The 72,089-nt window shown below is 39.1% G+C and overlaps 2 protein-coding genes across 3 annotated transcripts in view; both read left to right on the top strand.

The window, feature by feature from the left end:
- The window catches only part of znf507 (zinc finger protein 507), a 12,172-nt gene extending 6,541 nt beyond the window's left edge, over nucleotides 1-5,631 (top strand). The window contains exons 5-7 of the mRNA XM_083900749.1: nucleotides 2,251-2,355; nucleotides 3,357-3,491; nucleotides 4,835-5,631. Coding sequence (XP_083756875.1) covers nucleotides 2,251-2,355; nucleotides 3,357-3,491; nucleotides 4,835-5,294 — 700 coding nt within the window. The 3' untranslated portion in view covers nucleotides 5,295-5,631. The remainder of the gene's footprint in view (nucleotides 1-2,250; nucleotides 2,356-3,356; nucleotides 3,492-4,834) is intronic.
- Nucleotides 5,632-11,568: 5,937 nt separating this feature from the next.
- On the top strand, nucleotides 11,569-58,394 carry dpy19l3 (dpy-19 like C-mannosyltransferase 3; the record flags this gene model as incomplete). 2 transcript variants are annotated; one of them, XM_083900751.1, is made up of 18 exons in its annotated part: nucleotides 11,569-11,686; nucleotides 13,392-13,519; nucleotides 23,473-23,563; nucleotides 23,654-23,775; nucleotides 24,776-24,921; nucleotides 29,163-29,286; nucleotides 29,864-29,998; nucleotides 31,061-31,192; nucleotides 31,456-31,557; nucleotides 31,853-31,926; nucleotides 33,402-33,560; nucleotides 34,956-35,087; nucleotides 37,955-38,066; nucleotides 40,317-40,373; nucleotides 41,754-41,836; nucleotides 49,890-50,022; nucleotides 52,605-52,763; nucleotides 57,803-58,394. In XM_083900751.1, 18 exons carry the CDS (start codon nucleotides 11,569-11,571, stop codon nucleotides 58,019-58,021), a joined length of 2,226 nt encoding a protein of 741 aa, XP_083756877.1. In that variant the 3' UTR covers nucleotides 58,022-58,394. The 2 variants fall into 2 exon arrangements, with proteins under 2 accessions (XP_083756877.1, XP_083756876.1); XM_083900750.1 differs by lacking the exons at nucleotides 11,569-11,686; nucleotides 13,392-13,519 and adding an exon at nucleotides 20,275-20,752.
- Nucleotides 58,395-72,089: the final 13,695 nt, after the last annotated feature.

Raw genomic sequence — 72,089 nt, 5'->3', positions numbered from 1 at the left:
AAGTAGTTAAGTAGTTGGCGTACAGTCGTCAAAATGTTCAAAAACACATAGAAGAACACGCTCCATAAAAATCCTAGCTTAAAGCCTGGGAGACAAACACAGTGATATTTGAGAAGTGAAATAAAGTTTATATGATTTACAGAAAGTGTGCAAGAATTATTTAAACAAAATTAGGCAGTAGTTTAGGGACACCTTGTCATTTTATTGATTTCAATACCATTAGTACTAATTATTGGAACTCAACATTGGTTTGGTAACCTCAGTGACCCTTGGCCTCCATATACAGGTGAATCCAATCATGAGAAAGGATATTTAAGGAGGTCAATTGTAAATGGTTCTCCTCTTTGCATCTTCTCTGAAGAGTGGAAACATGGGAGCCTCAAAACAACTCTGAAATGACCTGAAAGCAATGATTGTTCAAAATCATGGTTTAGGGGAAGGTTACAGAAAGCTATCTCAGAGATTTAAACTCTCAGTTTCAACTGTGAAGAACATTGTGAGGAATGTGAAGACCACAGGCACAGTTCTAGTTAAGGCCTGAAGTGGCAGACCAAGAAAAATCTCAGATAAGCAGAGGTGAAGGATGGTGAGAACAGTCACAGTCAACCCACAGACCAGCTCCAAAGACCTACAACATCATCTTGCTGCAGATGGTGTCACTGTGCATCGTTCAACTATTCAGCAAACTTTACACAAGGAGATGCTGTATGGAAGAGTAATGCAGAAAAAGCCTTTTCTTTGCACCCGCCACAAACAGAGTCACTTGAGGTATGCTAAAGCACATTTGGACAAGCCAGCTTCATTTTAGAATAAGGTGCTGTGGACTGATGAAACTAAAATAGAGTTATTTGGGCAAAACAAAGCGGCGTTATGCATGGTGGAAAAAGAACACAGCATTCCAAGAAAAACACTTGCTACCTACAGTAAAATCTGGTAGCGGTTCCATCATGCTGTGGAGCTGTGTGGCCAGTGCAGGGACTGGGAATCTTGTTAAAGTTGAAGTTGTGCCAGGGCTGGATCTTTCAACAAGACAACGACCCTAAACACTGCTCAAAATCTACTGAGGCATTCATGCAGAGGAACGAGTACAACGTTCTGAAATGGCCATCTCAGTCCCCAGACCTGAATATTATTGAAAAGTTGATGGTGTGATTTAAAGCTGTCCATGCTCAGAAACCATCAAACCTGACTGAACTGGAGATGTTTTGTAAAGAAGAATTGGAAGCTATAGGAAGTGTTTAAAGGCTGGTATTTCTGTAAAAGTAGGATGCATTTTTTTGTGGTGCCTAAGCTTGTCTCCTACATGATATATTTAACTGAAATTTCTTATTCAAACAAGCAACGATTCATTTTTTTTGCGGTGCCCAAAATGTTACATACCACTGTACATGAACACCAATAATCAGACAGACTGTTTTTTTTTTTTTTATCTTTACTTGTCCTTCATAGAAAAAGCCACTAGATGGCAGTGCATGGCCAGTAACACTCAGAGCTGCACAGTGGAATGAAGTGTGTGTCTTCCTGACTGACTGACTGACTGTCTGTGTGTGCGCGCACTTTCACATTATTATTATTATTAGCCAGAAATCCAAATGTGTAGTAATGCATTCAAAATGATGTGACATTTGTAAATGTTTTTTTTCTTAACATTCAACAGAACAACAGCTGATAACATCTGCTCCACATTAAAATTAGATTTAAAAAAAAAAAATATTATAATAAGAAGAATAACAGTAACATGGATGTGTTTCATATTTTGCAAAAGTCACGTCTTTTTAGATTAAAATTAAACAATCAGCGACTGTTTGTTTTCCCTCAGTTGCGTTCTGTTTAATATTCAAGCCTCAGTGAAGTTTATTTTTTAACAATTCAGAATCTTTGATTCATTTGTGCCTTTTTTCATTTTATACTGCAGCTCCAATATCTGAAAGTCATAATGTTTAGAACTTGTTGTTGTTTTTTTTTGCCTTCAAGCTAATAAAAGTCCACTTTGATCTTTCAGCCGCAACATCTAAAGTTCAGCAAAGGAGAAAAACTGTTGTTTATTTCTTTTATATATATATTTTCTTTTAAAGCAGCCGTTTCCTCTTTTGTTATGTTGTAAATCCTTTCTCTTCCTTCAGGCTACAAAGTGGTAAATAGGCAAACACACACTGACCCTGACGACCAGCAGCAGCAGCAGCAGCATCAGCATCAGCGGCGTCTGTGCTAAAGTCTCCGTCTGTTCTGTGTCTCCTCTCGCGTCTACAGGTGCTGCAGCTGTGACTTTGCCACCACCAACATGAACAGTCTGAAGAGCCACATGAGGAGACATCCTCAGGAGCACCAGGCCGTGCAGCTGCTGGAGCAGTACAGGTAAGAGAGCGAGAGATGCATGATGGGAATGATGGATTTCCAAACTCGGAAAGTCAAAGCAGCCTCAATAACCCCCGACAGGACAAATACTAAATCAAATCTACATCACTTTAAGTCTACGACATCTTAAGAACATGTTCACGTCTTTATCTCACTGTTAGACAGACTTTTGCAACAGGAAACTGAAGTTTGTAAAACCACTCACTCTCCCACACCAAAGTCCATAGAGAAAATGAGTCATTTTAGATCACAGGGACACAGGAGCTGCTGGTCTACTGCTGCCTCGTGTGGTCACTTTGTGTCACTGAGATCAATCTCAACAAAGGATTTCAAACACATTTGAACGTAGGCAGCAGTGCATCAACAACCTCGTGTTGAAGTTCATATGTGTTATTTTTTTGAAATTCTGTGTTCAAAATCCTTTGTTCAGATTGACCTCAGTAACACAAAGTGACCACACGAGGCAGCAAGAGACCAGCAGCTCCTGTGTCCCCATGAGCCAAAATCACTGATTGTCTCTATGGACTTTGGTGTGGGAGAGTGAGTGGTTTATAAATTTCAGTTTCCTGTTGGAAAAGTCTGTCTAACAGTGAGATAAAGACATGAACATATTATATTCCTAAGATATTGTCGACTGACGCCAACATAGATGTTATCAGCTGAGTCTTTTGTGAAGCGACTGAAATGAGTTTCTTCTTATGCCTCCGTTGGCAGCGAGCCTCTCTGTCTCTGAGGCTGATTCTTTAAAATGACTTTAATTTTGACACGACTTCACTAGTGCGCTGTTAATTCCATTCCTACCCTCGACTCCTCCACATATTATCTCCGAAGATTAGTGTCTTTTCTGATTTAGGATGATTCTTCTGGATAGGCGGTAGAAGGATTAGTCGAACCTCAGAAACAAATTAAATCAACTTTTGACTTGATCCCCACTCTCGCTTGCGACTCCTTCTTCATTCCTTGCTTCTTCTTTTTTTTTACATTTTACATTTCTTTTCCAGGTGCTCTCTGTGTGGCTATGTGTGCAGTCACCCTCCGTCGCTCAAGTCCCACATGTGGAAGCACGCTGGAGACCAGAACTACAACTATGAGCAAGTAAACCAAGCCATTAATGAGGCCATCTCCCAGAGCAGCAGGTAAACATGTCTATTCTTCACGTTTTTAATGTCTGTATTTGTCCTACTGATGGGACTTTTTTGACGACAAATCGATCGACAATCGGCACGTGCGCACCTCGACAAAAAAAATAACGAGTAAAAAAAGCCGGAGTGTCACAAACACGTAAAGATCACAACCACGGAGGTTGAGGAAGCTGTGCACAAAAAGGTGATCCTGCAGGGAGCCTGATGCGCTCTGCGCATGATGGTGCGCCCGTCACCGGCTCGTTCTCTCGAGTGGCTGTGCGCATCCAAGCGTGTGTGTGTGTGTGTGTGTGTGTGTGTAGTTCGAACGAGGTTGCGCTTTAGTTTAGGACGGGGGTGGGGGACATGACACAAGCACTACACAAATGAAGACGGCATCTCACCCAGTCAGGATCACTGTACTTCACTCTGGTGGACACGTAACGCCGTCTGGCGAGTGGCGACAGGCGTTCCAGCGGAGAGTCCGCTTTTTTTTGCCCCTCATATTTATTTTTGCTGTTCTGATGGTCAATTATGGACATTACAGCCATGTTTGAGCCTAAAATGAAGTAGTACAGTGTAGAATAACTTCCAACCCCGCGTTGCTGTGTTACTGCTGCTGTAAAAAAAAAAGTCGACAAAAAATTTGACGCGTGGACCTCGACAATCGACTCTAAAAATGTGTGAAATTCCCATCCCTAATACTTACCTTTCTTGCATTTTTACACTTTTCTTTTGTAATCTTAAATTGCTCCTAATAAGCGTATGGCACTCTAAAACATAAGACAAACAAAGAGGCGGAGGTGTTCATGTTAAAATTTTTACTAAGTGTTGTGAGACATGCAAAAAAGGAAAATATAGCATTAAGTCTGAATAATGTGTTCACCACTTTATTTCACCATTAGACAGACTTTTTCAACTGGAAACTGAAGCTTGTGTGACGCTTTGCAAACCACTCACTCTCCATAGAGAAAATCAGTGATTTTAACATCACAGCACACAGGAGTTGTTGATCCACTGCTGCCTCCATCACTAAGTTCAAATGTCTTATTTTGTCACTTCGGCATTCAAAGTACTGCATTTAGATTTACCTCAGATACACAAAGTGACCACACGAGGCAGCAGTAGACCAGTAGCTCTTGTGTCCCCCACGAGCAAAAATCACAGATTTTCTCTATGGGATTTGGTGTGGGAGAGAAAGTTGTCCAAAAAGTCTTTCTAACTGTGTGATGGTTAGATATCGTAGACTTAATTAGGTATAGTTTTTTTTATATTCTTAGTCTTGAGTCTTTGAGAACCACTGGTTCAGAGTAAAATAAACTAAATTCCTCCTGATATCACTGTCCATCATTTCTCAGAGCTCCTCCGAAGTTGCCGGAGTCATCAGCAGAGCGCCCCACGGTGGCTCAAGCCCCTCAGGACAAAGTCAAGGTCCAAGCGGAGCCGACACCGACGTCGATGATCTCCCCAGCAGCAGTGGACGTGGCTGCGGACGTCTCCACGAGTCTCCACACCCACACCTCGGATGCCTCACAGTGGCCTGGCGACTCGCCGAGCTCCAGGGAGATAGACTCGGCAGCGCTTCAGCCACCGCCACCACCACCGCGCACAGGCCACGCCCCCTTACCAGGCGCCAGCATGGAGTACTGCGTGCTGCTGTTCTGTTGCTGCATCTGTGGCTTTGAATCCACCAGCAAAGAGCGGCTGATGGAGCACATGAAGGAGCACGAGGGGGACATCATCAGCATCATCCTCAACAAGGAGCAGCAGCAGCAGCAGCAGGCTGAAGTCCAGCAGAGCCTCCAAACAGCAGAGTGAGACCTGACCTTCCTCACCTTTATTCAGCCACATCCACACGACCACGTTTTCTTTTCTTTCTTTTTTTAAACAAACAAATATATATTCAGCTCTGCCAAAATTCAAAATGGCTGACTCCCTGATTAGTTGAGGCCCTGGTTTTGATCGACCATTTTTTTCCGTCTTGGGCTGTACTATCTCCCCACCAAGTTTCAGGGAATTTGGGTGCTCGGTTTTGACCTCAGGGGGGCGCCATAGAGCCCTGGTGCCAATTACGCATTTTCTCCAGACCTGACCTCCGTGCAAAGTATTCATGCTCTTGAAGCCCCTCAAAAATGACTGTAAAACACTGAATAATTATAATAATACTAATCTGAAGACGGTGTTAGCAGTGTTTTTCACTGAGTCATAGCTGATATTTGACTTTGTTATCCAATCAGAAAGTCTCAGTTTTTGTCCATCCAGACTAAAATTCAGCTCCAGGGTTTTCAAAATGAAAAAGCCAGCCGATGTTTTTGAAAATCTTAGTTTCCTTTGGCTAAATACTGAAGGAAAAACAGCAGTTTCTTCTTTGTTCTGGGGCTGGAAATATCTGGAACAGAATTGATTTCATTTTTATAAAAAAAAAAAAAACAACCCAAAAACAAACGTTGTTGAAATCGTGTGGATGTAGCCTTCGTTTGAACTCTGACCCCCCGTGCTCTTACAAGAACCTGCTGTCCACAAAAGTATTTCATTGTCTCTCCTGACCTCAATGTTGCGAGCGGGAACACGTTCTCCTCACAGCTGTGTCTCCACCGTGTTCCCGCCACGCGTGATCTGTGCGCATTCACCGAGTGCAGTTCCGCACACACATTTCCAGAAGTTACCAAGTCGCAGCTTTTCCTCGTTTCACTCGTTCATCCGTTTGTTCTCGATTTTTAAATGACATTAGTTCAATTCAACACGTAAAACTCCTCAAGTTAAAAATGATTATTTCGAGCGAATTTAGCAGGATTTTTTATCACCAGTTATGTTTGGTGTGAATGCACCTTTATGGCGTGGAGACAAAAGATTGGGTGGTTTTGTTTTTTTTGTGCAGCGCAGCCTCTATTTAAGGAATGTTAACAAAAAAAAAGAAATGGGGCAAATGCTCATAAGCCAATAGTTACATTTTTTTTTTTTTTTTATAATAATAATATCACGTCAAGAGACGAGATGTGTCGTGATTTTGATTTGAAGAGGACAAAACTCCAGGACCGTTAAACAGGGACAAGTTCATACCTCACCAAAACCGCACGATCCCTCAGTTCAGTGTCGCTCATTTTCTGGTCTAGTTCATTTATTATTGACTTATAAAGGCAGCTCTTTTTATTTTTTTGTTCTCTCTCGCTACTGTAATATTTAACATATTTAATTTGACGCGGCTGAGGCGTTTAGCCTCGTTGAGGAGGTACATGTGTAAAAAAAAAAATGCCCTGACAGCACGCATCGCTTCACGATTCCGTATTTATCAGCTTCTTGTGCATGTTAGTTTCCGTTATGCCAGTTTTAAAGAGGCAATGCTATTTGCATTTTATATATATATATTTTGTTATGAATGACTGTAATTTTACTCGTTGGGTTGTTTATAAAGTGGAGAAAGTGACAAAAGGGAAGTAAAGTCTTGAGAGATTTGAGAGCAGGAGAATGTTTTTGGTGCTGTGAGCACACGTTGATGAGGGTCGTGGCAGGTATAGTGCAGTTTTTGTTATAGTCCGTTGATATTAGCCACAAAACTAAAAAAAAACATAGCCAGCTTTAGTCTGCACTGGTGTTTTCTCACTGTATGACTGAATTCGTCTCACTCTGAAATGAAGTTTGATAATCACTCACTCTCCCTGCACCAAATTCCGGAGAGAAAATCAGCGTTTTGAGCTCGTGGAGACACAGGTGCTGATGCTCCGCTGCTGCCTCGTGTGGTCAGTTTACCCCACTTAAGGCGATCGGAATTAAAAATTTCAAACACAGAATTCACAAAATAACACTGTCCAGCGTACTGATGAAAGCAGGAGTGGATAAACATTTCCTCTGCACGGTTGTGCAAAATCTCAAATGTTCTCTATGGACTTTGGTGTGGGGAGAGTGAGCCGTTTACAAAGCTAAGCAAACTTCAGTTTTCATGTTTGAATAACGACCACATAAAGCAGCGTTGTTGAGTTGTATTCATTAAAAATAGCTGTCAGAAGCGTTCTAGTCTGTGCCATATGAGGTTGTGTCATAGAAATGACCTCCGACAGGATTTAGGACTTTTCTTTTGTGGTGGTTTGTTTGTTGTGCCTTTTGGTTGCAGGTGTTGAAAAGTAAAACAAAATTGTTCTAACAACAGTTAGGTTTTTTAATGATGATTACCCGTCAGTTTGTTGCAGCGGGAGCAAAAATCCTAATCACCTCAGTAGAGACAGGGCTGTTTCAAGGGACTACAGGGGCCTTAGGTTAAAAACCAAAATGATAACTGACATGACGCTTATTTAAGCTGCAGATAAAGCACAACAATATCACCTTAGTATTTAGTACAATAATCATATAATACAACTTAACCTTGTAATTTACCAGATTTGCTAAAAATAATTGTTTCCCCTCTTTTGGCCAGTAGGGCGGAGCTATCTTTTACCAGCCCTGTTGCTTGTTTGGTGGCCAGTAGATGTTGCTGCAGTCGGTACTGTACTAAAGGGGGCGCCAAAGTCGCTAGCTGCAACTGTAGCTGCTAAACCCTGTAGCATTGATGCTTAACGTTATCAGCTTCTGTAACAAAACACCATAACATTGGCTTTTGACAATAGCATACCATACTTCTAATGATACTACATGCTGTGGCATCAGTGTTGCACATTAGCGGCTACTGTTGCTACGTGTTGTGGCGTCGGTCTTGAATGTTAGCAGCTCCAGGAACCAGTTTCTGTAGCATAAACATTTGAAAATAGCGTCTGTTGAAGGCAGACGCTGTGACTTCAGTATTTTGACGCTAGCAGCTACACTAGCCAAACACTGTAGCACCATTGTTTGAAGTTAGCGGCTACAGTAGCCAGACACCTTAGCTATATTACTTGTAAGATAGCAGTTGGCTTATTTAGCAAATTAGCGTGTTTGGTTCCCCCTATGGTACAGTAGAACTGATCTGAACATTGAGGGATGATAGGCAAGAAAGGTGAAATATTAATTATTTCTTTGGCAAATAAGTTGGAATATCGAGACTGATTGTTGTGCTAAATTTAGCCCACGTTTAAAAACTAGAGTTCTGTGCTCACTGTGGGGCCCCGTCTGAGCTAAGAGCCCCAGACTGTCGCCTCGTTACAGTGTCCCTGATGAAAACGGGACACGAGAAACAACAAACCAAGTATGTGAAACTAGTCATTTTTACGTGAATTACTACAAGCTACTTCAGCTCAAAACTCTTGCTATGTATTTTAAATGTGTACATATTTCAGCTGAATACTGTTGAACCTGAAAACTGACTGTTTTTTAAAAAAGATAAATTATATTTTGTAATAATTGTATTGAGGAAAAAAACCCAGGTTTTGGATTGGATTTAGCTTCTGCTCTAATTTACTCAGTGTGTTTTATAAGGGAACTTAAAAAAATGAGTCGTGAGAATCAAAACCAAAGCAGGTGGAAACAAATGTGTGTTTTTACTCGTGTGCAGTTTTGTAACGGGGGTAAATGTAAATGTGTCCGACAACAGCGTGAGCTTTGCTTCATGTTTATTTATTTTCTAGAACACCATAGGCAGTATCATTGTTACTACTTTTGCCAGTGTATTTTTTGGTAATAAAGACTGAGTAATAATAATAAGAATGTGTCACGTTGTTTTTGGTCGTGTTTGTGTCTGTAAATGAAGCTGAAATTCAAATAACTGTTCAGGATAATTTTTTTTGCACATTTTTATTTCTGAAATCTTACAGATGTGAATGAGATGAAGAAAACCACCTGATGGTTTAAAAGATAATATTTCAAAGCTTAAGAAATGAGTTTTAATGAAAGCTTAAAAAAAAGTTTTTAATAAAATAATCCTTTTTTTCCAAATCATTTTCAAATCTAAAATTTAAACAGGTTTAACCTCATACTACCACACTTAAAAACATGTATTATCTCTTTAAATCTTTCAACGTAACATGTGTGTGCTTTTATTCTGAAACAAAAGATTTTCCTGTCCTCGTCCTACAACGTTCCAATTTCATGGGATGTCAGAACTGGAAATTATGTCACCTCCAAGATGACCGCGTTCCAGTCGAGAAGTGAGTACAAAACAAACGATGCAAATGTATCTCGAGCAATAGCCGCGGTTAGCGATACCAGTGTATAACAGCACTGCGCGGTGTTTGCCGCATGCGACGTAGCATAATGTGTATGTTTGATTTCCTGTTGGAAAAAAATATATGAAAGTCGTCCGTTTAACAATAAATAGAGCCATCCCTTTAAATCTCCCATGCCTGTGCTTTTATTCTGAAACAAAACAAGTTGTTCCCACCTTTGTACATCGGACGTCAGAACTGACAATGACGTCACCTCCAAGTCCGAAATTCCGACATCTGGAGACAACTGGAACGTCTACTCCGAACAAACCCATTTGAATCGCATAACGTGTCCGTGCTTTTATTTTGAAGGCAGCTTTAATTAACTCTCGTGGTTTCCGGTTCTGTTCCGCGGTCAGGGTTAAACCCGGTGTGTGTGTGGAGAAGAAGCTGAGCTACCATTGAATTATAACGGGAGGATTGTGAATGACAGGATGAGTGAACAATGAAAGAGTGAGGAGGATAGAGAAGGAGGGAGAGAGACATAGATACACACAGAGAGAGAGAGAGCTTCCCGCCGCTGCTGTAGAAGAGGGTGAGGTTTTAACATCGAGTCTCTTTGTTTGACCGTAAAGACTGAACAAAAAAAAAATAACGTCACATTTACGTCAGTGACATCAGTGTGTGTTTGTGTTGAAGCTGCGTCATCATCACACTGACGTGACGTCGTTCTCACTGTGGAACATTCGAGAGCCGCCGCGGCGCCACGGACTCGCTGTGTAGCCGGGGAACGGGCTGCTAATGTCGGCGTGTGTTGCCGTGGTTCCCCCGGCGACAGCAGCGGAAGATGGGGATGCTGTTGTGTAGCATCAGCAGGCCTCCGTGTGTGTGTGTGTGTGTGTGTGTGTGTGTGTGTGCGTGAGAGAGAGAACGCTGATGTCAGGGGCGTTCCTAGAGGTTGTGGGGGGGGCCAGGAACAGATTTTAGGGGCAACGATTTCCAGTATTAAATTTGGATTGCGTCTGATGCTCGATTTGGAATTTTTAGAACTAATACAACATCATCACAATGTTTAATTCAAGATACGTTATTGTGACGATATTTAAGTCATAGTACGATATCACGATAATTAAGTATCAATACGATATTTGTCACGATGCGAAATTGCCACGATGTTTAAGTCACGATACGATATCGTCGCGATATTTAAGTCCTGATGCAATATTATCACGATATTTAAGTCACGATACGATATTGTCATGATATACAAGTCACTTTACTATAGTATCACAATGCTTAAGTCACGATACGATATTCAAGTCACGATACGATATTGTTGTGATATACAAGTCACGCTACTATATTATCACAATGTTTAAGTCACGATACGATATTCTCACGATACAATATTCTCACAATATTTAAGTCACGATATGATATTGTTATAATATACAAGTCACGCTACAATATTATCACAATGTTTAAGTTACGATACGATATTCTCACGATACAATATTATCACGATATTTAAGTCACGATACGATATCATCGCGATATTTAAGTCCTGATGCAATATTATCACGATATTTAAGTCACGATACGATATTGTCATGATATACAAGTCACGCTACTATATTATCACAATGTTAAAGTCACGATACGATGTTCTCACGATACAATATTATCACAATATTTAAGTCACGATACGATATTTAACTCACAATACAATATTATCACCATATTAAAGACGTGATACGATATTTAAGTCACGATACGACATTATAACAATGTTTAAGTCGGGCAGCTTCCTAAGCCCCACCCATGATCAGAATCGCAAACAAAAAACCACGGCCCTAAGAACAAGTGAGGGAGCGCAAACGCAAAACAGTCGGAGCAAGCAAAATTCCGATGATTGCAAACAAAAAGTGTATTTTAAAAGTGTATGTTCAACAAGTCAAATACAATGATATTGAATGATTCAATTTATATTTTATTTGCAGTTAGTGCATTTTAGATTGTGTGCTTACTTGTTGCAGTGCGTCATCATGACCGTGCTGCGTCAGAGGAAGAGCGGCAAAGTGAAGGAGGCTCCGCCTGCCGCCGAGTTTCAGTCGCAGACGTCCAGCTGTTGCACCGACCATCATCCGGAAAGGATTCTGCACGGTGAGCGACGAGCACAAACTACACCAAAGTCAAATTAAGACTCTTTCACTCTGACACCTGTGTGGATCTACGAAAGCAGGGGTCTCACACTCACATGACCTGTGGCTCCACTGAGCATTTAGTCTGGCCAGTAGGGGGCGGTGTTGTCTAAAGTATCTTGTGAGTGAGTGAGTGAGTGAGTTATTTTCCAACTGGAAGGCTGTGGCTACAATTCTGCTCGTCTGTCCTTTAGCTAAGACACTCAAGCCCATGTTGCAGCATGTGAATGGATGGGTGAAAACTGTAGTGTAAAGCAGTTCATCAAGACTAGAACAACTTCAAAGTATTTGTACTTGGTTATATTAACAATCTTTTGGAAAACAGCAGCTGTTGAGTTGAGGTGGGCTTTATGACCTTAAACTGATATCAGGATATTCCATCATTATATTGCCATAACGATTTGTTTTGAGCTCTGCCCCAACTAATGTCCCCTAAAAAATGAAAATCTCAGAAATTCCACTGGAATTTGCAAAAAAAAAGTTTAAAAAAAAATGCCCCCCAAAGATAAGAGACTGTGTTGTGTGTGAGTGTGTGAGGCAGCTCCAGCTCCAGGCCTGTGGTCTGTGTTAGTGAACCTGACCTTTGACCCGCTGTGGGCGCTGAGCGGGAAGCAAAGATCCAATGTGGTTCTTAAATGAAATGCCGTGTTTGTATTTATTCATATTTCACTCTGCTCGTTAACCTTTTGTCCTCAGAGGAAAAAACAAAACTAAAACAACTAAAAAACTAACTTTTTCTGTCTTAACTTTATTTACTGCCACACATATGCATTATCATTATTATCACCCTGTTGCTGTGTAGTTTGTATAATTTGTTTACATTATACAATATCAGGATATAAATTAAATCAATATTTCTATGTCTTCTGAATAATATGTCTATATCCTGATATAAGATATATGTGGATATAAAGCTGCACACAAGTTGTTTCTCTGGACTCATGAAAAGTGTTTCTTTCTGTTTTTCACTTAATAGCCATGCCTTTCCCTTCATGTCCATGTTTTCCTCTTAACATCTGTTTTTTGGTTGTTTTTTTTAACATCCATGTTACCCATAGTGTCCCTTTCCCCCCTTAACATCAATATTTTTCCTCAACACCAATGCATTTTCCTTAACATCCTTGTCTTTCCCTTAACATCTTTGTGTTCCCCTTTCCTTCCATGTATTTTTCCTTCACATCCTTGTTTTTCCGCTTACATCCATGTTTACCCCTTAACTTTCTTCCTTGTTTTCCCCTTACCATCCATTTTTTTTCCCTTAACGTCCTTGTTTTTCCCCCTTGACTTCCTTGTGATCCACAATCTAAGACAAAATCTCGTCTCATGTCACCATATATTATATATACTGTATATGTGTGTGTATATATATATATATATATATATATATATGTGTGTATTATATCCATATATTAGGCTAAAAAACATTGATATAAACATTATTTTCCCCCAGCTCTTCTTTCTTCACACAGTAATAACCTGTGATGCTCCTTTCGATCACAACATCAGTCTCATATTCCATCAGATGTTTGTCTTTAGCCTATACAAACATCCGTTTCTATCAGATATAAATCAGTAAAAGGGCTAATATTAAACAATAGATACTTTTATTCAAGTGTTTTTTTTTTATTGACAAATGATGCCTTGATGACCTGCTGATGTTTCCACAGGCGGCTGGTCATGGGCGGTCATCGTCTGGACGTCTGTCGGCTGGTCAGTGTCTGTCGGTCTCGGCCTCCTCTGCTGTATTTACGTGGCCACGCTGCACGAGAACGACCTGTGGTTCTCCAACATCAAAGTAAGACGTGTCACAGCTTTATAATTCCATTGTTAAATGTTCATATCCGTGCACTTGTGCTATTTTCTGGTTCCTTTGCTCGAGAATATTTTAATTGAGTTAAATCGGGAATTGTTGAAAACACGTCGTTTTTTTTTACCAGTCTGTTGTTTAAATCGAAGGATCTGACACTTTAATTATTTGTATATCTTTCGGCTTAGACGTCCACATGTGAAACTCATCAGCCACATCACATGACCATATTTACTCATGGAAAGTATCTCTGGGTTTCTTTGAACGGCATTTAAAGAAAACTTCAATTTTCATGCTCGTTCAGAAAAGGAAATGTAGCGTTTGAAAGCCACGTCCACTTATTCTGTTTTCTCCCTCAAAAACAATCATCAAACACATCATAAACCCCTGAGGTGTGGACTGATGGCTTTTCCACACTCACTGCAGTCTCTCTCTCTCTGTCTCTCCTTCAGTGTAGAACATGCTGCTCTGCCAAATATGATGTAATTTTGTTTTCATATTCACTCCAGTTCAGGCTGCGATGAACAGAGCAGAAGTTTTAGTTGTTTCACTGAAAAATGCACCTTTAATTTTGTTTTTCAAAAATTAGTAATTTCCTTGACAAATCTGTGAGCGGAGTGAGTTTTATGTCTTAACAATGTCGTGCAAACACTCGTAACTATTGATAACAAAGTGGAAATGGCAGGTCATTTCCACAGCTCACTATTTGGCAGTCAGTCTTTTGGTGGATATAGAGAAAAGCTCATTATTTGAGACGGGTATGGCTGCAGCCTGGAGTCTCCCGTTTCAAGCCTACCGTTGCGAGCCCTCCCGTCTCAGGCCTGGGCGTGTACGACCCAGAGTGTACAGTGTGCAGTCCAAAATACAATTTGCGAATTAGATTTGAATCTCAAGGGGATTTACCCCTAGGTGGCGGTATTCCACTAACCTAAGCAATAGTTAAAACCAAAAGAAAAGGAAGAAGAAGAAGTTAAACAGTCCACAAAGAAATTTAGTGACAGGGATGATGACGGAGTCAGAGGTAATTTTGTGAGCTTGTTTTCTGCACTTCTTTTCAAAACATGTTAACTCTTAAAGTAATGTTTATTTTTTTTATCGCAGATTTCTGAACTATATATATATATATATATATACAATATATATATATACATATATATATATATATATATGTATATATATATATACATATATATATATATAATATATGTTTATTTGAGGAAACATGCAATTCCTTAGCCATTCGAAACGGCATCAGCGTGTAACGATGACGTTTGTCAGTGAATATCAGCTAAAGTTAGTTTAATTAAGTCAAAATTAGTAAAAACATGAAATAAATAAAAAAAAAACGTAATCCAACTCTAATAGTGTGTGATTTTTTAAACTGATATTTTACACACAAAAACTAATTAATTAAAAAATAATAATTAAATCCACCATTAAACTTGTTGAAAGTTGAAAGTAACAAACAGAGGCTCTGTATTCTGTGTAAAAATTACTTCCCACGACTCTTATGTTACTTCCAATGATGTGGTTATCTGATATACATGTTGAACAATAAATTTTTGTGCACTATTTACTATTCATTTTATGTTATTTTTTTTCATTCCATTTGTTATAAGTATTAGTATAAGTATATACTAATAAGTATTAGCATGATTACTTTTACTCTTTGGTTAAAACACAATTATTAACCGGACGCAAGCTTTTATTTTGAAAATTATAAAATAAGCCAGGTGGCACGAGACGAGAGGCTCCAGACTGCAGACATACACTTTGGCCTTCACTGAGGCATATCCAGGCAGGTTAATGTGTGGTGCATGAAGCTCATGTTGAACAATACATTTTATACAATTTACCAGCGTCATTTGATGGCAACAGAAAGCGGTTCCCGACGCAAGCTTTTATTTTGAAAATTGTTCTCCTTGGGGGCGTGGATTCATGGCTCGCAACGGGAGCCTCCGGTCTGTAGCCATACACTCTTGCATTATTTGGCAGTCTGTCTGTTGTTGATATAGAGAAAAGCTCATTATTTGGAAGTCAGTCTGTTGTGGATTTACTGAATGGCTCAGTATTTGGCAGTCAGTCTTTGGATCTATGTACAGAACAGCTCAGTTTTCGGCAATGAGTCTGGATATAGAAAACATAGAAGATATAGAGAAATACTCATTATTTGGCATTCAGTCTTGGTGGATTTACAGAATTTTTTTTTATTTGGCAGTCAGTCTGTTGGTAGATACAGACAACAGTTCAGTATTTGGTAGTTAGCCCGTTAGTAGAAATAAGGAACGTGTGTGTGTGTGTGTGTGTGTGTGTGTGTGTGTGTGTGTGTGTGTGTGTGTGTGTGTGTGTGTGTGTGTGTGTGTGTGTGTGTGTGTGTGTGTGTGTGTGTGTGTGTTGTGTGTGTGTTGTGTGTGTGTGTGTGTGAGGGCAAAGACAGGTGCTCTCATCTATAATGAATGCAGGTCACTTTACAGGCCTGGAGAACATTTCCCCCAAATGTTCCCAATGAAGATGGCTCCTGGCTGACATCATCGCACACACGTGTGAGAGTGTGTGCGTGTGTGTGGAGTGTTTCCTTCTGTTAATGCCATCAGTGTGTCCGTGTCACGCTCGCACGGAGCCGAGTGAGTCTGGAAATGCTGTTTTTGAGGAAGGTCAGTGTTTTTGTCAACAGTAACACAGTCAGACTGCAACACTGAGAAGACAAAGAAAAAAAAAAAACATGAATCTGATTTATCATGACAGTAAAGTTCATCACAGACGCACTCTGCTCACGTCTGCAATGAAAAAAAAAAGCTTCATTAAAGCAACAGTACGCTCTCACTCACAACAGTTTTTCCCTGGTAATATAACAAAGATGACATGTACACACACATATAACGTATAAATATGTGTGTACATATATATATATATATGTATTAGTGTTCAGCATGTTAACGCGTTACCGGATGTTAACGCATGACGCATTTTCATGACAACTGACCGGAAAAAGAGTCCGGGCATCATTTACCAGTTAGCTCTGTTAGCTACATTAGCTCCTTTAGCGTCATTAGCGCGCCTACAGTCGAACTGGAGCGGTCTGTTTATTAAAGGAAAAGAGCAGCGCCACAAATAACCAGCGTACCTGTGTACTGCGTATGTGTGCTTCTGTTTTTAAAGCTCCACTTCAACTATAGGCGTTAACGGCGCTAATGCAGCTAACGGAGCTAACTGGTAAACGATGCCTGGAGTCCGGTGCCGCGGCACGTAAACATGACGTCATACGCGTCTTTTTCCAGTCAGTCGTCATGGAAACGTGCGTTAACATTGACGCCGTTAACACCGTTAACGTGCCCAACACTATGTGTATATATACATATATATAACATAATTTTCCCATATCACCCAGCTTATCTTATCTTCATTTTTTTTAATCATTCTCTTGCTTATTGCTCATCTTTTGTTTAACTACAAGCAACTTTTTCTTTTTTTTACGAGGAGCTCTGAGGAAACACCTCTGTGTTTTGTGTGTGTTTGTGTGTGTGTGTGTGTGTTGTGGCTCAGGTGTGAAAAGTCCGATTAAAAACAACGCCTCAGTTTCTCACCACGTTTTACGACCGTTGGCTGGAGTCGCGTACAGAAACATTCGGCAGATCAGAGACACAGAAGTGTACTCCAGTGCTCAAAAACAAACCTCCACACTCAGATGTTGGATGAGGCTTTTTGCCCACGGCCACATCATGGAGCGAAAAAAATAAATCCCATAGATGGAAGGAGCGAACAGCTGCGCTTGCAAACCTCATGATATATTTCAATATCCTGACAGAAAAATGACTTTTCTTGGACGGTTGCAGTTGGCCTTATCACTGAAGTCTCAAAGTCCTGTCACAAAATAAACATTAACACAGGTTTGTGGCTGTTTTTTCCACTCAAAATGTCATTCTTCACTACACTTTTACCAGATTTTTTTGTGTTTTATGTTCTCCGACGCTCAGTTTTGGCCCAAAAGTGTACCTGAGGTTGAAGAAGTGCTGATTCAGTGGCCAGGGTTGAGGATTAATCTTCCATAGACAAGTCTACAGAAAAAATCAGTGTTTTTAACATCACAGCACAAAAGAGTTGTTGATCCACTGCTGCCTCACTAAGCTCAAATGGCATATGAATTACTTTGTTCAGATTGACCTCAGTGACACAAAGTGACCACACGAGGCAGCAGTCGACCAGCAGCGCCTGTTTCCCCCGTGAGCAAAAATCACTGATTTTCTCTGTGGACTTTGGTGCGGGAGAGTGGAGAAAAGCATATTTTAGCCACGTAAAAAGACTGACTTCATCACGTCGACATCAGCTCAAATCGACAATATTTTAGGAATATGTCAGCTGCTTTAAACCGAAGTTTGAAAACCACTCACTCCCCCACACCAAACTCCATACAAAAAATGTTAGATTTGACATCACGGCTCACAGGAGTCGATCGATTGCTGCCTCCATCACGAAGTTCCAGCACGTCTCCTTATTTTGTGACTTTAGTGTTTGAAATTCTTTGTTTTGATTTACCTCAGTGACACAAAGTGACCACACGAGGCAGCAGTAGACCAGCAGCTCCTGTGTCCCTGTGAGCTAAAATCACTGATTTTCTCTATGGACTTTGGTGTGGGATCCCATATCCCTCAGAAAAATGATTTTTCTTGGACGGTTGCGTTTGGCCGTATCACTAAAGTCTCAAAGTCCTCATCAACACAGGTTTGTGGCTGTTTTTTCCACCCAAAATGTAATTCTTCACTACACTTTACCAGATCTTTTTTAGCGTTTTATGTTGTGAATCTTCCTCCAAAGACTCCGTTTTGGCCCAAAAGTGTACCTGGGGTTGAATAAGAGCTGATTCAGTGGCCAGAGTTGGGGATTAATCTTCATGTTTAGCCAACTCAGTCATGGTCTGAAGTCTGAGAACAAAACAGTCGTTTCTAAGCCACAGCCAGTGGTGCAGTGAACAGCTGACACACTATTCAGATGCTGTGCCAGTTGATGTTTGGACTGTTTCTCCCTCAGCTATTGAGATGGATGGATTTAATTTCCTGCTCTTTATAGACTCACTGTCTCCCGCACTTTAATACTCACATGCTTGGGTGTGGAGAGTTTCCTTTAAAAGGGATATATATTTTTTAAGTGTGTTACTGATTTGTACTGTAGTCTTTGTGTGTTTTTTTTTTTTTTTTTGGCCAGGCTGAGACACCAACGCTCAATCTCACTTGCGAAAATGGCTGCCAGGGGCGACACAAGGAAAATCTGATTTCTGCCACCTAACAAAAAGCTTACCTAATAAAATCCATGTCAACTTAGCTGTGAAATATTCTATGAATATGTTTGCCTCTGAATCTCACTGTGAGAAACTTAGCTTAAGTTTTTGTCACAGCTCACTCTCCCACACCAAACCCCATGGAGAAAATCAGTGATTTTATCATCACAGCACACAGGAGTCGTTGATCCACTGCTGCCTCCATCACTAAGTTCAAATGTCAAATTTTTGTCACTTCAGTGTTGGAAATCTATGTCAGTGACACAAAGTGACCACACGAGGCAGCAGTGGACCAGCAGCTCCTGTGGTTTACAAGCTTCTGTCTAACATAGATGTTGCAAGTTAGAGAACCTTTATTGAGCATCAAAACTCAAAGTATGTTTAATTTACTATTGTGAGCTGCTTTCTGAGGGTAAGAAAAGCAACAATTCACACAATCAGGTGATTTTGATTGTTATTTTATCTCAGATTTCTGCGAAAATTGGAAAGGAATTGTACGTAAATGTTACACAGATGTAGAATTTATGAGGTAACCCTAGCTGACTGCGTGTTCATACCTCATACACCCACACTTAAAGGAAACAACTCAACATCCTCTCTGAGTTTTCCTTGCTCTTTTGCTATTTCTGTCTCTTACGCGCAGCCTCGCCATCCCTATTGTGACATGCTCTCATGTTAGGAGCGCGAGCAGAGAGGCTGACTTCACGTGTTTTCCTGAATTCATCAGGTGTGAAGTCATATCCACATCGGTCCCACTGCCCCGAGGAGATTATTTCAGACATGTGCTCACAGCTCGACGCTGGTTCCAGATCCACAAGCCCTCTGACAAATGTTTCCCCCTGCATTTTCCGAATGATATTCCAACATGCTCCCCACACTGCTCCCTCTCCACCCCCCTCCACCCCCCTCCACCCCTACTGTTTCCCTGTGTGCTTTCTCAGACAAGAGGTCACCAGTAGTCATCCCACTCCCTCTGTCTGCTCCAGATATTTACAGCTCGCCCCTGTTCTTAGCTCACACTCACTGTAGCTTCATGTTGTGGATGATTTGTTGGGTGAAGTGTTGAGTGTTGCAGGTTGAAGGTCATCCACGAAGCAGCAGAGAGATCCCAGAACGTTGGATAGAACCTTGGATTTTCCCCCTCAGAGACATGAGGGAGAAACATCGGAGAGAGGACTTCTGTTTCCAGAGAAATGAACTTGTTTTCATTGTAATAATCCATGTGTGAACTTGTTAACTGGGCTGATTCGCTCTGACCTGAATGTAAACCAAAGGATTAGTCGTCTCATCAGAGTTCTTGGTGAGGAGCCGAAGCTGGTTTTGCTGCTGGCAAACTCAGAAGATAGAAGTGGGAAGTAAACTTGCCGCTTATTCCCTCGGAGAATGAAGTTGCCGTGCTTGTTTTGGCAAAGAAACTTGAAGTGATTAAAAGGCTAATTTACTTGGACGGACTTCAAGGAAAAGAAAGGAAAGTAAAACATGCTGCATCTACATTTATTGCCGTAATGGATTTGTATGAGCTCTGTTGCTCAGCCCAGGAGGAGCACGCTGCTATTGTTGTTTATCTACCCGAAATCATCTAATCAAAGGCTCCAAGAACTTTGTGATTATCTCCGGCGATGGTTCTTCGTAGGAGAGCTAAGCCGAACAAGCTGCGTCATAATTTGGGCTTTTTACACGATGCAGCGTCTGAGGGGAGAAGTAGCAGTAACATGATGACGAGGACGGCAAGATCTGGTGCCTCGCGGGAGGAGAAAGACGAGGAGGAGGACGACAGGAGGGAGAAGGTTCCTCAGTTTTGTTCCGGTTCAGACGTTTTCCCCCGGTGGCATTGGCAACGGTGTGTTTCCATGGCAGCAGGGCTGTTACTGGCTGGTGTGTTGGGGCTGGTCCAGGCCTGGTGTGTCAATGCCATACATGAGAATCTTCTGTGGTTCTCTCAGCTAATGGTAGGAGTTAATAAATATTCTGGTTTTAACTTGAATCTTAAAGCTCACATAGAGTAGTCCTGTTGCACATGTTAGTTATGGAGGTCTACTTACATACATTAACTTGTTTTTATGGTCAAAAAGTGAGTTGCTGTAAATGAGCCGATAGAAATCTCTTTTCTAGTGCTGTTCCTCAGCCGCGATATTTCAGACTGAACTCTCACACCCAGAAGACAGAGTGTGTTGTGATTGGGCAGCCAGCGTAGAGCCTTCCCAACTTTCTTGTGATTGGCCAATACCCGGAAGTGACATATTCAGCACACCCGCTCTCAGAAGCACAGCTCCCCCCTCTGGAACGGTGGATGCACTGCTCCTCATTATCAAAACATTGTTTTAACAATGTTTAAAAATAGCTTCTTCACGACTCCCCGCCTCAGTCCCTTTTATGACTTTGACCCGGAGTCAGACCCAGAGTCAGAAGACACTGTCGCTCGTGAAACACCTCCACAACAGACGTTATTCTTCTTCTGCGGTTCAATGTAACAACCGGATGTACCCGGACTAGTGCCCGGACTAGTGCCCGGAGCAGGACGATCTGCTGTTCAGGAGAACCGCTGCTTACGTAACCGGACCGGGTTTTTTCAGAGATCTCGCTGAGCCCGAGATTACAATAAAACACAGCGTTCTCAGCAGTGTCTGAACTGTTTGTTTAGAACCTTCAGGGCTTCGTAAAAAAGGTAATGACGCAGATACACACTAAAAAACAGTGTTAATTGGAACTTCCGGTCTAGGTCCGCTTTAAAGGTGTTGGGCTTCACATCCAAAACTATCTACAAATGACTTCACTGAATGAAGTCAGTGCATTTACATTGATGTTAAAAGTCCAATTTTAGTCGGACTAATAAGACAATAATTTGTTTGTCTTAATATCACGGTAGACCGACTTAAATCGAGCTAGTCTTTGTCGGACTAACATACCTGGATAATGTAATTCATAGTCCGATTACAGCTGCATGTATATGAGGTCGGAGTTTTACCAAAAACAAAAAACCGTTTGGTTTTGTTTGACCAGATTATTGTCCACCCCTGCTCTGCTGCTGTATAAACACAAATAGAGAATAGCTCATTATTTGGCAGTCAGTCTCTTGGTGGTTAGAGAAACAACTCATCATTTGGTCTCTACATGAATGTATGTATTTGCTCATCAGTTGACTGTCGGTCTCTACATGAATGTATGGATTTGCCCATTATTTGGCAGTCGGTCTGTCAGTGGATTAATACAGTAATTCATTATTTGGCAGTCAATCTGTTGTTGGATATAGAGAAAAGCTCATTATTTGGCAGTCAGTCTGTTGGTGAAAATAAAGAACAGCTCATTATTTGGCAGTCAGTCTGTTGGTGAACATAAAGAACAGCTCATTATTTGGCAGTCAGTCTGTTGGTGGATGAAGAGATGTCTATCGCCATGCAGAGACATTTCTTGAATGTCATGTTTTTTTATGTTTGTATTGCAGCACAATATAATCTGTATTGCTGTTTCTCTGTGTGTAAATTAGCCAGTGAATCAGTTTTATGTCCACTCTCTGTGTTTTATGGTCACTTTTAATGAGGGATGAGCTTCACTTCACTCGGATCATAATAATAATAACGCTCAGTATATGTTCTGGTTTCTAACGAGGTCCATGGAAATGTCTGCGTGAGACAATAACGCTGTGGAAACACTTTGACAGACTTTGAGATGAATCCGAGACTGATCGCTGCCAAAAAAAACAATCAAAGCACGGCTCAATCAAAGAGGCAGCACAGCTGTACGAACAATTTACTAACAGAATATGATTTTTAAAAAATAAAGAATTCTGCAGATGGTTTTCACCTCCCAGTGGAACCAGTCGGTACGTTTATGTGACGTCAGAACGTCACATACTTTTCTGTGGTATTTAAATAGTCCATTGGGAACACAGGTATTAAGTCACAAACTTAATGTAGACATGATTTTTCAAAAAAACGAAACATGCATGTGGTGAAGAAACCTGGAGCGTGAAACAGCTGTCAAAAATCTCAATCTGGAATTTGAATAGTTTAGTTAATGGGTCAGCATTTGCGTAGAAAGAGGGGGTCCCTGACCTTTGACCTCTGACCCAGAAATAATTGAAGAAACAAGTACAGTACATAGGAAGAGAACACACTAAAGGTGGATAGAGAGAAAAGCTCATTATTTGGCAGTCAATCTCTACATGAATGTATGGAATTTCTCATTATTCGGCAGTCTGTCTGTTGTTGGATTTAGAGAAAAGCTCATTATTTGGCAGTCAGTCAGAAGTTTTCTTTCTTAATAATGTTGTGCAAACACTATAATAAATGTAAATATGAGGTCAGTGCCACATCAGTGTAATAATTATAATATTACAGCAGGATAATGAGGTAGAGAGAGGTCATTTAGATAAATTAAGTTTTTAGTTTGAATTGTAATAAAGCTTCAAGTAATCCTAAAATGTTTTTCATTATTTTGAAATGTTGCTTTTGGAAATGATTTTCCACATTTTGTGGATAAACATTAGATTATTGATGAGCCTCGTGTGTTGATGAGAATTTAAAATGTGTTTTCCGTGACTAAGTTGAATGACGAGAGCTTCTGCCTCCGTATCGTCATGTCACTGTCATGTCGTGCCAGGAAATCTGTTTTCCGTATTAAACAGAACACCACTTTCGTTTTTTTTTTTTTTTTTTTTCCCTGCTTTCAGGAAGTGGAGCGGGAGATTTCCTTTCGGACAGAGTGTGGACTTTATTACTCGTACTACAAACAAATGTTGCACGCCCCGTCCATTCAGGAAGGTATGTGAGCGGAATTTCGTGTTTGAGTCAAGTTGGATTTTGTCTGGTCAAAAAAAACAAATATATATGTGTGTGTTCATGTGTTCATAGGCTTCTCGGAGTTGATCCATGACAACCTGACGGAGTCAAAACGGAGCATTAACCTGCTGCAGAGGATGAATATCTACCAGGAGGTTTTCCTCTCTGTTCTCTACAGACTGCTGCCCATTCAGGTAAAACACCACACTCGTTAATCTCATCTCATCTCATCTCTGTGCTCTGTATTTGTTTTCCAATAACATTTTATTGAATTTGAACATGAACAAATATCAAAAGAAAACAACATATTGTCATCGCTTATTTTGCCGTGCCGACCGTCTGAGTGCTGCCCATGTTTGACAGCAGGGACACAAGAAAAGAACTGATAAAACTGATACTTACCTGATATCATCTATAAGTCTGTTCACGTCTTTATCTCTGCTTACACCAAAGTCCATAGAGAAAATCAGTGATTTTAGCTCACGGGGACACAGGAGCTGCTGGTTTACTGCTGCTGCCTCGTGTGGTCACTTTGTGTCGCTGAGGTAAATCTGAACAAAGGATTTACAACACAGAGGTGACAAAATAAGACATTTGAACTCAGCGATGGAGGCAGCAGTGGATCAACAACTCCTGTGTGCTGTGATGTTAAAATCACTGATTTTCTCTATGGGGTTTGGTGTGGGAGAGTGAACTGTTGAAAAAGTGGCAAATTTTATTTCTTTTATTTGGCGAGTCTGTTTGCGTCCACCTATCTTATCCTGGTTCTTTGACCAGCAGGGGGCATGCACAGCCCAGACAGCATTGACTGTATCTGTACCTTATACAACCGCACTTGACTACAAACTGTCACTTTAACCACTGAAACCATTGGTATGATAATGTCATTAGGCGACTTCCAGGTAATTGAAGTGCTTTCTTTTTCTTTTTGGTCTTTCGGCGAACACGTACCTGTCATTCGTGCACTCGAGGAAAGTTAGGGGGAAAAGATTTTTGTGGCGAAACATCAATTAAGTGAAGAGCAGCCACACAGTGTCACCACTGATGTGACAGCGCTGCCACACAGCGAAATATCAGACCCCAACTTTGAAAATGCCACAGTGTTCCTGAGTCAGTCACTGTCGCTGCAGTCATTTACACACACTAATGAACCAGTGTGTGTGTGTGTGTGTGTGTGTGTGTGTGTGTGTCCAGTCGTACCTGGAGCCAGTGTATTTCTACATCTACACTGTGTTCTCGCTCCAAGCGGTCTACGTGATCGCTCTGTACCTCACCGCGTGGCTCCTGTCTGGTTCCTGGCTGGCTGGTGCACTCACTGGCATCTGGTACATCCTCAACAGGTGAGTAATGACTGTGTGTGCGTGTGTGCGTGCGTGCATGTGTGTGTGTGAGGAAGTGAGAGGGTGAAAGAACAACGTGAGTTTCTGCCTCCCTGTCAAACTGGCATTTAACTCTGTGAATTAGAGGTTTTTGTTTCTTTTTAATATAGTACACACAGAATTGTGGTTTCTTTATATACAGATGTATGCAAATCACTGGTTGTTTGGATAAGAAATTTCAGTTAAATATATCATATAGGAGACAAACAGTGATGAAATAAAGTTTATATGAGTTACAGAAAGTGTGCAAGAATTATTTAAACAAAATTAGGCATGTGTATAAATTTAGGCACCATAAAAGAAACATTTTGTGCATCCTCCTTTTGCAGAAATAAACACTTCCCATAGCTTCCAATTAGAGTCTGGATTCTGGAGGAAGGTATTTTGGACCATTCTTCTTTACAAAACATCTCCAGTTCAGTCAGGTTTGATGGTTTCCGAGCATGGACAGTCCGCTTTAGATAATACCACAACTTTTCAATAATATTCAGGTCTGGGGACAGAGATGGTCATTCCAGAATGTTGTATTTGTTCCTCTGCATGAATGCCTCAGTAGATTTTGAGCAGTGTTTAGGGTCGTTGTCTTGTTGAAAGATCCAGCCCCGGCACAACTTCAACTTTGTCACTGATTCCTGGACATTGTTCTCCAGAATCTGCTGATATTGAGTCGATATCGACCCTCAACTTTAACAAGATTCCCAGTCCCTGCACTGGCCACACAGCCCCACAGCATGATGGAACCACCACCAAATGTTACTGTAGGTAGCAAGTGTTTTTCTTGGAATGCTGTGTTCTTTTTCCACCATGCATAACGCCGCCTTGTTTTGCCCAAATAACTCTATTTTAGTTTCATCAGTCCACAGCACCTTATTCTAAAATGAAGCTGGCTTGTCCAAATGTGCTTTAGCATACCTCAAGTGATTCTGTTTGTGACGGGTGCAGAGAAAAGGCTTTTTCTGCATTACTCTTCCATACAGCATCTCCTTGTGTAAAGTTTGCTGAATAGTTGAACGATGCACAGTGACACCATCTGCAATGATGATGTTGTAGGTCTTTGGAGCTGGTCTGTGGGTTGACTGTGACTGTTCTCACCATCCTTCACCTCTGCTTATCTGAGATTTTTCTTGGTCTGCCACTTCAGGCCTTAACTCGAACTGTGACTGTGGTCTTTCAATTCCTCACAATGTTCCTCACAGTTGAAACTGAGAGTTTAAATCTCTGAGATAGCTTTCTGTGTCCTTCTCCTAAACCATGATGTTGAACAATCATTATTTTCAGGTCATTTGAGAGTTGTTTTGACGCTCCCATGTTGCCACTCTTCAGAGAAGATGCAAAGAGGAGAAACACTTACAATTGGCCTCCTTAAATATCCTTTCTCATGTTTGGATTCACCTGTGTATGGAGGTCAAGGGTCACTGAGGTTACCAAACCAATTTTGAGTTCCAATAATTAGTGCTAAAAGTATTGAAATCAATAAAATGACAAGGGTGCCTAATTTTATTTAAATAATTCTTGCACACTTTCTGTAACTCATATGAACCTACATATCACTGTGTTTGTCTCCTATATGATACATTTAACTGAAAACCATGAAAATCAACAGGGGTGCCCAAACATAAACATACCACTGTATATATATATGTGTGTGTGTATGTTTACATATACGCACACAGACACATATGGTTTTTGGCCCAGAACTGGACAGTTTTTTGTTTTTTTTACCACTGATACATAAAAAACATTTAAAGAAAAGTGAGGTTACATGTCACAGCAAAAAAAATAAAAATATATATATATATATATGTGTGTGTGACTTAATTCAACCCTTTTTACGTTTAAAATGTACAGACTGTGCATGCTGCATATAAATAAGGGTCCAGTGAATGAGATTCTAACAAATATTCAGCACTGAAACAAAACAAAGCGACATGAAGCAGCCTGAGACTCTCACTGAGAACATGGCTGCCAGCAGGGACACAAAGAAAAACAGCTTTTAACCACCGAACAGAAGGCTCTTCTCATAAAATCTAAACACTCTGATATCTTAACAATATGTTTCTTGCGTCATCCTGCAGTTACACAGCCTTGTCTGTCTGGAAACTAAAGTTTTTTGCAACTTTTGTAAATCACTCACAAAGTTTAATAGTGTTATTTTTGTGACTTCTGTGTTTGAAATCCATAATTTGTACTTTTCTCAGTGACATAAAGTGACCACACGAGGCAGCAATAGAACAGCAGCTCCTGTCTCCATGTGAGCTAAAATCACTGATTTTCTTTATGGACTTTGGTGTGGGATAATGAGCAGTTGACAAACATGGAGGTTGAGCAGCAAATGTGTTAAGAAATATTTTATTTGGTACGTTTTATCTTTGGTCAATTTAATGAAGACTGAGAGTTGTTTTAAAGATGGGAGAAACTTAAGGCGGAAACCCTTAAGAGTTCCTTTTAAAAAAACTGACTATTTTGTTCCTAGCGGCAGAAAATGTCACCTCCCCAAAAACTGCTGTAAACATAATATAAATTAATATTTTTTTCCTATTTAAATTAGTCAATCTTTTCACACTAATATTAATCATATTTTTGGAAACGTTAACCCTTTAAATGCCAGTATGTTTACACGACTGTGGTGCCACTTTGAGCACTCACTCGATAATTAACAGCATTATCGTCATTATCTTTATTATTATTGTTGCACTGATATAAATATTTCTTTCGTGCAAATTTGAGCAGATAACAGACAAACACTTTAAAAAATGTCATATTTTAGCACTCCCTGCAAACACATTTGTTTCCAGAAAAAGTATGTGAGAAGCTCACACGTGTTGATCAGCACTTCCTTGACTTAATCTCTGTGAAAACTATGTGACTTCACGGATGTGATAATTCGATTTTTACACTTAGTTTCACCCACAGTTTTTTTATCTGATGGATATTTTCTCTAAATTAAAAGGAAAAGTTCTTGGAAACAGATCCCGTACATGTTTCTTTTAGATGCTGTAGTTGTGCTGCTATCAAAGTGAGCATGAAAAGACTTTTCTATTTCAAAGTTTCTCTCGGTGAGGGTTTTTTTTTCCTGGAAATGTGCCCATGGTTGAAATGAGCTCAGAAACCCTGCTGGCGTTATCTTCACTGTCCTTTTGGATCAATAGACAGACGAGATTTCTGTGGTGACCTCTGTAAACAATAAAACCTTTTGGATTTTTTAGAACTTCAGAAGAGCTGCACCAAAGTTTTGCTGCATTCAGAAAAGTATACAGGGACGTATGCAGCCCATTAAAATCACTGAAACTCAAGTGAACTTCAGTACAACATACTCTCTTCAAGCTCATTTATTGAAGGATTATTCCCTCATTTATGCAGTGGTAGTTTTTTGTTCAGTGAACCTGTGCTACTGACTCCACTTAACAAAATCACAATAATATCTACTCCGACTTAAGTCTACGATATCTTAGGAACATGTTCACATATTTATCTCACTGTGAGTCAGACTTTTACTCTGAACAAAGGATTTCAAACAGAAGTTACAAAGAAAGATATTTGCTTTACAAACTTCAGTTTCCTGTTGGAAAAGTCTGTTTAACAGAGAGATAAAGATGTGAACATTTAGATATTGTAGACTTAAACTTACTAAGTTTGTAAACCACTCACTCTTCCACACCAAAGTCCATAAAGAAAATCAGTGATTTTAGCTCACAGGGACACAGGAGCTGCTGGTCTACTGCTGCCTCGTGTGGTCACTTTGTGTCCCTGAGGTCAATCTGAATTAAAGATTTCAAAGACGGAAGTTACAAAAAAAGACATTTGTCTTTACTGATGGAGGCAGCAGTGGATCAACAACTCCTGTGTGCTGTGATGTTAAAACCACTGATTTTCTCTATGGGGTTTGGTGTGGGAGAGTGAGCGGTTTACAAACGTCAGTTTCCTTTTTTGATAAAGCTGTGTAAGTGCGAAAAAACGTGGCAGAAATATTCTTAACACATACAGGCTCAGATTTTTATTCGATAAGCCTTTTTGTTAAGAGGCTAAAATCTGTTTTTCCTTGTGTTTTTCGCTGGCAGCCACATTTTCACTGAGCATCTGCGTCTCAAGCTGGTGCAGTCGGTGTGTCCGCTCTGTGTCAGTAATATTAGGAACACGTTCTCTACAGTCCTCACGCTCCTCTTCCTCTTCCTCCTCCTCCTCCTCCTCCTCCTCCTCTCCAGGGTTGATACCACTCGAGTGGAGTTCACCATCTCCCTCAGAGAGAACTGGTCTCTGCCCTTCCTCGCGCTGCAGGTCACTGCCATCACCTGCTACCTCAGGCCTCAGCTCACCGCTTTACAGCAGGTAAGAGCACACGAGTCAAAGCCATCGACGCACATCGTGGATCGGCCTCGGTACGTTCACTGCACCTGTCTGCTCTGTGGTCAGCGGGCGGTGAAAGAGCAAGCAGTTTGTGTATCTAACTGTGCGTGACTTCACCATCTTAGAGATTGTTTTTGTCATTTTCCCACTGTGAGACAGGCTTTTGAACTGCGGACTCGTCACTTTGTAAAGACACTCACTCTCCCACACCAAAGCCCATAGAGAAAAGCAGTGATTTTTTAATATCACAGCACACAGGTGTTGTCGATCCACTGCTGCCTCTGTCATGAAGTTCAAATGTCTTATTCTGTGAGCTCGGCTTTTGAAATCTTTAATTCACAAAGTGACCACACGAGGCAGCAGTAGACCAGCAGCTCCTGTGTCCCCGCGAGCTAAACTCACTGATTTTCTCTATGGGGTTTGGTGTGGGAGAGCGTGTGGTTTACAAACTTCAGTTTTCGTGGTGGAAGTCAAGTCATTTTATTTTTTACTTCACACTTGTGAAGTAGGTAAAAAAAAAAAATGCTCAGGCTCTGGGCGATGTGACGTCTCTCCTCAGAAGGTGATGGTGTGGTTGATGTACGTGGCGACGTTCTGCTTCTGTCTGACGTGGCAGTTCAACCAGTTCATCCTCCTCGTCCAGGCTCTCGTCATTTACACCCTGGACTGTCTCGACTTCATCACAACCACGCAGGTTTGTTCCGTTAAAGGTTTGTTTGTTTTTTTGAAGTGTGTTTGTATGAGCGACTGACACACGTAATTTGCTTAATCTGCCCTGGGTACCAGCTTGAGACTAAAAAAAACACAGCTGTCAGCCACTGAACAAATGACTCACCTTGTCAGATGTACACTTGCTTAATTCTGTAATAAATAATGTGTTTATGTCTTTATCTCACAGTTAGACAGCCCTTTCTAACAAGAAACTTCAGTCTATGTTGCTTGACAAGCAGCTCACTCTCCCACACCAAACACCATAGAGAAAATCACAGCACACAGCAGTTGTTGATCCACTCCATCACTAAGTTCAAATATCTTATTTTGTCACTTAGGCATTTGAAATCCTTTGTTCAGATTGACCTCAGTGACACAAAGTGACCACAAGAGGCAGCAGTTGACCTCCTGTGTCCCCAAAAGCTAAAATTACTGATTTTCTCTATGGGCTTTGGTGTGGGAGCTGCTGTTGGAAATTAAACCATTTATTTTTGTTTTATGAGGACAGAACAACATTTTTTCACTGTCAGATTGTCAGTATGTCAGTACCTCTTACAACCACATTTCATCAAAGCTGAACTATCCCATTTAAGAAGCTGAAAAATCACAGAAACTAGAAAATCTTCACATTTAAGAAGCTGAAAAATCACAGAAACTTGAAAATATTCACATTTAAGAAGCTGAAAAATCAAAGAAACAAGAAAATATTCACATTTAAGAAGCTGAAAAATCAAAGAAACTAGAAAATATTCCCATTTAAGAAGCTGAAAAATCACAGAAACTAGAAAATATTCACATTTAAGAAGCTGAAAAATCACAGAAACTAGAAAATATTCCCATTTAAGAAGCTGAAAAATCAAAGAAACTAGAAAATATTCACATTTAAGAAGCATTACAGCACATTAATTCATCACCACAACAGTTGGTGATTAAGTTGGCTGTTGCAGCTTCAACAGTGTTAGATATGAGCCTATAAAGTTGTTTTAGTCCTGCTTCTTCTGACTTTGATTACTCTCTCTGTTTGTGTGTGTGTGTGTGTGTGTAGGTGACCACTCTGTACCTTGTTCAGGTGAGTGGTCTGCTGAGTGTGTGGCTCCTCCAGTTCTGTAACTCCATGATACTGGGCTCACTGGTCGTGAGCTTCATCGTAGCGGCGCTCTTCATCAGACACTGTCAGGTCAGTCTGAGTGCATGCGTGTCTGTGTTTCTGAGGAACTGCGTCACGTTTAGGGTTAAGATTTGAAATGTTTGCTCGCGTGCGCCCCCTCGCTCAGTCACACGGTCGTTTCCTCTTCCTCGCTTCCTCCAACAACAGTTTTCTCTGTCGTGATGGACGTCGTCTTTAATCGCCAGCTCGTTTCGAAGGCAAATGTGTGTGAGACACGTCCTCGTAACTGTTAATATTTACTGTGCTCTGTTGTCACCGTCTCGTCCAAACAGTCTGGTCTGAAGACAGGAAGTCTGCTGACTCGTGTGGGGAAACTGCTTCTCCACAGCACCATGGTTCTGCTCCTCACCGTCACAATCAACTACCTGACCAAGGTTCACTCTCTCTCCTGCTTTCTTTACCTCTATCTCATTTATTTACCTCCCAGAAGCTAAAAAAAATCAAAGAAACTAGAAAATATTCACATTTAAGAAGCCTCTCTCTCTCTGACGTGAGCTGACCATGTGATCTGATCTTTACTTATTTATACATTTCAGTGAGTCGATCTTTAGCCATAACAAGACGACCTTATCTCTGTGTGTGTGTGTGTGTGTGTGTGTGTGTGTGTGTGTGTGTGTGTGTGTGTGTGTGTGTGTGTGTGTGTGTGTGTGTGTGTGTGTGTGTTTACAGAAAGTACTTCAGCTCCGATCAGATGAGCACATCTTTAAATTCATCAAGTCAAAGTTTGCCTTGGGGCATACCAGGTATGAACACAAACAAACACACACACACACACACACACCATAGGTGGTCAAACAACTATAAAAAAAACTAAGGCTGTTGTTGACACCGCTTTTGAGGGAGACGATAGCGACACATATTAGTTAGTCATATCATCAGAAATAAAAAATGACTTAATTTCCAAAAGGAAACTGACATTTGTAAACCACTCACTCTCCCACACCAAAGTCCATAGAGAAAGTCATTGATTTTAGCTCACAGGGACACACAGGAGCTGCTGGTTTACTGCTGCCTCGTGTGGTCACTTTGTGTCAATGAGGTCAATCTGAACAAAGGATTTCAAACACTGAAGTGACAAAATATGACATTTGAACTTAGTGATGGAGGCAACAGTGGATCAACAACTCTTGTGTGCTGTGATGTTAAAATCACTGATTTTCTCTATGAGGTTTGGTGTGGGAGAGTGAGTGGTTTACAAACTTCAGTTTCCACTTGGAAAATTCTGTCAGTCAGAACAGTGAGAAAAGATTGTGAAAACCTAATCTGTTAAAGCTCCAGTTTGTACTTTACTCGATGAAGGAATTTTCACGTTTTTTTTTCTACTTCCCAAGTGTTCATATTTGTTTTATGTCGGTGGAAGTAACTTATTTATATTTAATGCTCATGGTTTTTTGCAGTTGTGTCAATAGATTAACAAAGATTTGTGTTGTAAGAAAAAAAAAAATCCCACACACACGCACACAGAGTCTACACACATTGTGATTTGATCCAGTTTGACTGTATTATTCACTCGGCACCAGTGTGATAGCACCTGGAGTGTTAGTGTGTGTGAATAATAGATGGAGAGGTAACACCAACAGGCCTCCCATCAATCACACACTGTGGGTGTGTGTGTGTGTGTGTGTGTGTGTGTGTGTGTGTGCGTGCGCGCGTGTGTGGCCCTTCAATTATTCACGAGTCAGAGGGAAATGTGCTGCTCACTCGCCGTCTCTCTCTCTCTGTTCCTGCGTCTCTCACTCATTGACATTCTCAATAAATGTCTCCTTTTTTTTAACTCTCAAAATCTAAATTCTCAGTCAAATTATTTGTCAGTGTCACGCGCAACAAGAACACTTTAACACTTATAAAAAGACTGACTTATGGCATGAAACAGTTCCAACACGACTATTACGCGACACGATTATTATTATTATTATAATAAAAAATATAAGGAGCTGAAAAATTACAGAAACTGGAAAATATTCACATTTAATCTCATTAAAACACTTCAACTGATTAACTGATTAATTTAGCAATGGATGAATAATTGTTTAATAACGATTAAAATCAAATGAATTTCAGGCTGGAGGATGCGTTTCTTATTATCCCTGAGAGGAAATCCACACCACCATTCACACATGAAGACACATTTACAGAAAACAATAAATAAATATCTCGCTGCTGAGATGCCACAGTTTTTTAACCGTCCACATTTGTCCCTCCTCCGTCCGTCCTGCAGGGACTTTGACGCCAGTCTGTACCTGTGTGAAGAAGCCTTCGGACGTCTGCCCCTCGACACTCTGGAGCGACTCGCTGCTACGCTCCTGCTCTACCCCTATGTCCTCACGCTGCTGCTGCTCAGTGGCACGTTAGCACTGGCCGCGCTGCAAAACCTCAGGTATGTGATGGTAGGAGAGGAGAAAAGAGGACGGCTCGCTCTGGATTTATGATGATTTTAGGATTACAAAAAGTCAGATATCACAGAAAATAGAAAACATTCACATTTAAGAAGCTGATCTTCAAAAAAATAATATCAAGTTAAACAATATTAACTCAACAGTAGACCCGGAGCTGCTGGTCTACTTCTGCCTCGTGTGGTCACTTTGTGCCACTGCGGTAAATCTAAATGAAGAATTTCAAACCCCAAAATCATTATATACACAATAGAATCACTGATTTTCTCTATGGGGTTTGGTGTGGGAGAGAAAGCCTATGTCACCCTAAAGGCGGATTTCCACTGGACGTGTTGCAGCCGTCGCCGTTGCCGATCGCTTCCATTCTAATCAATGTGAGCATTTCCACCAGACGTGCTGCGGAACGTCTCAGTAGTGGTTCTATTTTTGCTGTTGCCGCTGCTGAGAAGCGCCAATCTCAACAGAGCAGATCGCGCCAGACAACAAATCCGACACATACTCTAAGTAAAACACTTCTTCACCCTTTCAAAATAAAACACAATACGCAGGTCATACAGCCTGTCACAACTTCACATCAACATTACGTCGTGACCGGTGCTACCAGGTCAACAGTCAATTAATCAGAGCGTCTCGGAGAGTCATAATGTGCGACGAGAGACTGATTGTTGAAGTGGTGAAACATAAAATCATTTATGACAACAGATCAACAGTTCTTCCACGTCGGAGAATGAAAGAAGCTGTGTTGTTGTTGTTGTTTCCTTTATGCACACAGTCTATCGCGGGATCTCGCAAACTCGTGTCCGTTCAGGATTATCACTGTAGGGATTGACGCCGGGCAGAGGACGATGCAAAACCGTCTGTAACGCGCCCAGTGGAAATCCGCCTTAAGCCAAGCTATCTTATGGTTTTGTTTACTGCTTTATCCCACTGTTTGGTTGTTTGTTTTCTCTGATCTGGTGTCAGATGTAATTCTCTTATTGTCCACATGTCTCCGCCTCCACATCACTGCAGTGGGAAACATCTTACCAGCTGCCTCCTGAAACCACTGTCTCCCCCACGGGTGCCAGTTGAAGGGCCACGTCGAGCTAAACACATTAGCATATCAACACGGGCGGAAATACTAACCTCATTCAGAAATTAATTTAATCCCATTTACCTCACATCACCTCAGGAAGAGCCCTAGCGAGATTAGATTTCAGTTGGAGGCCGGCGTCTGTCTGATTCTCATGTTTTGAGAGCGACATCGCTGCCCTCAGGCCTGTCCCTGTGTGTGTGTCTCTGCGTCCTCGTGGGTGTCCACCATCAATCGTAGCCCTCAGCTCCACTGCAGCGACTGAGCTGTTTTCATGTCTCTCTCTCTGTTGTCTCTCATTTCTCAGCAGGTCTAAAGCAGCTTCAGCCGAGGAGAGGAAAGGAGCCTCAGAAGGCCACGCGGTGGCTTTACGTGCAGACGTGGCCTATAACGCCGTGCACACACTGTTCTTTGGCCTCGTGGCTTTCAGCACCATGAGGTGAGACTCGACGCACTCAGGATCACATGTAGAGATTAGGGAATGATGATTTAATGGTATCGTTTGTTGAGCCTTCTAAACGTCCACTGCATGAGAGCGAGTCAAAGTGTTGCAGCGTGTTGAGCTAACGAGATGCATTCGAAGACCGTTATAAATTCGTACATGTGGGTCAAAATATCGATTTGGTGATATATCGTCTTCCTTCCTCATGCAATACAATAATCGATACTCCAGGGCAAATATTGATTGATTGATTTTTCTACTGACGATTGGCCGCGGCCTCGTCGTGGCACAAAGCGCCGCTCGACGTTCGTCTGGAGGCTTGGCCGCCAGTCAGGCGAGCAGCCCAGAGCTGGCTCCGCCTTCAGGAACCCGCTGGCGGTGTCGCCGTGCCAACATTTAAGATTCCAAAAATCTATTTATAATTCCAAAATCTTCTTATAATTCCAAAATCTACTTAAGATTCCTAAATCATCTACTTATAGTTCCATAATCCACTTATAATTCCAACATCTACTTATAATTTTAAAATCTACTTATAGTTCCAAATCCCACTGATTGGTCAGAGAGCGTCGTCACTGAAGAGTCATGAGCGCGACGTACGACACAAGAATCAAAGCCAACAATGTCCAACTGTAGATTAAAGTTAAAAAGACTTAAAAATCCCTGAAAACATGCGTTAATCTTCAGCATTTAGCAAAGCAAATGTCTAAAATGTCCATATTTAACAGAGGAGTCTGGTGTATTTAGAGACAGCACTGCTGAAGGCGCTGTGAGCCCGATCACGACCACGTTCAGTGGTATTTCAGTTCAGTGTCAGATCATCACAGGAAGTACTGAACGATTCTGTCAACAAACCTTTTTAATCCACTGATTCTAATGATTCAGTTACACACAAAACATCTGCTTTACCACATCACTAAATGACTCCGCCCACATTGAGGAGGAGCTATGAAGTCATGGAAAAACAATGGGACTGATATTAAACTGAGTCGAGCTGGAACTGTTTCATGGAAAAGAATGCATTTTCCCGGGAACTTTCCTCCCCTTTGCGACCCCAGAGTGAGCCGAACAGGTTTACTATGATTTCAGCACTTTCTCTGAACTGCTGATCAAGAACGAAAGGCCAAAAGTGCAGGAAGTCATTTGTTTCTGTCAGACGACTGCTTTGCATTTAAGAAAAGGGAAGGAAAAAAAAGGAAAAGGTATTGAGATTTATTTTCTGTGAGGCTGCACTTTTCTCCTCCTCACGACTCCGTCTCTGTAACCGTCAACAATTTCTCACCTCATTTCGTTTCTCTCTGCGTTTTTCATCTTTTCCCCATTAAAACTGTAACTCACGTGGCTTCGGCTTCGGGAATGAATCGTTGAATATTTAACGCCGCGCTTTAGACACTAAATTAAGTTTAACCACGCTGGATCCATTATACTCAAGTACACTAAGTCTTCCTGTTAAACTAAAGACAATTTGGCCCTGTCATGTTTGAATTTAATGCCTCTCATATTGGGTTACGGGAACATTCTAAAGAGCAAGTGTTGAAATGAAAGTCTATGTAATGTGCAGTAAAAGAACACTGTGTTATTAATGTTCACTACATTTATAAAATTAGGTGTAGAAATAATGAGAAAAAGATCTCGGGAACTCTGTCTTTATGTACTCTATATACTCAATATATATTACGCTGTGTTCCATTTAGATTAGAAGAGGGAACTGGGGGAAACTTTTCATAATAAAAGTCTACTTAAAATTCCAAATTCTACTTATAGTTTCAAAATCTCCATATGACACAGTCACTGAACTGAAATACCACTGAACGTGGTCGTGATCGGGCTCACGATCGCCAGCCTTCAGCAGTGCTGTCTCTAAATACACCAGACTCCTCTGTTAAATATGGACATTTGTGACATTAGCTTTGCTAAACGTTGAAGATTAACGCACGTTTTCAGGGATTTTTAAGTCTTTTTAACTTTAATCTACAGTTAGACATTGTTGGCTTTGATTCTTGTGTCGGACGTCGCTCTCATGACTCTTCTTTGATGACAATCTGTGACCAATCATTGGGATTTGGAATTATAAGTGGAATTTGGAACTATAAGTAGATTTTGGACTTTTAAGTAAAATTAGGAATTTTAAGCAGAATTTGGAACTTAAAGTAGATTTTTGGAATTATGTCGGATTTTTTAGTCTTTTTAACTGATCTACAGTTAAAACATTTTGGCTTTGATTCTTGCATTGGACATCGCGCTCATGACTCTTCAGTGACAACTCTCTGACCAATCAGTGGTTTTGGAATTTTGAGTAGTATTAGGAATTGTAAGTAGAATTTGAAATTATAAGTAGATTTTGGTTATTTATGCATATGTCAATTTGAATAATATGAGTAACCTGAATAATCTGAGTAACCGGAGTTAATCTGAGTAAACCTGAGTAACCTTGACTTCTATATCCATATATTTAAGGAGAATGTGGGGATATTCATTATTTATAAAGCTTATAATCCGTATCAGCATCAGCCTAACCTGACAGATTATGAGATGAATCTAGTCTAATCTTTAATCTTTAAGTAATTTGTAATTTAAAGGAGATTATGGAAGTATGAGTAGAGTTTGGAATTTTAAGTAGATTTTGGAATATTAAGTAGATTTTGGAATATTAAGTAGATTTTAGAGCTATAAGTAGATTTTGAAACCATAAGTAGGATTTTTCAGTCTTTTTAGAAGGTACTAAAAAACACCAGATACCAGGTTCTGTCACTGATGGAGAAGGAGCTGTGCCGAGCCGTGCTAAAACTGTATAACGGAAAAGCGTCATTATTATGTGATCACAAATAATATTGTGACCCTCTCTTCCTTCTTCCTCTGTGCAGGATGAAGTACATATGGACCGGTCACATGTGTGCAGTGGCAGCCTATGGCGTGTGCGGGACAGAGCTGTGGACACTGCTTCTCAACACACTCCACTGCAACAGTAAATTTCTGGTATGAACTTCTAGCTCTTTCTTTCTTAATTATTAAAGGAGTTGTAAATCCCAAGTTTTTTGTGTGCTCGCGCAAACTCTGAAAACCTGGCTGAAATAAATAATGATTTTTAGACTCTTAACATATAGCTCGTTAATAAAATTAAAATCATTTTAATCTTCTGAATATGTTCACCACTTCATATTGCTGTTAGACGGCCTTTTTCAACAGGAGGTAGACGTTTTTGTTGCTTAATAAATTGCTAACTCTCCCACACCAAAGTCCATAGAGAAAATCAGTGATTTTAACATCACAGCACACAGGAGTTGTTGATCCACTGTTGCCTCCATCACTAAGTTCAAATGTCTTATTTTGTCACTTCAGTGTTTGAAATCCTTTGTTCAGATTGACCTCAGTGACACAAAGTGACCACACGAGGCAGCAGTAGACCAGCAGCTCCTGTGTCCCCGTGAGCTAAAATCACTAATTTTCTCTATGGGGTTTGGTGTGGGAGAGTGAACGGTCAACACTTTTCTTTTTTCTAGTTGGAAGAGTCTAACAGTAAGATAAAGACATTCAAGAGAAGATCTTCAGAAGAGTTTAGACACACATTTCTGCTTCACTAAAGCAAGTCCAGTTGCATAGAACTTTTTATTTACATGTTGTTGAGACATCATTAATGCTTTTTATCCAGTGAGCCCTTTGTTAAGTGGTTTAAATGTGTAGTCTGTGAGTGTCCGGCAGCTCCACAGAATACCTGATAGCTACTCCGCATCCATACAGAAACAGAACCTTGTTCCATACGTGATGTTTTTCTTTTTGTCTGCTCTCAAAAAAGCTTTCCATAAACACTGCAGTACATTTTCCAGGTCCAGCACCATGGGAATAAAAATCAGATTCTCCTGAACTTTGTGTGTACAGACCCTGAGGAAACCCTGAACTATTCCTTTCACAATCTGTTGTGTTTTCAGTCCGTTATATAAAATACATTTATTCCCATGATGCCCACAGGCAAATGTTGAGTCCAGGCATTGTCCAGCTCCTCTGGCCATGCACTCACCTCACAGTGTAAACATATAAACAGTGGTTTTCAGCCTGTGGAGAAGATGTTTCTCCTCTCACTTTATTCATGAAATCCTTTTTGGCCCCAGGCCAGAGTAAAACTGAGTCAATCTGAGTTAACCTGAGTCAATCTGAGTAAACCTGAGTAAACCTGGGTTAATCTGAGTTAACCTGAGTCAATCTGAGTCAATCTGAGTCAATCTGAGTAAACCTGGGTTAATCTGAGTTAACCTGAGTCAATCAGAGTCAATCTGAGTTAATCTGAGTAAACCTGGGTAAACTAAATAATGTGAGTAAACGTGCATAAACCTGAGTTAATCTGAGTAAACCTGGGTAAATTGAATAACCTGAGCTAATCTGCGTAAACCTGAGCACAACTGCGTTAATCTGACTAATCCTGGGTAAACTGAATAACCTGAGTAAACGTGCATAAACCTGAGTTAATCTGAGTAAACCTGAGTAAACCTGGGTTAATATGTGTTAATCTGAGTAAACCTGGGTAAACTGAATAACCTGAGCTAATTTGCGTAAACCTGAGCACAACTGAGTTAATCTGAGTAATCCTGGGTAAACTGAATAACCCGAGTATACATGCGTAAACCGGGGTAAATTTTAGTTAATCTGACTTAATCTGAGTAAAGTGAGTTAATCTGAGCAAACCTGAGTTAATCTGAGTAAACCTGAGTTAATCTGAGTAATTGGAGTAAATCTGAGTTAATCTGAGTAAACCTGGGTAAATTTGAGTTCATTTGAGTTGTCTGAGTATAGTGGAGTTAATCTGAGTAAATTTGAACAATCTGAGTAACCTGAATAAACTGAGTAACCTGAGTAACCTTGATTTATATATCCATATATTTATGGAGAATGTGGGGATATTCACTATTTATAAAGCTTATAATCCGTATCAGCATCAGCCTAACCTGACAGATTATGAGATGAATCTAGATCCACAGCCTCTTTTGTCCTGGTGTCTAACATACTAGATGTTACTCATCAGGCCACTAGGTGTCAGTGTTGTCATGATGACGTGATAAGAGCAGAGCTGATACTGGAGGGCAGAGCTGCTCGAGTTATCTCTCTGCTCACTTACGCCTCTGTCTCACTGCCACGCTCCTCTGATACGTTTATATTCCTTCATTTCATTAAAGCCCTTTTCTCTCTCTCTCTCTCTCTTTCTCACTCTCTCTCTCTCTCTCTCTCGTTCTGCAGTTACGCCTCGTCAGATTTGCTCTTCCACTGGCGATGATCGGCTGCCTGTATTACAAGGTTTGCTGCTTTTTCCTGATGCTTTATGTTCATCAGTCTCATTATAGATACTGACACACACACACACACACACACAAATACTACAGAGGAAAATGAAAAAAACAAGCAAATGGATCATAACAGGAGGTTTAGATGGTTACATCCCTTTCATTTATTTCATTATGGGAAAATTGTGAACAGCTCTGAAAGACACTGTCATATTCAGTACCATGGGATTTTATTTAAAGGTTTAGTTCAGGTTTTTGTGTGGTACTGACATAGATCGGGCTGTTGGGATTCAAACCGGCAACAAGCCAAGTTCCACTTCGACTTGGCCATGGTCTGCTCACAACATGGCTGCCAGATTCACACAATAATAAGATAAGATGGTCCTTTATTAGTCCCACAGTTGGTCACATTGTCACAGCAGCAAAGACAGTAAAGATAATAAATAATAAACATGCATTTCCAAGAAAGTACAATAAAACGATATTAACAATTACAACTGTATAAAAAAATATATATTTCTGTATCGAAGCATACACTTTTCTTTGGAAATTATGTAAGAAATATCGCCACAAATGTAATTTAATGATAGATTTAATTTTAATCATAAATATCTTTTTGTGAACTTTACATCATTCCATATTAAAAACAAATCAATTGATTTATTGCGGAACTATTTTTTTCACTTTACCGACCCCTACTGACCAGGCTTGAAGCTCATGTTGCTGCCTGGTCATTTGAATTTAAGGGAAAACTTTTTTTTTCCTCCTTTATCTTAGACAGATTTTTCAGAGCGGAAACTGAAGTTTGTAAACCACTCACTCTCCCACACCAAACCCCATAGAGGAAATCAGTGATTTTATCTCACAGGGACACAGGAGCTGCTGGTCTACGGCTGCCTCGTGTGGTCACTTTGTGTCACTGAGATAAATCTGAATTAAGGACTCTTAAAATAAGACATTTCAACTTAGTGATTGAGGCAGCAGTGGATCAACAAATCCTCTGTGCTGTGATGTTAAAATCACTGATTCATCCGTTGATGCAAACCTCAGTTTCCTGTTGGAAAATATCGGTCTAACAGTGAGATAAAGCAGGAAATATATTCTTAACATATTGCAGACTGTAAAAGGAAGATATTTCATATCGGTAAGCCTTTGTGTTAAGTGTCTAAAATGAGTTTTCCTTGTGTCCACACTGGCAGCCACGTTCTCTGAGCCATTCCCGTTGGTTCAGCTCAGTTGTCATTGACTATATATCAGTGCCTCATACAACCGGTACTTAAATAAAACCCCAAACTATCTCTTTAAGATATAGGAGTGTGATACATTCTGCTTTACAGCCTCTTTTCATCACCTCTCTCTCTCTCTCTCTCTGTCTCTGCTGCTCTCTTTCTAGTTCTGGCCTAAGCTGATGGAGGAGTTATCAGAACTGAGGGAGTTTTATGATCCAGACACTGTGGAGCTCATGACCTGGATTAGGTACACACACACACACACACACACATGAAAAAAGACACAAATCTGATTAGCTTGTTTCCGCAGATCAACTTTCACTCTCCCCGGTGCTTTGATAAGTGTTGTGTGTGTGTATTTGCGGGCGTGCGTGGGAGTCTCTCGGCTGAGCGATGAGAGCCGACGGGTCTCCATGAATAAGACATGGCAGCGCTGGAAAAGACCCAGCTGTTGGCAGAGCTCGAACACACCTCGCGGGCTTCTGTGATCGGGGGGGCTTTTTTCGATCGAGAGCATCAGTCTGATGGGATCAGAGATGAAGCTGTGATTTGGAGTGGCTCTGTTCCGCCGCCGCCGCCGCCGCCGCGGCTGCTGCGTGTGTGTTTGTGACTTACTGGTCATCATCCGGTTAGATGGGGAGCACGGATTTAACAATGCAACACCTTACAACCTCAAAATCCATTAGATAAAGTGTGTTTGTAGGAGGCACTGACACATAGTAGATGCTTTGAGTAATTGGCTTTGTGCGCCCCCTGTGCTGCCAGTGGGAACACAAGAAAAATACTAGATTTCAGCCACTTAACAAAACGCTCTCTTGATAAAATCCACACTGGCTTAATTCTATGATATCTTGAGAAAATGTTTGCCGTGTTTCGACCACCCTTTCTAACCAGTGATTTTAACATCACGGCACACAGGAGTTACTGATCCACTGCTGCCTCCAGCACTAAGTTCAAATGTCTTATTTCGGGAATTTGGCATCTTAAATTCATCATACGGATTGACCTCAGTGACACAAAGGGCACACGAGGCACACGAGGCAGCAGTTGACCAACAGCTCCTGTTTCCCCGCGAGCTAAAATCACTGATTTCCTCTATGGACTTTGGTGTGGGAGAGTGAGTGGTTTACAAACTTCCATTTGGAAAAGTCGGTCTAACAGTGAGATAAAGACGTGAACATGTGACCTCACATAGTTCTAAAGACATTACAGACCAGGGCTCACAAACTCAAATGACCACATGTCTCGTTAAGTGTCCAAAAAGCTCAATCCAGTCCATCATGATGTAGCAATATAACAGCATTTAGGATGATATTTCCACATAATTTCACACACAAAAGTGTGTACTAATCAAAATGAATCTCTGAATATCATAAACAGACATCTAAAGTCACATGAAATGGATTGGGTGGGCCTGCTTGTGGGCTGACCCCCCACGAGTTTGACACCTTCAACGTGAATCGAGGGCGAAACATTCAGTCACAGTCGCACAGAGATGATTCATTTACATAAGAAATGTCTGATAATCGGCAAAGACTCAAAACAGAATCGATCTCTCTCGTGTTCCTGTCTCCATTAAATAATTATATCATCAGCAGCAGCAGCAGCAGCAGCATTAGTAATCTGAGTGGACCAGATTAGATTTTTAAGAAATGGCCCATTTTGGTTTAATCCCATTAGTCAGATAGTGGAAAGGCTCAGAGGAGGATGAGGAGGAGGAGGTTTGGGATGTTTGAATGTATTTGTGTGTGACATGGACTCCATTCCCTCTGGAGCTAATCCCATTAGCCTCTGAGGATTAGCCGCTGCCTACAATTACCTTGTTTGGTGCTGAGAGAAGGGAGGAGTGGAATAAAAAGAAGCCGCTGCTGCTGCTGCTGCTGCTGCTGTGTTAATTGCATTCCAGATGAAAGAGTTGAGATGGAGGGGTTTTCTCCAGCTGACTCCAGGCGCAGGATGTTTTTGTTTTACGAATAAAGGTCACGGGAGACTCTGAAAGTGTGGCGTAATGAGCAGCAGGGATAGATAGAATCGTAGCATCGCAGGCATATTCACGTCACAAAGTGCCAGTATACATTTGAGCTGCGTGTGTGAACCATGGGTTACTGAGAAAATGATTCCATGTTAGGGTGAATTCCAATTCCTTGCTTAACCCGCAATCTCAAAAATGTGCGCTCCCTCTAGTCCAAGTGCTGTCCTGATTCTCAGATTAATTAAGTTGCGGAGCAAGTTTAAGGGCTGTATCGCCCTCAATATTGAGATTTTCCGAGACCACCCTTGGGAGCAAGGGCTACCCAGAATGCATTGCGTGTTTTCACATAAGAAAGATTTTGTCGAAAGCAGCGAAGCGAGTGCGATACAAATGAAGTATTTTCTTTGTTAATAGAGATATAAAAATGATGAAAACCATTGTATTATCTTAGTTTAGGCCCATATTATAGATTCTTCTTCTTTTTTGGAGTTGACAGACTGGACGCAGCTTTCGCATTATTCTGCCCCCCGCAGTCTGAAGACGTATCTGCATTTAAGGGGTGTCCCATTTCTAAGTGACAAAATAACCCTCGACACTTGGTTTTGAGGCCAGTTAAGATTAAGGGTTGAGCTTGAGGGTTAAGATAGGAATTGGAATTGGCCCTTAATGTTAATGCCTCATATTCAAATAAAACTAACTAGGAAACGTTTGCGAAAACAACCAAAAATTGGTTCACAAATCAGAACTGATCGGAAACTAAAGTTGCACTAAATTTAACGAAATTTGGTGGGACGTGTCACAGCCCAAGACGAACAAAAAAATTGGGGCCGTGACCTCAACTCAACAGGAATTCGACCGTTTTGAATTTCTGTGGCATTAACAGCATCAATGTTAACACATGACACGTTTCCACGACTGACAACTGACCGGCAAAAGACGCAAGTGACGTCATGTTTAGCTCATCATTAGCTCCTTTAGCGCCAGTTAGCAGGCCTACTGTCGAACTGGAGCGGTCTGTTTATTAAATGAAAAGAGCAGCGCTACAAATAACCAGCCTGAGACATTTATTCTATACCGAAAACAACATGGCTGCCAGTGGGGACATGAGGGGAAAACCCACTACAACATACAACTGCTTATGTCTATGATCATTTAAGAATTTGTTCACTGCTTTATCTCGCTGTTACACGTCCTATTTCAACTGGAAAATGAAGTTTGCATCACTTTGAAAATCTCCCACACCAAACCGCACAGAGAAAATCATCAAACATCACAGAGACACAGCAGTTGTTGATCCACTGCTGCCTCCATCACTAAGTTCAAGTGTGTGATTTTTTTTTTTATTTGGTGTTTGAAATCCTTTGTTCTCTTTAACCTCAGTGGCACAAAGTGACCACACGAGGCAGCAGTAGACCAGCAGATCCTGTGTCCCTGTGAGCTTAAATCACTGATTTTCTCTATGGTCTCTGATGTGGGAAGAGAACAGAGTTTGAAAGCGACATAAATTTGAGTTTACGGTCAAAATACATCTTTGCAACAGCAAGATATAGCAAGAAGAATAACTTACACTTGAAGTGGTGCAGACAAAAGTTTGGGGTCACCTATACAATTGTTTTGTGTTCTCCATTAAAAGTCACACTTTTATTCATCAAAAGAGTTGCAAAATGAATAGAAAATATAGTCAAGACATTGACAAGGTTAGAAATAATGATTTTTATTCTAAATAATAACTTTGCTTTCATCAAAGAACCAGCAAATCTTTTTTCAGCTGTGCTAACATCATTGCACAAGGGTTTTCTAATCATCCAATAGTCTTCTAACACAATTAGTAAACACAATGTACCATTAGAACACTGGAAATGTGCCTCGATACACCTATGTACATATTGCATTAAAAGCTAGAATAGTCGTTTACCACATTAACAATGTATAGAGTGTATTTCTTATTCTGATAGAAAAAAGTGCTTTTCCTTCTAAAACAGGGACATTTCTAAGTGACCCCAAACCTTTCAACAGTAGTGCATTAGTTGAGCCTTTTGTTAAGTGGCGTAAATCTGTTTTTCCGTGTGTCCATGTCACCTCCCAACACCACAAACCCTGAATTCTTATCATTTCAACGGGATAAAAAACAAAAATAAACTCTGAGAAGTTCATGGGTATTTTGCGAAGCCATAACTCACAAGTTTCCACTTGATAACAGCAACGGCTCAGCTTTAGGCTGATACTCTGTCCTAAATGGACAGTCAATAAATCCATATCAGCGCCTGATCGTGCAGCATCTCCATCTGTGAGTTAGAGTTATTGTGAGCACTTTCTTCTTCTTTTTTTTTGGTTGTAAGGCCAGACTTGTGCAGTGCTGTTTGTCAGTCAAACAGTCGATTGTTAGCAGCTCCGCTTGCTGACACAAGAACTCAGCGCCGGCCATGGACAGTTCAGGGCAGGGAGTGTGTGTGTGTGTGTGTGTGTGTGTGAAAATGAACCTGTGTGAACTGAAGCATCTTTAACATAAAACATCTGCTCACAGATCAAATAGTATCACGTTTCACATCGTCTTCCTCGTTTAATTAAGAGTTGTCTTAGTCCGTGGAATTGTCAGAAAATGTTGATTAATTTTGTCCACAAACCAAATGTATTCAATTTTAATGATTTATTTAATTATTACATGGCGCAAAAAGACAATAAACTGATCAATCGATCGATAAAATGAGTTGAGGATTCATTTACGTTAACTGACGTTAGATTTATCATCGCAGCTCTTAATCCTTGTAGATATTTCATCATAGTTCTGTCATATTTCATGAAACCAGAAAATATTCACATTTAAGAAGCTGTAAAATCAGGAAATCAGTATTTATATGTCTGTACAGCCCCTCAAAGATTCGTCATTTTAAGTGACACGTGATAACGCGGTATTGTTTTCTCAGTACAAATACAATTAAAGTCTAGTAAAGTAGCTTAAATATCTTTATGGTATTAAAAATCAAAAACCAAACATTAACTCTTGGCTTCACTATAATTCAGAAATGTACACGTATGTACGTGTCTAATGCACAAAGTTTGAAGTGGGAAGAACTTGGGTCTGTTTCTTGCGTTCGGCCCGACTGTCGGATTAAAATCATCATGACAGAAACACAGAGATTATAAATCAGCGTAATGACGCGTTTGGAGCGGTTCTTTTTTCCCCCACAACTTTATCTACACATTGTCGCCACCTAATGGAGAGAAGAAGAAATACAACTTTATTTTTCAAATAAAATTAGGGAAAAAAACAGGTTACATATAAATTCCCTGGCAAATCTCTAATCTGGATCAGATTTGGATGAAATTTAGTCTCTTGGTAGAGTGTCTAATGCTGCATGCACCTACCAAATTTTGTTCAAATCCAATGAGAGATATTTTGCCCATTTATAAGAAATGGGAATTTCTTTCGAGCACAACCAGCTCACAGGACACAGGTTTTCTGTAGAAAAGACCAGATTTTAGTTTTCCGTTGTTGTCGCTGCTGTGATTGTTGTTGTTTTCCTGAGACCGAAAAAAAAACCTGTAACGACCTCCCTCTGATGAAGAGACTCGGCTTTAAAGAGGTTAGTGTGATGTATGTGCTCAATTATTTAGTGTTGCTCTCGAAGGGTGGCATAAAAACCTGAAATGGCCCTTGAGAGGAGCGAGGGTTTTGACGCCTTTTTGTTTTTAAATATCGCCCGGCTTTATCGCGACCTCGCGGACGCTCGTTGTGTTTTTACAGCGTGTGCGTAAATCTTAATTCTCCCACTGTAAAGACCTTGGTACGTCTGTCAGTCAAAGTGCTCGCCATGAAAATAGATCTTGTTAGATGTGTCAATGGGGAGGAATGATGTGTAGGTGGATCACAGTTACGACTGTGTGTGTGTGTGTGTGTGTGTGTGTCACAACACAACGCTGTGAATGCACTAATTAAAATCTCCGCCTGACTGAGTCGTAATCTCATTAATCTGTGCTAAGAATAAAAGACTGGTATGGTTTTTAAAAAGAGCGTTTTGAGAATATTAATAACATATTCATATATTACTATAAATCTTTCTTTCTTTTTTCACTAAACGTTGAAAAATGTTGACTGTGAAACTTGCGATCTGAGACTTGTCTGTGAATGGAAACAGAGAGAGAGATGACAGGAGGTATAAGTCAGACTCCTTCTTTAATATGATTAAGAATTAAGTTTTTCATAATAAAGCTGTAGTGAGTAACTTTTTTTTAAATAATTTAAATAACCTTAACCCTTAGGGCTGGTTTTTATATTACTCACACTCAAAAAACACAAAAAAATGTCCCACACAAACCAAGAGGATGAATGAAAACACAGATCGATACCACACTGATGTACTGTATAATGTAGACAGGAAACTTGTTTGTAAAATGGTGTAGGAGAGTAATCATTTTCCTAAGTGACACAAAGTTTTTTTTTCATTTCATAAAAACCTTTGTCTAACATCGAGATAATCGCCGTGAAAAATATTGTAATTCCTTGTTTCACGTCTGGCCGCCCATATTGTCACTGGGATTGAGCGTATGTCTCATACCTCATTTATTTTCCCTCGTGGAATAGTTTGTGTCAATCCCTCATACAAAAACCCTTAACTATCACTTTAATTTCACTCCATGTGAATAATGAGTTTACGTTGAATGTAAATAATGATAAATTCACACTTTTATTGCCTTTTATTTGCATCAATTTGATGCGCTAGGCTGTTAAAGTAGGAGATATTGTTGCCTTCACTAATGACAATCATATCCAACAGGATTTCTGTCAGTTTTCATGTCCTGGAGAAAATGAATGTGTTTGTTTTCGTTGTATTTCTCATCAGTCAGGAGTCAGGTACAGCCGTTAACCCTGTATTTATTCTGCGTGTGATTACACTGTTGGCTCAGTGACCTAACCCCTGTCTCCATATCCCATATTTTTTTCTCTGAGAAACAATATGACTCCGGGTTGTCAACTTGTCCCACATTGTTAGCGGCAGTAGAAATGCTTCAGCAGCAGCAGCTGTGTGTGTGTGTCTGTGTGTCTGTGTGTGTGTGTGTGGGAATGTTTTTAGATTAAAAATGACCCAGAGGTTAAATTTACAGGTTGGGAAAATATGTGTGAGTGTGTGTCTCTATGTGTTTTTATAATAGAGGTCAGTCCAGGTCAAGTTTGGTTAACAAGCAGCACTCGGATTAACATACACACACAAACCTGCGTGTGTGTGTGTGTGTCCTTGTGTTAGCAGTCGTCTCTGCTCCTCACGTAACGCTCTGCCATTTGTTCCTGATGTAAATGTTCTTTGTCCTTGAATGCCGTCGATATGTAGCAATCAGTGCTGCAGCCATTGTGTAAAACTCTAAATGACGTGGTAACAAAAGCTCGATAATCAACGAAAAGCAAAATTCAATTTAACTTTTCTTATTATGATGATTGGGTGCACCTGCGTACTTTTCCAAAAAAAAAATGTCTCCTTTAACACCTGAGAACATCTTTCTACGAAGCTTCTTTTTCAGGGAATCAAACCCCTCACCTGCTCAACCTCTGATCCACCATGTATTTCTATTGTAAGGGCAGCTAAAGGCTAATAATTATGTGTGGCTATTTTGAGTGTTTTTGTTTAGTTAGCACAACATTTCTTACTTAAAACTAGTGCTAGTCTGTTGCCGGGATCACCTCCCAATGCACAGTAAAATCCACAGTCCCCGTAAGCCTACAGTCAGAGTAGAGCGGAGAATCTTCGCACTCGGTGTCCAGGCTGCTAATGAATCGCACATGAGCATAGTCACTAAGTGCTGTGAGGCATGCGAGAAAGGAAAATATAGCTTTAAACGATAAGAGCAGCGCTATGAATAACCAGCGTACCTGTGTACTGCGTATGTGTGCCTCGGGACGTGATGCACCTACCCGGGAGTCACGTAAACATCATCATGTCATGGGTTAGCATTAACGCCGTTAACGATCCCAGCACGACTTAAAAGGTAAAATAAATTAACTTAAGACTTAAGGTCTGTGCCTCTAACTTTTCAGTCTAGATGGCGCCCAAGTGCTCACTCCTACGCTCATTATTTGTATATCTCAAAACATAATTTGGTAAATACTCAGTATTTTTTAACAGTATTGTGATAATATCGCATCGTATCTACAGTTCCACATACAGGCCGTTCTACCACTGATCCACCTAAAATCCAGATATTTTAATAGTGGTTTTTTTTTACACTTCACCTATTCACAGGCCTTTTAAATGCACCACAGCACATCAGAAGTGTCCACACACTTGTTTACAGCTGTGAATAATGTGTCCTCCTCCCTGTGCTTGTCCATCCTCAGCACAAAGACTCCTAAGCGGGCCGTGTTTGCAGGGAGCATGCAGCTGCTGGCCGGCATCAAGCTGTGCACAGGCCGAGTTCTCACCAACCATCCACATTATGAAGATAAAGACCTGCGGGAGAGGACCAGACAGGTAAACGTCCTGTACAACACTATGAAAACACGAGCTGTGGGAAACAGCAGAGGAGCAGCCACATAACACAAGAATTACCACACTGACGTCAATACATGATAGTTGTGGTGACCCCTAAAAGGGTAGAAGAGAAGAAGAAGAGACTGACTGCCAAATAATGAGCTGTTTTTACACCCACTAAAAGACTGACTGCCAAATAGTGAGCTAATCTCTATACATCCACCAAAATACTGACTGCCAAATAATGAGCTTTTCTCTACATTCATCAAAAGACTGACTACCAAATAATGAGCGGTTCTATACATCCACCAAAAGACTGACTGCCAAATAGTGAGCCATGCTGTAAATCCACCTACAGACTGACTGCCAAATAATTAACTGTTTTATAAATCCACCAACACATGAGCTGCCATATAAGGGGCTAATCTTTACAGTACAGCCACCAAAACACTTGACTGCAAAATAACGAGCCACGCTGTAAATCCACCTACAGACTGACCGTCAAATAATGACCTGTTCTCGATATCCACAGACTGCCTGCAAAATATAGAGTTGTTTTATACATCCATGAAAACTACTGGCTGCCAAATAATGAACTGTTGTATAAATCCACCAACACACTGATTGCCAAATAATGAGCTGTTCTATACAAACGCCAAAAAAGACTGACTTCCAAATAATGAGCTGTTCTATACATCCACCAAAAGACCGACTGCCAAATAATGAGCTGTTCTATACATCCACCAAGAGACTGACTGCCAAATAATGAACCACACTGCTCTATGTGTCCACCAACACTAAATAAACAACTGTAAATAAATATAGCTTACATTCATGATTCTTATAAAATAAAATGTTTTTTTTTTATCGTTCTACAACAGTTCGCACATGTGCAGAACAAACCAGGTCATATGCTCAGCGTTGTGGTGCAACAGTGCCACCTACTGTACACACTGTGTGGATGAAGAAATTTCCACAAAATGATGTCGGGGAAAAAAAAGGTGTCTTACATTTCGCTCCGTTTGCGCGTGGACAGAGATTTAATGATCGATGTCTCCAGTACAGCTGTCGCTGCCTCACTCACTCACTCACTCACTCACTCACTCACTCATTCATCCATTCATCTCCCTCTGCTCTCTGTGCTCTAATGTCTTGTGTGAGAGAGCGGGGAATTGTCTGCAGATGAGGCCAGTGACCTTCAGTGAAAATGCGATCAGAAGATGCATCCATTAAGTCGGACTGAATAGTAATGTAGGAAAAATTGAGTCTGAAACGCTGTGTTCCAGTAAAGGGAGGTGAGAGAGTGCTCGGGCTCTGAGTGCGTCGCTGACAAACGCTTTTTGTTTCTAAAACCAGGAGAACACAAAAGGGTTTTTTATCATCATAAATGTGGGGAAGACACTTGACACATGGACCATTTTAATTTAGTTTATCTCAACGAGGTGAATCCATTAAGACGGAAATGACACGTGATGTTTGTTTTTCAAGGTTTAAAAATACTTTAAAAAGATAATAACGTCGGGCAGAAGTGAACGGGAATTATTTCAATGGGTTTATTGTCAAATATTTAAAATAGTGTTTGTATTTTTGCCTCCTCCTCCTTTAATATAATGAAATATAATTACTATAATTATTACTGTAGGGAGTAACTTTAAAAAATAACTTAAACAACCCTTAACCCTGAGGGTTGGTTCTTGTATTAGTCACACTCATAGCTCTAAGCACAAAATAAATTCCCTTTTATAATATATAAATATTATATATTATTATAAATTCTCCTTTTCCAATTTCAATTCCACCTATTGATATAAAATGTAAATATATATAATTATATATTATTTTCAATACACCATATGTAAGTAGCATATTTTGTTTTATTTTTTGGAACCAGCTATTAGTCATATTTTAGCCTTTTCCAACAGGAAACTAAAGTTAGTGTAAACCACTCACTCTCCCACACCAAAGTCCATAGAGAAAATCAGTGATTTTAACATCACAGCACACAGGAGTTGTTGATCCACTGCTGCCTCCATCAAATGTCTTATCTTTACAGTTCGGCATTAAAAATTATTCATTCTTCTAAACCGCAGTGTCAAAAGTGACCACACGAGGCAGCAGTAGACCAGCAGCTCCTGTTTCCCCTTGAGCTAAAATCACTGATTTTCTCTATTGGATTTAGTGTGGGCGGGTGAGTGGTTCCAAAATTTTTTTTCATTTCCTGTTGGAAAATAGTATTTTACAGTGACACAGAGCAGTAAACACATTCTTAAGATATTGTAGACTTAAGCTGACAAAGGCTTTTTAAAGTGGTTAAAATCACTTCAAACACCTGAATGATGTTTTTCCTTCTGCGTCTGATTCTCTTCGTACATTTTTGTGTGGTTTTGTTTTCCACCCAAAGTTTGTAACTCAAATCTAAACCAACGTCCATCAGACGTGTGATTCACAGAGTAAACGTGGCTGCAAATTGGGTTTTGGGTTTCTTCTTCTTCTTCTTCTTCCGTCAACATCGTCCTCAGACATCAGATCCACACAAACATTAACACCTGTGTGTCTTTCTGTGTGTGTGTGTGTTGGAGCAGGTGTATCAGATCTACGCTCGCCGCTCCCCTGAAGACGTTCACGACATCATGACGGCGATCGGCGCCGACTACCTGGTCCTGGAGAACAGCATCTGCTACGAGCGCAGACACAGACGCGGCTGCAGACTGAGGGACCTGCTCGACCTGGACAACGGACATGTGAGTGCAACTCAGTTAAATTTCAATCTGGAGTTTGGAGTTTTACAGTATCTTAGACAGACCTTTCCAACAGGAAATTTGTAAACCATTCACTCTCCCACACCAAAGTCCATAGAGAAAATCAGTGATTTTACCATCACAGCACACAGGAGTTGTTGATCCACTGCTGCCTCCATCACTAAGTTCAAATGTCTTATTTTGTCACTTTAGTGTTTGAAATCCTTTGTTCAGATTGACCTCAGTGACACAAAGTGACCACACGAGGCAGCAGTAGACCAGCAGCTCCTGTGTCCCTGTGAGCTAAAATCACTGATTTTCTCTATGGACTTTTGACTTGTCACTTGTTTGACTCACTAAAAGCTCTTCATCTCCTCAGAGATCAATAGTCTCACTTGTCATCCGTCTCTCTCTCTCTCTCTCTCTCTCTCTCTCTCTCTCTCTCTCTCTCTCTCTCTTTGATGATGGTTATTTGACTCAGTGTGGTGAGACTCATGAAACACTGTGTGTGTGTGTGTGTGTGTGTGTGTGTGTGTGTGTGTGTGTGTGTGTGTGTGTGTGTGTGTGTGTGTGTGTGTGTGTGTGTGTGTGTGTGTGTGACGTCTGTCTCTCCTTTTTTCTCTTTACCTTTCCACTTGACATGTTCTTCTCTTTCTATTCTTTTCTTCTTTCTTCGTTCTGTCACTCTTTCTTTCATTCTTTATTCTTTCGTTCTTTATTCTTTCTTTAGTTCGTTTGTTCTTTCATTCTTTCGTTTCTTCATTTGTTCTTTATTTCGTTCATTTTTTCTTTATTTCGTTTATTTGTTCTGTATTTCGTTCAATTGTTCTTTATTTCCTTCGCTCGTTTGTTATTTTTTGTTTGTTCATTCGTTTGTTCTTTCTTTCGTTAATTTATTCAGTCTTTGTTTCTATTGTTCTTTCTCATTCTTTGTTCGTTCTTTCTTTCGTTCGTTCGTTCGTTCAGTCTGTTCTTTCTTTATTGTGGTTTATTTCGCCCAGTGGAGAAAATGTACATCTACATCTTTTGACTTTTTGCCGAATATTACGTTACTTTCACAACATGAGAGACTAAATAACCTCTGCAGTAAGTTGATGTCATGCAACCGTACTTAAATACAGTTACAGTTTTTATCAGTCACTTTGGAGCTTTTCTCACATCACTGTTAACATTTGCTCAGCAGTCATTTCTGCATTTCTCAAAACAATTAGTGCAAACTGCAAAACCTAGTGGATAACCTGCAAAAACATGTCACTTGTTCAAAATGGATCGTCCATTCCTCAAAAGGCCGTGATTGACAACATGGTCCATAACTGTAGCTCTAATTTCATTAGGAATCTGCCTCTGTATTTGGTGACTGACATGACAGAAGCAAATGATAATGTCAGAAAACAGCAGAGAATTGTATGAAATTAACAGATACGTGTGCAAAAGCATTTGCAATGTGTTCAGAGGAAGGAGAAATTGCTTCTATGATGTGCACGAATAACTAAATGTTGTGGAGGTTGAACTAATAGTTATGAGAATTTCAATTCTGATCAGAGAAAAGCACCAACGCGACTGAGAAAAACTGTCAATATACTATACGTATATAGCACAAATATAATATACAGTTAATGTATATTTACTGTATCAGAGTCACGACACGCGTCACAGATGACTCAAACTGACTTTAACTTGGACTCAAAGATCAAAGATGTTCGGTTCAGTTTAATTTAATCTGCTTCGTGTGGTTAAAGAACTCCGTCAAAACAGTGAGATGAAAAAATAAAGCACTGTATGTAATCTGTGGGGTTAAAGAGCCGAGGTGGAGGCATGCGGCAGGTGAACGTAATCACCTGCAGGAGGAGCCGGTCACGCCGCGCTAACGCCGACGTGGACGTTAAGCGTCCACGCGTGTCATTTACTGTGTCGCACGCATTAAACACTTAATGCTGATGTGCTGTTTTAATCTGGGAATAAGCGACGGGAACACACGTCAACAACGTTACAGTCTCGCTGCACAGGGGTGCGTGTGTGTGTGTGTGTGTGTGTGTGTGTGTGTGTGTGTGTGTGTGTGTGTCACGTCAGCCCCTGCTGTCAATAAATCTACATTATGGGACAATAACAGACATCTGTGACATGTCGCTCTGCTCACAGCCTGTAATTTATTATAACAAGATGACAAGAGAAAAAAAAAAGCAGCACGTACAGGCTGTTGTTAGACTTCACTGTGTGCAGAAAGAGTCAGTCTGTTCAAGTCCACGATGCCTCAAGAACATGTTCATGTCTTTATCTCACTGTTAGACAGATTTTTCCTTGTGTAAACTGAAGTTTGTAAACCACTCACTCTCCCTGCACCAAAGCCCATAGAGAAAATCAGTGATTTTTAACATCACAGCACACAGGAGTTGTTGATCCACTGCTGCCTCCATCACTAAGATCAAATGTCTTATTTTGTCTTTAAACCTTTAAAGTCCTTCATTATGGTTTGCCTCAGTGACACAAAGTGACCACACGAGGCAGCAGTCGACCAGCAGCTCCTGTGTCCCTGTGAGCTAAAATCACTGATTTTCTCTATGGACTTTGGTGTGGGAGAGTGAGTGTTTAAAGAAAAAATAATTTCCCGTTGGAAACTATTATTTTACAGTGACACAGAGCAGTAAACAGTTTTATGTTTTTTTTTTTTAAAAGCGATTAAATTCAGGTTTTGTCTCAACACTTCATACAACCACACTTCAAACAGCTGAATTATCATGTGTATGTGTGTGTATGTGTAACTCTCATCTTAGAGTGGTGTTGATTCACTCCTATAATAGACCAGGTAGATAAAAAAAAAAGCTTCAGGAGAGTATTTTCCATTAACATTTTTGTAGCCTTTTATTCGTTCTTACATTGAATGTTACCTTCACTGTCTTTATTTACAGTCAGGTCGTGTTATATTTTCATTTTTCATACTTACTTTCCAGTTAGTTTTTTTTTCCCTGACAAGTTTATTTTATTCTTTAATTACACGTACAAGCAAAGTCTTAAGAATAAAAAGTGAGTTCAGAGCAGGAACAAGGTCTTTAAAGGTCTGGTCTTTAAAGGTCTGAGCTAAACAAGTCTGATAGTTAAAGGAGTCCAGGGCTGGGTGTGGAGCTCTTCCCTCTGAGGACCAGCAGCTCCTTTAATGAGCTGTTTTTTTTTTATTTCTTGAAAGCACTTTAACGGTGACTCAGCGATGTTTTCTGAAGTTGCCCACAAACTGCTGAGCGGTCGGTAACATCAGAGCCTCCACGGGAAAGCAAACAAGCGAGGAAGGAAGGAAGGAAGGAGAGGGTTAAAATAACATTTTGAAGAAGAGATCTTGAGATTCCGTGGCTTCGTCATATTTCACTGTTTATGTTCTCTGTTATCTGAAGGATAAAGTTTGTGGGATTCAGAATTAAATTTCCTGTCCTTGTGCAGCTGCCGTCAAATTCTCACTCAATGCCAGCTGGGATTGGCTCCAGCCTCCCGTAAAAATGTCATTTAATCAAGTTTACTGTCACACAGGAGCAGAGAAAAGACAACATGTTCACATAAGAAGCTAAAATCACGCGCTGTCGTTGCCTCTTTTCTTTTATTAAAAGGAAACACTTTAATTGGTTCATTTGAATAGTAAGTGAATCATTTAGCAGATAATTAATTGTTGCAGCACTAAAAAATTATTTAAAGAAAAAACCTTTTAAATTGTTATTGTTGTTTATCTCATTGTTCGACAGCCTTTTTCAGCAGGAACTTGACATTTGTAAACTGAAGTCAAAGTCTGCTGCTGGTCCGCTGCTGCCTCGTGTGGTCACTTTGTGTCACTGAGTTCGATTTGAATGAAGTACTTCAGAAACCGAGTTCACAAAATAAGACATTTGAGCTCAGTGATGGAGTCAGCAGTGGATTCTTTGTCCTGTGATGTTAAAAATCACTGATTTTCTCTATGGACTTTGGTGCAGGGAGAGTGAGTGATTTACAAACTTCAGTTTCATGTTGGAAAAGTGTGTCTAACAGTGAGATAAAGACGTGAACATGTTCTTAAGACACTGTAGACTTAAGTAGGTGTAGATTCTGTCTTTGTATTCAGTGGGTAAAGTCTACATATATATGAATTATACATTCATGTATAAATAATCTTTATAATCCTTTTTTTCTTTTTCAAAACATTTCATAAGTTATTTTCTTATTCAAGCCCAGACAATAGCAGATACTTGAAGACTTTTATTCATTTTCTGCTCAAGTTCTTTCATACGTCTGAAACTCAATGGTCCAGTGTGTAAGAATTAGTGACATCTAGTGGTGAGACGTGCAGAAATGGATGACTCCTGTACGCTCCTTTCTGAGTGCTTCAGGGAACTACAGAGGCCGTGGTCATGTAGCACAAAGTCGCCCTTAACTTTCCCTTCATAATGCAAAATGCATATTTAAAGCCACCGTACAACAACAAAAACATACACACGTGTAGAATATTCACTTTCTGCTCTTAAAGCAGGGTCTCTGCAGGTTTCAACAAGTCAAATTTAAGACTTTTTAAGACTTTTTGGCACGTTTTTAAGACCATAATGAATAAAATTTAAGACCCATTTCAAAACCATACTGGCAAAAAAGTACAAAAGACATATAGGGAAATTTGAGCCTTAAATCGTTCGGCTTAGCTGTGGACTTTCATTAAGTTTTCTCCGCTGCTATGCTAAGCTTTAACACACCACGTTGCGCGCACAGCACGCTAGCTAGTGGTGCTCGATAAATTCTCCCTGGGCAGCACAGGTGGCCAACTTTTACGTTCCGTGTTGTAGTTGTTGTTATCGCATCCTCAAAAATAGAAACATTTCAACGCGAGACTGAAGTTTATGCATGTTTTAAATAAAGGTAACGTTAATAGATTTTTAAGACTTTTCAAAATTGTATTTAACACCTTTTATGAGATTTTAAGACATTTTAAGGCCTTTTTAAGACCCTGCAGATACCCTGTAAAGGTCACTCACTGGGCCTTTAAAAATGTCTTGTGTCACCAATAACCTTCTTCTTTTTTATTCTCTGTGCCGCGTCAGATCATGGACGGACCCGGAGACAACGACCCGGACCTCGCCCCAGCCTCCCAGCCTCGATTCTGCGACGCCATCAAGAGCGACGTGGCGGTGGCGGCGCCGGGCTACGCCGCTCTCTTCACCAGGACATTCCAGAACAAAACTTTCCACGTGTACCGGGTCAAGAAGAGACGCAAGAAAAGTGCCAAGAACCCAGTGTCGGAGCCCAGCGCCACTCAATAGCAGGAGAATGAAAAATGAAAAACGCTGTCAGAGGTTAGAGAGGAGGAGGAGGAGGAGGAGGAGGAGGAGGAGGAGAAGAAGGAGAGGCGAGCGCTCGCTGTTCCTCTGCGTCTCTGTCTCCTCTCTGCACAGAAACCCAGCTGTGATCATGCCCATTATTTTTTAACACATATCTCTGTAAACCGTGGTGTTGGAGCAGCGGGTCAGTTCCAGCTCGGGGCTGCGTTGTTTTAGTTAGAGCAGAGTGGGAGCACCTCCTGCTCCACCTCCTCCACCTCCTCCACCACTGCTCCACGTTATTACAGCTACAGGCAGCGTTTGTGTGTGTGTGTGTTTCCACACAAGCCTCATAAAAGAAAAACGTAGGATCAAATTCAACCTTTTTTCTCTGAGCATTTGTTTGGTTTCGACATCAGACGAGAATCTTAAAAAGAGGAACTTTGCAAGTGTGCGTTGTTTGTTTAGGCTCCTCCCCCTTTTGTGGAACGCCTCATCGTTAAAAAAAAACAAAAAAAAAACTCCCCTCTCCTGGACATGTGCATTTGTGTTCAACAAGCCATGGAAACATGTCCCTGTAGATCCATGTAGATTTTATTAGCCAAGTCTTTTGTCTCACTCTCCCACACCAAAGTCCATAGAGAAAATCAGTGATTTTAGCTCGTGGAGACACAGGAGCTGCTGCTCTACTGCACCAAATTGACAAAATAAGACGTTTGAACTTAGTGATGGAGGCAGCAGTGGATCAACAACTCCTGTGCGCTGTGATGTTAAAATCACTGATTTTCTCTGTGGGCTTTGGTGTGGGAGAGTGAGTGGTTTACAAACTCCAGTTTCCTGTTGGAAAAGTCTGTCTTACAGTGAGATAAAGACAGGAGCGTGTCTTGGTTTCGGCGGCCCGGAACAGACAGTAGGGGGCAGTAGAGACAGCACCCAGTCTCCACACAACAATACATTTAACCATCACAATGATGCATGTATTAAGACAAATATATACATACATATATGTGTATATATATATATATATATATATACACACATATATACGTGAGTGGAAAGGTGAATATTTGACGGTATTCCTCTTTTCCAATTTTCTGAACTCGATGCATTCAAGAAACTTCGTAAATTTCATCACGTCTACAAACTAAACTACACCAACTTAAACACCTGCTGCTGCTGCTGCCACCTTGTGGTCATAGATGCGCCACAAATGTGTTAATATATTACAAATAGTCACAGGAACTGATCGAATGAAGTGAATAATTTTATCCTAACTTTTTCAAACCCGACACGCGTCCGAGATGTTTTTGTTGTCGGACACATGCTCACGCTTATCACCAGCATTTATAAGTGGAATAAAATCACAGAATCACCTTTAACAGCCGCCACTTTCATCTTTATTAACTCTCGTTAACTATTAACCATAATCCAACTGTGCTGGTTAAACTCACCAGGGCTTTTACGGGATTCTTTTCCTTCTTTTAAAGGAGAAAATGTTCATTGTTTGCCAAAATAATCTTGAACAATAAAATGTGTAAATTGCCAAAGTACAGAAGAGTGAATTAGTGCCACGTGTTAGAATTCAGTCTTTAATCTCAACCTTTCCTTGTTCACCTCTTACTTTACAAACTAAAACATTTGGAAACAAATCTGCGTGTGTATCTTTTCTTTGTCGCTCACAGCGCCCTCTGCTGGACCACATTTCAAAATTGATTCATCTTTCAAATGCTTTCATAAAATATTAATCTGGTAAATATATTAGTCTATGGATTATTTCCCTGGATTATTCATCTGTCACTTGTTTTGAAAATGTTTTTATATGTCGTTTATTTTACTTATGCGATTAATCCGTCAAATATTTTCATAATGTATTAATCTATGGATTATTCTTTATAGTTTAATAATCTGTCAGTTTTTTCAAAATTGATTAATCTGTCAATTAGTTAAAAAAATGTCGAAAAAAGTTGAATATTTTCATAATCTACTACCAACAGATTATTTCCATGAATGTGATGAATAGATTAATTGTTTGGTTCTCAAACTAAAATAATTGAGTTTTCAAAGAAAACGGACAATATTCACATTTCAGGAAAAAAAAATCACAGAAACTTTTTGAATGATTAAAAATCAATCAAAAATGTAGTTGGCATGGATTATTGTCGTAGACGCGAGGATCTGCTGTAAAACACTGATGTTTCACACACACACACACACACACACACACACACACACACACACACATGAATAATGTAAGTGCTGAGGAAATTACAGCGGGGGAACAGCGGCGCTGATTCTCTGCCACGCAATCCAACATCATCTGAGAGAGAGAGGTGCATATCAAACAGAGGCTTTTGTTGTTGGAGGAGAACGAGAGCATGTTTCTCTCTGTCTTCAAATCAAAGACAGCAGAGGATCTTTGTGATGTGACACTACGTCGATAATCATCGACCGCTACGACACACACACACACACACGTTAATCAGTCTCTGATAATCTGAATCTTCACAAACACACAAACTCAGACTCATCCAGGTTTTTAGTTTTCTGTGTTTGTGATGTCATGAATACAAATGTTCCTCTTCTTCCTCTTCTTCCTCCTCCTCTCTGGATGTTTCATTTCTCTAATCTGTGATTTCTTCATTTCACAAGCAGATTCATTACATTTGACTAATGTTAATTTGCATTTATATTGGGACGAGAAGTTCATTCATTCATTTATTCATTCATTCACATTCTTCATTTGGAGCTTGTTTCACAGCCTCCTCACGTTGGTGTCGGCACAACATCCAATCAAATTAGATCCACGTTGTTTTGATCCGTCAGCATCCATCCAATCACATTGCAGGACAGAACTATGTCAAACGCCGTGCCGTGAGAAAGCGGGTTTCATTCGCGTATAAAAACTAAGGGCTGGTCAACAAAAAACGAATTGCAGTATGCAAAACATGCAGGGTCAGGGTTACAGACGCAATAAGAGCGGTAATGAAAGCTAACGTTTAAAGGCTAAGTAACATGTATTCTCTGTCTCCACGTAAACGCAAGGCCGGTGTTTTGAGATTTTCCCAGTATGGGAGGCAAATTCAAAAAATACAATTGACAGACCGACAAAAAAGTATAAAAAGGTAAGTATATATAAAATTTGATAAAAACATCATACTATACTATGTCAACCAAAATTTGTCCATTTTTTGAGAAACATTTTTTGGTCCAAAATTTGACAAAATGTCATACTATACTATGTCGTCCAAAATTTGACAAAAACGTCTTACAATAGAATGGTATGGCATCCAAATTTTTACTTTTTTTTTGTAATTAAATTTTTGCACAAAAATTTGACAAAATCTCATACTATACTGTGTCGTCCAAAATTTGACAAAAACGTCATACTACTGTGTCGTCCAAAATTTGACAAAAACGTCATACTATACTGTGTCGTCCAAAATTTGACAAAAACGTCATACTATACTATGTCGTCCAAAATTTGTCAAAAACGTCATACTATAGTGTCGTCCAAAATTTGTCAAAAACGTCATACTCTACTGTCGTCCAAAATTTGACAAAAACGTCATACTATACTATGTCGTCCAAAATATGACAAAAACGTCATACTATACTGTGTCGTCCAAAATTTGACAAAAACGTCATACTATACTATGTCGTCCAAAATATGACAAAAACGTCATACTATACTATGTCATCCAAAATTTGACAAAAACGTCATACTATACTATGTCGTCCAAAATTTGTCAAAAACGTCATACTATAGTGTCGTCCAAAATTTGTCAAAAACGTCATACTCTACTGTCGTCCAAAATTTGACAAAACGTCATACTATACTATGTCGTCCAAAATTTGACAAAAACGTCATACTATACTATGTCTTCCAAAATTTGACAAAAACGTCATACTATACTATGTCGTCCAAAATTTGACAAAAACGTCATACTATACTGTCGTCCAAAATTTGACAAAAACGTCATACTATACTATGTCGTCCAAAATTTGACAAAAACGTCATACTATACTGTCGTCCAAAATTTGACAAAAACGTCATACTATACTATGTCGTCCAAAATTTGACAAAAACGTCATACTATACTATGTCGTCCAAAATTTGTCAAAAACGTCATACTATACTATGTCGTCCAAAATTTGACAAAAACGTCATACTATACTATGTCGTCCAAAATTTGACAAAAACGTCATACTATACTATGTCGTCCAAAATTTGACAAAAACGTCATACTATACTATGTCGTCCAAAATTTGACAAAAGCGTCATACTATACTATGTCGTCCAAAATTTGACAAAAACGTCATACTATACTATGTCGTCCAAAATTTGACAAAAACGTCATACTATACTATGTCGTCCAAAATTTGACAAAAACGTCATACTATACTATGTCGTCCAAAATTTGACAAAAACGTCATCCTTTCCTATGTCGTCCAAAATTTGACAAAAACGTCATACTATACTATGTCGTCCAAAATTTGACAAAACGTCATACTATACTATGTCGTCCAAAATTTGACAAAAACGTCATACTATAGTATGTCGTCCAAAATTTGACAAAACGTCATACTATACTATGTCGTCCAAAATTTGACAAAAACGTCATACTATACTATGTCGTCCAAAATTTGTCAAAAACGTCATACTATACCATGTCGTCCAAAATTTGACAAAAACGTCATACTATACTGTCGTCCAAAATTTGACAAAAACGTCATACTATACCATGTCGTCCAAAATTTGACAAAAACGTCATACTATACTATGTCGTCCAAAATTTGACAAAAACGTCATACTATAGTGTCGTCCAAAATTTGACAAAAACGTCATACTATACTATGTCGTCCAAAATTTGACAAAAACGTCATACTATAGTGTCGTCCAAAATTTGACAAAACGTCATACTATACTATGTCGTCCAAAATTTGACAAAAACGTCATACTATACTATGTCGTCCAAAATTTGACAAAAACGTCATACTATACTATGTCGTCCAAAATATGACAAAAACGTCATACTTTCCTATGTCGTCCAAAATTTGACAAAAACGTCATACTATACTATGTCGTCCAAAATTTGACAAAAACGTCATACTATACTATGTCGTCCAAAATATGACAAAAACGTCATACTTTCCTATGTCGTCCAAAATTTGACAAAAACGTCATACTATACTATGTCGTCCAAAATTTGTCAAAAACGTCATACTATACTATGTCGTCCAAAATTTGACAAAAACGTCATACTATACTATGTCGTCCAAAATTTGACAAAAACGTCATACTATACTATGTCGTCCAAAATATGACAAAAACGTCATACTTTCCTATGTCGTCCAAAATTTGTCAAAAACGTCATACTATACTATGTCGTCCAAAATTTGACAAAAACGTCATACTATACTATGTCGTCCAAAATTTGACAAAAACGTCATACTATACTATGTCGTCCAAAATTTGACAAAAACGTCATACTTTCCTATGTCGTCCAAAATTGGACAAAAACGTCATACTATACTATGTCGTCCAAAATTTGTCAAAAACGTCATACTATACTATGTCGTCCAAAATTTGACGAAAACGTCATACTATACTATGTCGTCCAAAATTTGACAAAAACGTCATACTATACTATGTCGTCCAAAATTTGACGAAAACGTCATACTATACTATGTCGTCCAAAATTTGACAAAAACGTCATACTATACTATGTCGTCCAAAATTTGTCAAAAACGTCATACTATACTATGTCGTCCAAAATTTGACAAAAACGTCATACTATACTATGTCGTCCAAAATTTGACAAAAACGTCATACTATACTGTCGTCCAAAATTTGACAAAAACGTCATACTATACTATGTCGTCCAAAATTTGACAAAAACGTCATACTATACTGTCGTCCAAAATTTGACAAAAACGTGATACTATACTATGTCGTCCAAAATTTGACAAAAACGTCATACTATACTATGTCGTCCAAAATTTGACAAAAGCGTCATACTATACTATGTCGTCCAAAATTTGACAAAACGTCATACTATACTATGTCGTCCAAAATTTGACAAAAACGTCATACTATACTATGTCGTCCAAAATTTGACAAAAACGTCATACTATAGTATGTCGTCCAAAATTTGTCAAAAACGTCATACTATACTATGTCGTCCAAAATTTGACAAAACGTCATACTATACTATGCCGTCCAAAATTTTACAAAAACGTCATACTATACTATGTCGTCCAAAATATGACAAAAACGTCATACTTTCCTATGTCGTCCAAAATTTGACAAAAACGTCATACTATACTATGTCGTCCAAAATTTGACAAAACGTCATACTATACTATGTCGTCCAAAATTTGACAAAAACGTCATACTATACTATGTCGTCCAAAATTTGACAAAAACGTCATACTATAGTATGTCGTCCAAAATTTGTCAAAAACGTCATACTATACTATGTCGTCCAAAATTTGACAAAACGTCATACTATACTATGTCGTCCAAAATTTGACAAAAACGTCATACTTTACTATGTCGTCCAAAATTTCACAAAAACGTCATACTATACTATGTCGTCCAAAATTTGACAAAAACGTCATACTATACTATGTCGTCCAAAATTTGACAAAAACGTCATACTATACTATGTCGTCCAAAATTTGACAAAAACGTCATACTATACTATGTCGTCCAAAATTTGACAAAAACGTCATACTATACTATGTCGTCAAAAATTTGACAAAAACGTCATACTATACTATGTCGTCCAAAATATGACAAAAACGTCATACTTTCCTATGTCGTCCAAAATTTGACAAAAACGTCATACTATACTATGTCGTCCAAAATTTGACAAAACGTCATACTATACTATGTCGTCCAAAATTTGACAAAAACGTCATACTATACTATGTCGTCCAAAATTTGACAAAAACGTCATACTATAGTATGTCGTCCAAAATTTGTCAAAAACGTCATACTATACTATGTCGTCCAAAATTTGACAAAACGTCATACTATACTATGTCGTCCAAAATTTGACAAAAACGTCATACTTTACTATGTCGTCCAAAATTTCACAAAAACGTCATACTATACTATGTCGTCCAAAATTTGACAAAAACGTCATACTATACTATGTCGTCCAAAATTTGACAAAAACGTCATACTATACTATGTCGTCCAAAATTTGACAAAAACGTCATACTATACTATGTCGTCCAAAATTTGACAAAAACGTCATACTATACTATGTCGTCAAAAATTTGACAAAAACGTCATACTATACTGTCGTCAAAAATTTGACAAAAACGTCATACGATACTATGTCGTCCAAAATTTGACAAAAACGTCATACTATACTATGTCGTCCAAAATTTGACAAAAACGTCATACTATACTATGTCGTCCAAATTTGACAAAAACGTCATACTTTCCTATGTCGTCCAAAATTTGACAAAAACGTCATACTATACTATGTCGTCCAAAATTTGACAAAAACGTCATACTATACTATGTCGTCCAAAATTTGACAAAAACGTCATACTATACTATGTCGTCCAAAATTTGACAAAAACGTCATACTATACTTTGTCGTCCAAAATTTGACAAAAACGTCATACTATACTATGTCGTCCAAAATTTGACAAAAACGTCATACTATACTATGTCGTCCAAAATTTGACAAAAACGTCATACTATACTATGTCGTCCAAAATATGACAAAAACGTCATACTTTCCTATGTCGTCCAAAATATGACAAAAACGTCATACTTTCCTGTCTTCCAAAATTTGACAAAAACGTCATACTATACTATGTCGTCCAAAATTTGACAAAACTTCATACTATACTGTCGTCCAAAATTTGACAAAAACGTCATACTATAGTATGTCGTCCAAAATTTGTCAAAAACGTCATACTATACTATGTCGTCCAAAATTTGACAAAACGTCATACTATACTATGTCGTCCAAAATTTGACAAAAACGTCATACTATACTATGTCGTCCAAAATATGACAAAAACGTCATACTATACTGTCGTCCAAAATTTGACAAAAACGTCATACTATAGTATGTCGTCCAAAATTTGACAAAATGTCATACTATACTATGTCGTCAAAATTTGACAAAAACGTCATACTATACTATGTCGTCCAAAATTTGACAAAAACGTCATACTATACTATGTCGTCCAAAATATGACAAAAACGTCATACTATACTATGTCGTCCAAAATTTGACAAAAACGTCATACTATACTATGTCGTCCAAAATTTGACAAAAACGTCATACTATACTGTCGTCCAAAATATGACAAAAACGTCATACTATAGTATGTCGTCCAAAATTTGACAAAAACGTCATAGTATACTATGTCGTCCAAAATTTGACAAAAACGTCATACTTTACTATGTCGTCCAAAATTTGACAAAAACGTCATACTATACTATGTCGTCCAAAATTTGACAAAAACGTCATACTATACTATGTCGTCCAAAATTTGTCAAAAACGTCATACTATACTATGTCGTCCAAAATTTGACAAAAACGTCATACTATACTATGTCGTCCAAAATTTGACAAAAACGTCATACTATACTATGTCGTCCAAAATTTGACAAAAACGTCATACTATACTATGTCGTCCAAAATTTGACAAAAACGTCATACTATACTATGTCGTCCAAAATTTGACAAAAACGTCATACTATACTATGTCGTCCAAAATTTGACAAAAACGTCATACTATACTATGTCGTCCAAAATTTGACAAAAACGTCATACTATACTATGTCGTCCAAAATATGACAAAAACGTCATACTTTCCTATGTCGTCCAAAATATGACAAAAACGTCATACTTTCCTGTCTTCCAAAATTTGACAAAAACGTCATACTATACTATGTCGTCCAAAATTTGACAAAACTTCATACTATACTATGTCGTCCAAAATTTGACAAAAACGTCATACTATAGTATGTCGTCCAAAATTTGTCAAAAACGTCATACTATACTATGTCGTCAAAAATTTGACAAAACGTCGTACTATACTATGTCGTCCAAAATTTGACAAAAACGTCATACTATACTATGTCGTCCAAAATTTGACAAAAACGTCATACTATAGTATGTCGTCCAAAATTTGACAAAATGTCATACTATACTATGTCGTCCAAAATTTGACAAAAACGTCATACTATACTATGTCGTCCAAAATTTGACAAAAACGTCATACTATACTATGTCGTCCAAAATATGACAAAAACGTCATACTATACTATGTCGTCCAAAATTTGACAAAAACGTCATACTATACTATGTCGTCCAAAATTTGACAAAAACGTCATACTATACTATCGTCCAAAATATGACAAAAACGTCATACTATAGTATGTCGTCCAAAATTTGACAAAAACGTCATAGTATACTATGTCGTCCAAAATTTGACAAAAACGTCATACTTTACTATGTCGTCCAAAATTTGACAAAAACGTCATACTATACTATGTCGTCCAAAATTTGACAAAAACGTCATACTATACTATGTCGTCCAAAATTTGTCAAAAACGTCATACTATACTATGTCGTCCAAAATTTGACAAAAACGTCATACTATACTATGTCGTCCAAAATTTGACAAAAGCGTCATACTATACTATGTCGTCCAAAATTTGACAAAAACGTCATACTATACTATGTCGTCCAAAATTTGACAAAAACGTCATACTATACTATGTCGTCCAAAATTTGACAAAAACGTCATACTATACTATGTCGTCCAAAATTTGACAAAAACGTCATACTATACTATGTCGTCCAAAATTTGACAAAAACGTCATACTATACTATGTCGTCCAAAATATGACAAAAACGTCATACTTTCCTATGTCGTCCAAAATTTGACAAAAACGTCATACTATACTATGTCGTCCAAAATTTGACAAAAACGTCATACTATACTATCGTCCAAAATATGACAAAAACGTCATACTATAGTATGTCGTCCAAAATTTGACAAAAACGTCATAGTATACTATGTCGTCCAAAATTTGACAAAAACGTCATACTTTACTATGTCGTCCAAAATTTGACAAAAACGTCATACTATACTATGTCGTCCAAAATTTGACAAAAACGTCATACTATACTATGTCGTCCAAAATTTGTCAAAAACGTCATACTATACTATGTCGTCCAAAATTTGACAAAAACGTCATACTATACTATGTCTTGCAAAATTTGACAAAAACGTCATACTATACTATGTCGTCCAAAATTTGACAAAAACGTCATACTATACTATGTCGTCCAAAATTTGACAAAAACGTCATACTATACTATGTCGTCCAAAATTTGACAAAAACGTCATACTATACTATGTCGTCCAAAATTTGACAAAAACGTCATACTATACTATGTCGTCCAAAATTTGACAAAAACGTCATACTATACTATGTCGTCCAAAATTTGACAAAAACGTCATACTAAACTATGTCGTCCAAAATATGACAAAAACGTCATACTTTCCTATGTCGTCCAAAATATGACAAAAACGTCATACTTTCCTGTCTTCCAAAATTTGACAAAAACGTCATACTATACTATGTCGTCCAAAATTTGACAAAACTTCATACTATACTATGTCGTCCAAAATTTGACAAAAACGTCAAACTATAGTATGTCGTCCAAAATTTGTCAAAAACGTCATACTATACAATGTCGTCCAAAATTTGACAAAACGTCATACTATACTATGTCGTCCAAAATTTGACAAAAACGTCATACTATACTATGTCGTCCAAAATATGACAAAAACGTCATACTATACTATGTCGTCCAAAATTTGACAAAAACGTCATACTATAGTATGTCGTCCAAAATTTGACAAAATGTCATACTATACTATGTCGTCCAAAATTTGACAAAAACGTCATACTATACTATGTCGTCCAAAATTTGACAAAAACGTCATACTATACTATGTCGTCCAAAATATGACAAAAACGTCATACTATACTATGTCGTCCAAAATTTGACAAAAACGTCATACTATACTGTCGTCCAAAATATGACAAAAACGTCATACTATAGTATGTCGTCCAAAATTTGACAAAAACGTCATAGTATACTATGTCGTCCAAAATTTGACAAAAACGTCATACTTTACTATGTCGTCCAAAATTTGACAAAAACGTCATACTTTCCTGTCTTCCAAAATTTGACAAAAACGTCATACTATACTATGTCGTCCAAAATTTGACAAAACTTCATACTATACTATGTCGTCCAAAATTAGACAAAAACGTCATACTATAGTATGTCGTCCAAAATTTGACAAAAACGTCATACTATACTATGTCGTCCAAAATTTGACAAAAACGTCATACTATACTATGTCGTCCAAAATATGACAAAAACGTCATACTTTCCTATGTCGTCCAAAATATGACAAAAACGTCATACTTTCCTGTCTTCCAAAATTTGACAAAAACGTCATACTATACTATGTCGTCCAAAATTTGACAAAACTTCATACTATACTATGTCGTCCAAAATTTGACAAAAACGTCATACTACAGTATGTCGTCCAAAATTTGTCAAAAACGTCATACTATACTATGTCGTCCAAAAGTTGACAAAAACGTCATACTATACTATGTCGTCCAAAATTTGACAAAAACGTCATACTATACTATGTCGTCCAAAATATGACAAAAACGTCATACTATACTATGTCGTCCAAAATTTGACAAAAACGTCATACTATAGTATGTCGTCCAAAATTTGACAAAATGTCATACTATACTATGTCGTCCAAAATTTGACAAAAACGTCATACTATACTATGTCGTCCAAAATTTGACAAAAACGTCATACTATACTATGTCGTCCAAAATTTGACAAAAACGTCATACTATACTATGTCGTCCAAAATTTGACAAAAACGTCATACTATACTATGTCGTCCAAAATTTGACAAAAACGTCATACTATACTGTCGTCCAAAATATGACAAAATGTCATACTATACTATGTCGTCCAAAATTTGACAAAAACGTCATACTATACTATGTCGTCCAAAATTTGACAAAAACGTCATACTATACTATGTCGTCCAAAATATGACAAAAACGTCATACTATACTATGTCGTCCAAAATTTGACAAAAACGTCATACTATACTGTCGTCCAAAATATGACAAAAACGTCATACTATAGTATGTCGTCCAAAATTTGACAAAAACGTCATAGTATACTATGTCGTCCAAAATTTGACAAAAACGTCATACTTTACTATGTCGTCCAAAATTTGACAAAAACGTCATACTTTCCTGTCTTCCAAAATTTGACAAAAACGTCATACTATACTATGTCGTCCAAAATTTGACAAAACTTCATACTATACTATGTCGTCCAAAATTAGACAAAAACGTCATACTATAGTATGTCGTCCAAAATTTGACAAAAACGTCATACTATACTATGTCGTCCAAAATTTGACAAAAACGTCATACTATACTATGTCGTCCAAAATATGACAAAAACGTCATACTTTCCTATGTCGTCCAAAATATGACAAAAACGTCATACTTTCCTGTCTTCCAAAATTTGACAAAAACGTCATACTATACTATGTCGTCCAAAATTTGACAAAACTTCATACTATACTATGTCGTCCAAAATTTGACAAAAACGTCATACTACAGTATGTCGTCCAAAATTTGTCAAAAACGTCATACTATACTATGTCGTCCAAAAGTTGACAAAAACGTCATACTATACTATGTCGTCCAAAATTTGACAAAAACGTCATACTATACTATGTCGTCCAAAATATGACAAAAACGTCATACTATACTATGTCGTCCAAAATTTGACAAAAACGTCATACTATAGTATGTCGTCCAAAATTTGACAAAATGTCATACTATACTATGTCGTCCAAAATTTGACAAAAACGTCATACTATACTATGTCGTCCAAAATTTGACAAAAACGTCATACTATACTATGTCGTCCAAAATATGACAAAAACGTCATACTATACTATGTCGTCCAAAATTTGACAAAAACGTCATACTATACTATGTCGTCCAAAATTTGACAAAAACGTCATACTATACTGTCGTCCAAAATATGACAAAAACGTCATACTATAGTATGTCGTCCAAAATTTGACAAAAACGTCATAGTATGCTATGTGGTCCAAAATTTGACAAAAACGTCATACTTTACTATGTCGTCCAAAATATGACAAAAACGTCATACTTTCCTATGTCGTCCAAAATATGACAAAAACGTCATACTTTCCTGTCTTCCAAAATTTGACAAAAACGTCATACTATACTATGTCGTCCAAAATTTGACAAAATGTCATACTATACTATGTCGTCCAAAATTTGACAAAAACGTCATACTATACTATGTCGTCCAAAATTTGACAAAAACGTCATACTATACTATGTCGTCCAAAATATGACAAAAACGTCATACTATACTATGTCGTCCAAAATTTGACAAAAACGTCATACTATACTATGTCGTCCAAAATTTGACAAAAACGTCATACTATACTGTCGTCCAAAATATGACAAAAACGTCATACTATAGTATGTCGTCCAAAATTTGACAAAAACGTCATACTATACTATGTCGTCCAAAATTTGACAAAACTTCATACTATACTATGTCGTCCAAAATTTGACAAAAACGTCATACTATACTATGTCGTCCAAAATTTGACAAAAACGTCATACTATACTATGTCGTCCAAAATATGACAAAAACGTCATACTTTCCTATGTCGTCCAAAATATGACAAAAACGTCATACTTTCCTATGTCGTCCAAAATATGACAAAAACGTCATACTTTCCTGTCTTCCAAAATTTGACAAAAACGTCATACTATACTATGTCGTCCAAAATTTGACAAAACTTCATACTATACTATGTCGTCCAAAATTTGACAAAAACGTCATACTACAGTATGTCGTCCAAAATTTGTCAAAAACGTCATACTATACTATGTCGTCCAAAAGTTGAC

Source organism: Microchirus variegatus (genome assembly GCF_963457635.1).
Source record: "Microchirus variegatus genome assembly, chromosome: 14".
Classification (NCBI taxonomy): domain Eukaryota; kingdom Metazoa; phylum Chordata; class Actinopteri; order Pleuronectiformes; family Soleidae; genus Microchirus; species Microchirus variegatus.
This window is presented reverse-complemented; position numbering and strand designations above follow the sequence as displayed.